The sequence below is a fragment of the Borostomias antarcticus genome (genome assembly GCF_949987555.1).
Source record: "Borostomias antarcticus genome assembly, chromosome: 6".
Taxonomy (NCBI): Eukaryota; Metazoa; Chordata; class Actinopteri; order Stomiiformes; family Stomiidae; genus Borostomias; species Borostomias antarcticus.
Window position 1 is genome coordinate 5,466,304 of NC_140239.1, and position 71,424 is coordinate 5,537,727.

General features: G+C 45.1%; 8 protein-coding genes across 8 annotated transcripts in view; 3 read left to right on the plus strand and 5 right to left on the minus strand.

Annotated features, from left to right (window-relative positions):
* The window catches only part of mapk4 (mitogen-activated protein kinase 4), a gene marked incomplete at both ends in the record, with an annotated part of 8,891 nt that extends 8,400 nt beyond the window's left edge, over positions 1–491 (minus strand). Inside the window, one exon of the mRNA XM_084439637.1 lies at positions 1–491. This exon is cut by the window's left edge and continues 52 nt beyond it. Coding sequence (XP_084295763.1) covers positions 1–491 — 491 coding nt within the window.
* A 10,815-nt stretch (positions 492–11,306) lies between these two features.
* tspan36 (tetraspanin 36) lies at positions 11,307–20,844 on the minus strand. Its single transcript, XM_084439519.1, has 7 exons — positions 20,682–20,844; positions 17,343–17,534; positions 15,986–16,060; positions 15,025–15,120; positions 14,587–14,733; positions 14,223–14,306; positions 11,307–12,471 (listed from the first exon to the last, which is right to left on the minus strand). Exons 1-7 carry the CDS (start codon positions 20,739–20,741, stop codon positions 12,394–12,396), a joined length of 732 nt encoding a protein of 243 aa, XP_084295645.1. The 5' UTR covers positions 20,742–20,844; the 3' UTR covers positions 11,307–12,393.
* A 2,187-nt stretch (positions 20,845–23,031) lies between these two features.
* LOC311309959 (histone H1) lies at positions 23,032–23,637 on the plus strand (the record flags this gene model as incomplete). Its single annotated transcript, XM_084439327.1, has 1 exon — positions 23,032–23,637. The coding sequence occupies one exon, from the start codon at positions 23,032–23,034 to the stop codon at positions 23,542–23,544; it is 513 nt and encodes a 170-aa protein (XP_084295453.1). The 3' UTR covers positions 23,545–23,637.
* Positions 23,638–26,968: 3,331 nt separating this feature from the next.
* Positions 26,969–29,360, plus strand: mpeg1.1 (macrophage expressed 1, tandem duplicate 1; the record flags this gene model as incomplete). The annotated part of the gene is made up of 2 exons (XM_084439638.1): positions 26,969–27,418; positions 27,633–29,360. 2 exons carry the CDS (start codon positions 26,969–26,971, stop codon positions 29,358–29,360), a joined length of 2,178 nt encoding a protein of 725 aa, XP_084295764.1.
* Positions 29,361–34,699: 5,339 nt separating this feature from the next.
* On the plus strand, positions 34,700–38,752 carry prf1.5 (perforin 1.5; the record flags this gene model as incomplete). Its single annotated transcript, XM_084439639.1, has 4 exons — positions 34,700–34,969; positions 35,330–35,601; positions 37,544–37,682; positions 37,853–38,752. 4 exons carry the CDS (start codon positions 34,700–34,702, stop codon positions 38,750–38,752), a joined length of 1,581 nt encoding a protein of 526 aa, XP_084295765.1.
* An 8,427-nt stretch (positions 38,753–47,179) lies between these two features.
* LOC311310217 (macrophage-expressed gene 1 protein-like) lies at positions 47,180–49,495 on the minus strand (the record flags this gene model as incomplete). The annotated part of the gene is made up of 2 exons (XM_084439640.1): positions 49,040–49,495; positions 47,180–48,520 (listed from the first exon to the last, which is right to left on the minus strand). The coding sequence occupies exons 1-2, from the start codon at positions 49,487–49,489 to the stop codon at positions 47,180–47,182; spliced, it is 1,791 nt and encodes a 596-aa protein (XP_084295766.1). The 5' UTR covers positions 49,490–49,495.
* Positions 49,496–59,680: 10,185 nt separating this feature from the next.
* Positions 59,681–61,999, minus strand: LOC311310218 (macrophage-expressed gene 1 protein-like; the record flags this gene model as incomplete). The annotated part of the gene is made up of 2 exons (XM_084439641.1): positions 61,544–61,999; positions 59,681–61,021 (listed from the first exon to the last, which is right to left on the minus strand). The coding sequence occupies exons 1-2, from the start codon at positions 61,991–61,993 to the stop codon at positions 59,681–59,683; spliced, it is 1,791 nt and encodes a 596-aa protein (XP_084295767.1). The 5' UTR covers positions 61,994–61,999.
* Positions 62,000–67,936: 5,937 nt separating this feature from the next.
* The window catches only part of smarcad1a (SNF2 related chromatin remodeling ATPase with DExD box 1a), a gene marked incomplete at both ends in the record, with an annotated part of 19,850 nt that continues 16,362 nt past the window's right edge, over positions 67,937–71,424 (minus strand). The window contains 6 exons of the mRNA XM_084439642.1: positions 67,937–67,998; positions 68,140–68,249; positions 68,498–68,680; positions 69,802–69,920; positions 70,102–70,290; positions 70,788–70,903. Of these exons, the coding sequence (XP_084295768.1) occupies positions 67,937–67,998; positions 68,140–68,249; positions 68,498–68,680; positions 69,802–69,920; positions 70,102–70,290; positions 70,788–70,903 (779 nt within the window). The remainder of the gene's footprint in view (positions 67,999–68,139; positions 68,250–68,497; positions 68,681–69,801; positions 69,921–70,101; positions 70,291–70,787; positions 70,904–71,424) is intronic.

The following is a 71,424-nucleotide window of genomic DNA, read 5'->3' on the forward strand; positions in this document are numbered from 1 at the left end:
TTGAGCAGCAGCTGGTCCATGTTGAGGAAGATGTTGGCGGGTTTCAGGTCTCGGTGCAGGACGTTAGCCGAGTGGATGAACTTCAGTCCCCGTAGGAGCTGATAAAAGAGCAGTGTGGCGTGACCAGGGGGTAGAGGCCCCTGCTCCAACAGCCTGGCCAGGTCCGTCTCCATGCACTCCTGGATGATGTAGAGGGCGCTGAGCTGGGCGGGGTCCCGGGGGAGGGGCCGCCCGCGGGGCCCCAGCACCTCGTGGACGCACACCACGTTCTCGTGCCGGAGCCTCCGCGTGATCTTGACCTCCCGCAGGGCGTGCTTGACGGTGACGGCGTCGCGCATGACCAGTTTCTTCACCGCCACGCGTCGGCCCGTGCGCTGGTCCAGCGCCGACAGGACCAGGCCCGTGACCCCGGAGCCGAGAGGTCGGGGGTCGACGTAATGACCTCCCAGGTCGAACCCGTGGAGGGCGAGAGGGGGGTCTTGCCAGGCCATGGCGGAGGAGGTTTAGGACTCCTCTCTGGGTCTCCTTACGGGTTCACCTGTAGTCTGTGACTAAGTGTTCGCTCTCAGGATGAGTCGATCTGAGTTGATTGAATTGAGTGAGTTGAACTGAATCCACTCAACTTCTGTCTTTAGAAAACCCTTTCGCTACATTACCCATGCATGACAAGGTTGGGGTTTTCATAATGGATCATAATCATGGAAAATAGATCCTGTGATCAAGTAGGTATCCGAGTACTCAACTCCAGTGGGGCGTTGTTGCGTGGTGACATCAGCAACGTTCATAATATGATCTGGTGAAAGAGTGTGGAAAGGGGGCGGGATCAAACTCTGGTGAATAATTTCACGGGGAGGGGGGAAATGAAACCAAGCTGACTTTAAATGACCTCAAATATGAGTTTAAAAAATATATATAATATATTCATGATGACACTTCATGATTATGCCTTCCCCAAACTGCTCATCAGAAATCTGTGTGAATACAGCAGCCGTGTGAATACATTCCTGGTGATTTGAACGGGGCGGCAGTTCCGTTCAGTGAAGGTTGTTTCCGAGGTAGATTCATTAGATCCAGTGGTGTGAAACAATAACTCTACAATCCGGCACAGGGCAAACATCTCCATGGCAACGCTCCTCTGCCTGCGCCCACTGCCCGCTGATGCACCATGGGACAGCAGACAGGCATTCCGCTCCGCTCCCCCTCGGAACTGGGGTTTCTCTCTAAACCTGCTGGACCAATCGCAGCACCACGTCAGTTTATTGGCTCCTCCCCTTCCATGAAATCAGTCAGCCAGCCAGACAATCTGGCAGCCAGTTAATCCAGTCAATCAGCCGGTCAGTCAGTCAGTCAGTCAGTCAATTTTCAGATCATCCAGTCTCTGGCTACTGCGTGGTCCGTCCACTGTCCAGTCAATCCTAGTAGGCTACTGTGGAAGGCACCTGTGTGTGTGTGTGTGTGTGTGTGTGTGTGTGTGTGTGTGTGTGTGTGTGTGTGTGTGTGTGTGTGTGTGTGTGTGTGTGTGTAATCCCTCAGTAATCTATTTGCCTCCTGGTGTCTTCTTTGGATGAAGGCTGTTGACCATCCTGCCCCCTGGACACTGCAGGCCACTTCCGATATCCAGCACCACTCACGCACCTGCCGTTACCGGGGCAGCGGAGGGAGAAACAGATTAACAGGACATAATATCACATAACATGCTACAAACTCACATTACATAATGGGAACTACCTGCGCAAGATGGCCTTTTAGGTGTAGTGATGATATTGATAGGGTAAACGATTCTCAGAACGGTGTCTAAACTACATTAACCGTTGAACGAAGAGACTCCCTGGCTGGCCTATTCTCATACGTGACAAGATAAGTAAATAAAATAATACAGGACTAAAACATATCGGACTAAGTATGAGAGTCGTATAATAGGCTAATAACAACAACAACAAACTATGTCATTATCTGGTGGATTCAAGTGACAATTTGCGCCTATAGGCTTTTCCAAGAACCGTCATTTCTGAAGCGACTAGAGAGTAAAATGAGAGGAGAGTGTTGACACCAGAGCGGCGGTGGGAGGATGCAGGCTAACTTTATAAATAATGTATAGCTCGGGACACGGCGCTGCTTTTATTTCCATATTCCAGGGGTTATGTAATCTAGGCTATGCCTGTTTAAAACCTTCTGCGATTGATTAAAGCACGTGCATAACATATTCCACTGCCTCTGGAATATTGTAGATAGTGTCAATATTATTTACCAAAAGGCAAAATAGTAAAATAGTGTGACTGTTAAAATCCTTTTATAGGCCTATTGTAGCGACCTGATGGTTCTTTATCACATTCGTAAAATATCACATTCATATCATTCTCTAGGCGAGACGTGATAGTCTACCATAGCCTAATAATACCACGGTCTACATCTGCCTTTGTGTGGCAACACAACGCCCGTGTCGTGTGAAGAGACACTCAGAGCACTGAGATAGAGAGATAAAGACACAGTAGGCTATAGCCTGCCTTTTAGCGTAATTTCCGAATTTCCCCGTTTGTCCAAAGTAGTTTAATTGATTTTAGGGAGATGTACCGATGAGTCTACTTCTGCTGTGTCGTTATCTTTTTATCTCTCGGCCCCATCCGTTGAGCTAAAACTACAAAGGCTCCACCGAAGATAATCACAACACAGTGCACTCACCGTATGCTAGGCAGTCTGTCGTAAAGATGCAGCAGAGCCGAGGAAGGTTCGGAAGATATGCCACTCTAAGGTTCATTTTTAATTAGTAAAACGTCTAATCGTTCTATGTCGTTAATAAAACAGTCGGTCTGATACTCGGTCGGGGCGATCCGTGCGGGAGATTTTGATGGTGCACGCGCCAAATAATGTATTTCTAGGAATAAGCTGTTTCCAAACGCAACCAGAGCACAGACAGAAACAACATACACTGTTAAATAGTGGACCGACAGTGGTGAGTCTTCTTTCTCTCTGTCCAGTGCAGTGTAGTCGAGAGCGAGTTCTTGGGCTGCAGCTAGGATAGGGACCTCTTATCAAATAGGAAACTCCGCGGCGCCCCCCTCGATCTGACGTCACGTTCGCTGCTGTCAATCAGGCTGTTATCTGCACACCTGCTGCAGTGCTGTGTGGAGCTCTCTTATCTCAGCCTGTTGGCCTCTCTGTCTTGTGTGTCCACTCTCATCCACTCAGAGTCCGTCATCTCAGTAGGCCTACTTTATGGACACAACGTGGGATGTATTCCGAGGTTCAACTTTCACAATAAGGCCCTATACATCTTAAACCGTGCGCACAAAGACACACACACGCACGCACACACACACACGCACACACACACACACACACATGCACACACACACACACACACACACACACACACACACACACACACACACACACACACACACACACACACACACACACAGGGTCCAAGAAGGCAGGTTGAGCCCCTGAGAGCAGATTAGCAGTGGGGTGAGGAGGAGTTGGGAGAGTTGGCTCCCTGCCTCTCACAGATCTGGGATTATCAGGGAGGTGAGAGCCTGGGAGGATGGGGTCACCAGGGTCCTAATTACTGTAAACTACATGAATAATTACTATGCACTCCATGTAATTACTGTAAACTACATGAATAATTACTACGAACTCCATGGAATTACTGTAAACTACATTAATAATTACTATGAACTCCATGTAATTAGCCTACTGTAAACTAGAAACTACATGAATAATTGTGTGCCTCCCTATAGGCGTTGGTTTTACTTATGCATCATCAGCAAAGAGGATCTACAAGAAGGTTGTGGCTATTGTTTTTATATAAGGATTGGCAACAGATAATTGACTGCTTGAAATAATGTCTGGCCTGGCAATTTGGTCCCCCTATTGTGTATTCTTAGATAATTGAATGAGCACTGCAGAGAGATTGTTACGAGACAAATGTGCTGTAGCTTCACAGAGAACAAATGTAGTGTCTCCCTCTGACTGAAGGGAGTAGGATTGTGCAGGGAAATACTTTTTGTTTGTTTGTTTGTTTTGTTTTTACATGAAACACATTTTCTCAACTTCGCTGCCTCCCTCTCTGCATTTCACTCGTTCTTTCCTTCTCTCTCTCCCTGTCTCTCTCCACTTTCCGTCAGATTCAGGCTGTAATGATGTTCTATTTGCATGTCTCTGTGGTCTAGGTAGACATCACTACCAAGTTACAGCACACTCGGACTCATAATAATCTCTCTGAATTGTATGTGCAATCTTAACCCATGTGTGGAACCTTCATTTTTAGGGCTCCTACACTAGTAATATAGGAACCATTTTGTAATCGATGGTATATCTTATTATTTTTCCTGGAAATGCTTGAATAGGTCTTGAAGTCCTGGACCAAAAAAACGTCTTTGGTGCTAAAAATCACAAGGCCCAAACTACAGAGTAACTAGGCCAAAAAGAGTCACCACAATTCGACCCTAGGTGGCTATGTAATAAGCAATTTAGCAAACAATATTGGCATTTCCACCCCATTGGACAAAAATGTATGTTGCTATTCAGACCCATAGTCTCAGCCATGATGGATTTGGCTGTAGGCTGAAACTTTGGCAAAACCTATAAAAAGCCAGCAAAAAAGCCAGCACACCTACAGTAGAGAAAGGCTTAATGCCGAAACATGTTGGTGTTTATAATGTTCATATAGCCCAATGAAATAAAAGCTTTTTACTACTTTATCTAATCCTTCATTCCCCTCCATGAGCACCGGTGGTTAAAGGGATACCAGCAGCGCTCCAGTCACCATTCTCTTTCCTATAAAAAGTTTATCCTCATAAACCGGACAGGTACAGGTCTGGTGCAGCTCCCCCTATAGAGTGATCTCAAATCTAAGAAATCCAACACAAGATGGTGGAGAAACTGGCATTTTTGTAAAAAATAAAAATGACCACAAAATTCAAGTGCTTATAACAGTCACCATCACACATGTGTACCCTTAGGTATTATCTCCACCAAGGTTGGTAAGAACAAGTCGTTTTGTTCAAAATTGAGTGACAATGTTGGTACTTTATGCTAAGTACTGCAGTGCCCATTCAAAAAGTGCACACAGCGCCCTCTGGCTCCTGGGTGGTATATAAAATTGTTAAACTTGAGACCGGTCTTGGAGATCTTTTTGAAAGTCTTGTCTCGGAATTGACTGCATTTTTACTCGGTCTTGTCTCGGTCTCGGACACAGAGGACTCGGGGTTTTATTTCAAGACCGGTCAAGACCACAACTGTGGGAATGTCTGTGCATTGTCAAATTTATTTGTTAACATCATTACTGTGATTGGATGTAAAACTCCCCGCTTCAAATGCAACCAATAACCTGCCACTAATTTGAAAAAATGTAACGGTTGTGTCATCAACCCGCCTCCTGCGCTCAGTCTAATAAAGTGACTGAGGGAGTCAGGTGGTGTTGTCTATTTGTAAGGATGTCAGCAAATCCATCCATCATAAAATTTGGCTACGTAAATCACATGGAATTTTTGTGCAAATCTACACTAAGAAAAAAGCACATAGCAACAGCGGGCCTGGTCTTGGTCATGACTCCGTCTCAACCCCTTAAAATCTTGGTCTTGTCTTGGTCTCAATAAACTCTGGTCTTGGTCTTGGGCAGCTAACAATAGCCTGGCCCTGTTGTACGATCCCAAGGGCGCAGCCAGCTTTGTCTCAGGTTTCTGGAAAACTGGGACGAATCCAGACTTGGCATTCGCAAGCGTCGGCGTTGATAACTGGTTCCCTGATAGACACGTGCTAGGAAAGTTCCCGCGGTCCCAACATCGCTGATTACCATGCCTAAACTCGAGGACCTGAGCAAGTCACGAGCGAACCGGAGAAGCGATGTAACTTTTGAAAGGCCAACTAGAAATGCTACCGCCTCGTTACACATAGATCCACGAGATGCCTTCCACCACCTAATACCAACAACGTGGATGAGGCGTACTGGGAACTCTGCGGCACACTGGTGAAAGCGGCCAAAAAAATCCATCCCACGCAATGCCTTCCTCTGGGCCCTCCCAGGAGCTGAGTCAGACAGACTTGCCTCAGCCCTGCTGTCTAGACTCCACTGAAGGAGACAAGAGCACTGGGAAGAGGCCATTAACTCCATCGACTTCACACACTCCAGCCGCAAGGCATGGAGCATCCTTAACAACCTCACTGCTAGGTCTAGACATTCCCCCCATCACTGCCCCATCTCTGCAAACAAAATTGCATCACAATTTGTGAAAAGTGGGACAAAAAGTGGGGAATCGTCACGTCTCGTGGAAAAAGAAGTGTCTGACCTCTGGAAGGCTACAACTCCTAGCGACGGTAACATCTCCGGTGAATTCACACCGGAGGAGTTCGCTGCTGCCTTCCAGCATGTAAAGCCAGGGAAAGCTCTGGGGCCTGATTCTATCTGGCTGGAGCTTATACTCCATGCCGCGCCTGCCTTGAAGTCCTGGTTAAGAGTATTCCTCTCTTCCTGCTTGCGCCAACTCAAGATCCCCAAAATCTAGAGAAGAGCCCTAGTTGTCGCGATCCCTAAGCCGAACAATCCCGAAGGGGACCCCAAGAGTTACCGCCCCATCTCTCTGTTATGTATCCTCTTCAAGATCCTCGAGCGTCTCATCTACGCCCACGTCAAACCAATCATCGACCCGCTGCTCCCACAGGAGCAGGCCGGGTTCCGACGTGGGAGATCGAGCGTAGATCAAGTCACTTTGATGACTCAAGACATCGAGGACAGCTTTTCGGTAAAAAAAAAAAAGCCGGAGCCGTCTATATAGACCTGATGGCTGCCTACGACACCGTATGGCACCGTGGCCTCACCTGCAAGCTGCTCCGCCTGCTGCCGGACAGGCAAATGGTCAGCATGATCATGGAGCTTGTCCAAAACCGCAGCTTCACCGTCACCACTGGTAGCGGACAGCAAAGCAGGTTGCAACACCTTAAGAACGCCACAGGGATCTGTCCTGGCCCCCCTCCTTTATAACATCTACACCTACGACCTGCCAATCACAGTCTCCAGGAAGTATGCCTACGCAGACGACCTCGCGCTGGTGTACTCCGCTGGAGACTGGCAGGCCGTGGAGGAGACATTGAGCTAGGACATGCAGACACTAGCGGCATACCTCCGGAAATGGAGATTGAAGCTCAGCGATGCAAAGATGGTGTTGGCAGCCTTCCACCTTAACAACAAGGAAGCCAAACATGAGCTTCGAGTGCACATCGATGGAACACTCCTGCCATGCTGTGCCGACCCAACCTATCTCGGTGACTTTAGACAGGTCGCTCACAGCGCTCACACTCGCCTCATCGATGCGCCTATCAACGAAGCCTTGCGCATCGTGACAGGATGCCTGCGTCCCACTCCTGTGAACAACCTTCCCATCCTCGCAGGCATCCAGCCCGCTGGCCTCCACCGCACGGGAACCACAGCACGTCTCGCCTGCCGGGCCGTGGAGCCTAACCACCTGCTCCACGACAGGCTCACTGCAACAGCAGAGCCTCCCCGGCGTCTCAAGTCGAGACACCCTTTTGTCCCGCACGGGATCTCCTGCAGCAATGCAGAGATCTTAACATCAGAGAGGCAGGATGGGCGGACCAAACCTGGCGTGCGGAGTGGGAGGCGAACACCTCCAGACTCCGTGATTTTATCCCAGCCGCTGGTCCTTCCCCTTCTGGGATGGACTTACCCAGACCGGCGTGGGTGAGGCTTAATCGTCTCCGGACCGGCGTCGGACGCTTTCGCTCATCAATGCACAGATGGGGCTTGGCATCCTGTGCGGCGTGCGAGTGTGGCGCTGAGGAACAAACGGCAGACCACGTCATCCAGGACTGTCCGATATATCGGGCACCCTCACCCAGGATTAGGGTGGTAAAAGGATAGCCCCTCGGCCCGAGCCTGCAGGGAAGAGAGGAGAAACAAACATCTAACCCATACGACGAAGAATAATGTATATTTATATCCTATGCACTGGCTACCAGTAGTAGTCGTATTAGTAGTTTATTGATCCCCGGGGGGAAAATGGCTGTTACAGCACCAAAAGACAAAGTAGGCCTAACACAATCCAGACAGATACAAATTTACAATAGATACAAAATAAACATAAATGCCAATATACAAGTGTAAATAAACAAGACTCCTTCCTTAGCATGCCTAGATTGTACAAACGTGTCTAAGGTGTGCAAGAGTTTGTAAAAGGCACATGCAACGGAACCTCGTGCAATTCAGTCAGTTCAGGTGTGCAAAATAGGCTACTTGTTCATTCATTCACCAGCACCACCCGCCTTTGTGAGGTTGGAGACACATCTGTAGTGAGCTTGTCCTTTAGCCCTCTCACCACAGCCCTGGAAGCTGATAAATATTGTTTGACTTTTTCTGCCTGTCTAGACAGAGGCTGTGCAATCAACCCTGTGAGATGCTAGACGAACACTTCAAGTTCTATGTGGTCAACATTACACAGACCTGGGTTTGCTACCAGAACGGAGAGAAACAGAATGGGTTTTACCTTGACTATACACTAAAACACACACACTTTGGAATGGATAGTCAAATCTCTCTCTCTCTCTCTCTCTCTAGTCAAATCTCTCTCTCTCTCTCCTCTAATTAAATGAGATAGCATCAGACCAGTAGACAGAGAGATAGCGAGACACAGAGAGCTGGTTATATGCAGAAGCAGATAAGTTGTCAGGAACAGCTGTGCCTGTGTTCGTCCGCAGTACAGGTACATACAGTAATCAAAGACCTGGCTGCCCTCCTGAACAAGCTGGAGAGGGAGGCCAGCTCTGTCGTGGGGCAACAACTGGACAGCCTGGAGACTGGTGGAGAGGAGGATGAGGGACAAACTGAAGTCCATGCTGGACAACCCCTCCCATTCCTGTTATGAAGAGCTGTGGCAGATGGGGAGCACCTTCAGCCACAGGCTCATCCAACCTACGTGCAAAACGGTTCGGCGCTCCTTTGTGCCAGTGGCCATCAGACTCTATAACAGCGCCGGACTGTTCCTGAGTATTGTGCATGCATGCATGCATGCGTATGTATGTATGTATGTATGTATTATATATAGTATACACATGTATACAGACTGTATGTATGTATATTCTATTCTATTTTACACACTGTACATTAATTTTACTGTATATTCCTTTCTATTATGTATTAGCTACTGTGTTTATTCTGTATTCCAACCTATGCTGTACTTTTCTCACTGCTGAAATGCCCAAATCCCCCCCAGGGAGATTATTAAAGTTTCTATCGATCTATCCATCCATCCATCTAGACTCATGACCTACCATACAGTTAGCCTCTTATGACCTACTGTACCATAGTCCCTCAGGATCTACCATACAGTTAGACACCTGACATCATCATCCACAGATGCTTTGCACGGCCGAATTGACGCTTGTAGGAGCATAGTGAAACAGGGCTCGTGTAACCTGGATTGGTGATGGAACACAGAGAGAGAGAGAGAGAGAAAGAGAGAGAGAAAGGGAGGATGAGAGGAAGAAATAGGCAGAGGGAGAAAGGGACGTTCAGAGAGAAACGAGAGAGAGAGAGAGAGAGAGAAAGAGAGAGAGAAAGAGAGAGAGAAAGGGAGGATGAGAGGAAGAAAGAGGCAGGGGGAGAAAGGGACGTTCAGAGAGAAACGAGAGAGAGAGAGAGAGAGAGAGAGAGAGAGAGAGAGAGAGAGAGAGGACAGGTAGACATGGACTGATGCAGAGTTCCTGGATCCCCTCAGACCAGGATGTCCTCCTGCCCTCACACTGCACTGCACAGCACAGCGGAACACAGGCCTGCAACATCCTGGGCTCGGGTTACGGTCCTGTGTGTGTGTGTGTGTGTGTCTGAGAGAGAAAGAGAAAAGGAGAGAGCAGAAGGGAGAGAGAGGGGGTACAGTATGTGTGTAGTGTGTGTTTGTTGGGGGCAGGGAGAATAAATAAGTTAGGAGCAAGTCTGAAGTTTCCCTCCGTAAAAACACACCTGAATCAGCTGGATCTCTGTGTGAAACCTCTCAGTAATGGTTGGAGATTAGAGGTACCCGCATTGAAGCCATGCAGTTTATCTACTAAATATAGATCTTTTATACAGATGGTCAAGGCTCAAGGGATTCAAGATCTGTTTATTTGCCATATTTACACATGCTAGGAATTTGACTAGGGTACAGGCACAGGACAATGCAAAGACATGACAGTGTAAATGCAATACAAAAACAGTGAAAATACAAAAAATTTGCAAATATAAAATATACGTTCATGGGAAGATACGAAGGCCAATATGTGTTTTTGCATTATATCTGGAGGATGACATCGATAGACTACGGATAGTAAATTGCCAATTTGGGAACCTTTGAATGTCTATCTGCGTATCTAGGACTGGAATGAGGAACTGATTAGTACTGATAAGATACTGTAAGGACAAGCGATGACAAGAATTCCAATGTAGTTGTACCTTTTACACATGGCATATAAACTTTCTATTCTATTCTCTCTTTATGCATCAGTATTTCAGCTGGAGAGGCAGAGACAGGAGAAGGTGAAGGAGAGAGGCAGTTTATCTGACTGGCTTGAAACACTGCTCTCTGAAAAGGACAGTCCTGTCTAAATGTCAGCAGTAACTGTGTGGGGACTTTGGGGGCTGAATATTATCATGTCTGTAGGCTACTCAAGAGACGCTGCTGTACCCCTCGGGCTCTTGGTTGAAACATAGCACACCCTGCTGGTCAGTTGTGTTCACTACACCCGAAACATAGTTTCTGAACTTCCGTATATGACGGTTGAATCCTCCGCTATTAATACCTCCATGACACTTATGGGTTTACAGTTATAACATCATGAGTAACACTTTGAATGAATGATCTGCAATGCTTTTTAAACATTTGGATAACTTTCCACTATCCACAAACCAGTTGCATATCAACAGAATTAAAGTTGACCTTTTGTTGATAGATACGTCAGGTTCGAATACATGTATTCGAAGTGTCTTGTATGTATGAAGTGTCTTGTAAATCCTACATCTGTGTTGGTCTGTATTCATGTGCTGTAGCCGTGTGTCCTTAACGCCACAGGAAGATAACAGATGAGGTTGCTATGCCAACCTCTTCTCAGAATTCTGCCCACCACTCCCCCCCCGTCTTCTCAGAAGGAGAGCAGAGAGGAGGAATGTACGAATGTACAGGCAGGATGCAGATCGTTTAGAAATCGTTTAAAAGGGTTAGTTCACCAAAACAAACGTCAGATCGGAAATGATTTGGTTTTCAAAGTGTAGTACCTTAGCCTGAGTAGAAAACTACTTTAAAGAGCATGCCCTTTGAAGAAAACCAATTACAATGTCATATTGTAAATGCATTTTGTGTTGTTAGTTTTTATTACATTATATATACAATCAAGTCAAACTACAGTGTACATACAGTATACATACGAGTGATGAAATTCAAATTCCTGTTTGAGTCAGCTGCTGGAGTCATTACAGCTCACGGACCCACTGGACTTCAGCATTTCAGAAGGCGTTAGAAAACAGCACGAATCAACATACTGCAGTTAAATGTTTAAAATAAACTTCCTTCCTTCATCAGTTACATTCATTCTTTATGAAACATGTTCCTACACTATAATCTATGAATTTAAAGAGCCTATATGAAGTTACAATGCCAAATCTCTTTTTAAAAATAACTATAACCTGAATTAGCATATGGACTATCTACATCTATCAAATGTCACTCTTTCTACAGACTGATGTCTTTTTCTTGTGCAGGTGCCACTGTTTCTAAATACTGTATGTATTGCATATACAGAGGTACATCTACCACTACAGCTAATCACATCACAATTCATCTTAAAACCAACATGCAACTTAAAATAAATGTTCATAATGGTCACACTCAAATCTCAATGTTCATAGTTGCTTTTTCAATTGCAGCCTCTTGTTAAAATGGCCACTAGGGGGCTTTATGGAGTGGCATCTTCAAGCTTTGGCAGTGCCGTCACTAAATCAGGTGATGATAAACTAGCGTGAGATTATGGTCTCTGGTTTGGTCTCTCAGAGACATATTGGTCTGGATTAAATCCCACGTTCAGTGGAGACTAGCCATGCAAGGTGGTAACTAAAGGAGCAGATGGGGTCTGTGGAAACGACCACAGGTGTGCTGTTATGTCGCGATGCTCTGGTCGTGTCCCACGTGCTACGAGAAGGGTGCCGACCCCTAACCCCCTGGGATGGGGAGGGAGTAGGGGGTGAGGGGAGCGAGGCAGAGGGAGGAGGAGTGGGGGAGAGAGAGGCAGAGGGGAGAAGGGAGGAGTGGGGGAGAGAGAAGAGGAATGGGGGGAAGAGGCGGGGTAGGAGGAGGTCAGAGTTCATGGGCCGGTGATACAGCCCTCTGTGGCGGCCTTTGAGCTGTCTCTCTTTCAGGCGTAGAGAGGCTGGTATCCACTTCTCTTTCCTGTTTTGCAGGTGATGACGCACACACTCAGCATCGCAAAGAACTGCAAGAGATCAGGGGGACACATTCATTGAAGAGTAGACGAGAACAGACACTTTCACTACGGATTAGACTAGAACAGACACGTTCACTACGGATTAGACTAGAACAGACACGTTCACTACGGATTAGACTAGAACAGACACGTTCACTACGGATTAGACTAGAACAGACACGTTCACTACGGATTAGACTAGAACAGACACGTTCACTACGGATTAGACTAGAACAGACACGTTCACTACAAATTAGACTAGAACAGACACGTTCACTACGGATTAGACTAGAACAGACACGTTCACTACGGATTAGACTAGAACAGACACGTTCACTACGGATTAGACTAGAACAGACACGTTCACTACGGATTAGACTAGAACAGACACGTTCACTACGGATTAGACTAGAACAGACACGTTCACTACGGATTAGACTAGAACAGACACGTTCACTACAAATTAGACTAGAACAGACAGATACATCAACATCAGCTGAGAAACCAGGTCATACTTAATAGACTTCTGCAACTTCTGTTATATAATAGTCTTCAACATAGAAGGGAGGTTGCTTCCCAGGCACAGAATAAGGCCCAATCCCAATTCCCTTCTCCCTTTTTTGTTTTGTATTGCATTTGCACTGTCCTGTCCTGTCCCACACCCTGTCCTATGTCGTCTGCAACAGCGTATGCCTTAACCCTAGTCACATTCCTAGTATGTGTGAACCAAATACATGGCCAATAAAACTGATCCTGAATCTTAAAACGGATCTTGAATTTGTACATAGGAACAATTATTGTTCCTCGTTTTCTTCTCAGAATGGGCTATATGCACAACTCCAGTACATTGTGCTGCAGTCAGGCACACCTGATTAACCACTTCATCCAATAGTGTAGGACAGGAAATAGAGAAGCATGTCTAATTTCAGGAAGTACTGGAGTTGTGCATATAGCCCATTGTATTAGTTACCTGATTTGCTGTGGAGTCCCTGGGATGTTACAGCATGATTTTACCATGATCGTATTAAAGACTGTTGCTTGCTACCATTATCAGCTATTATTGTGACAAATCGGACCAAATTTCAGATTATTCTATTGAACAACCAGGAAGCATGTTTACACATCGGCTAATTCAGTGTAGTCCTGCCCATAGAAATGCACTGGTATCAGATGAGTGGGGAAGTGCAGAAAAATTGCTACTGGATTATTTTTCAGACTTCATACACGGGAAATGGAAACAACTTTGTCACCCACAAATCGTAGTTTACACAAAGTTATATTGATTAGATTGGATTCAACATTGCACTGTAGTCTACAAGTACTGGGGCGACAAAATGCAGTTCCATGGATTCAACTATTTTGGAATGATTATGTATGAAGATATCTTTTTTTTTACCGCACCAGCAGCCATGTTTCATATCACTGCCTCAGTTCACAAAGTTCACAAAGCACCCTGTGAATTTTCATCTACCCTCCGGTTCAAGTCAGCACCTGAAAACCCATTTGGAGGCTTTGTGAACATCCACTAGCCTTTGATATGCCCACTAGCCCTAGAAGCTAAAAGAAATGGGACACACACGATGAAGGAATGCACAAAATGTAGGGGTAGGGTCAAGGGCTAGGGCTAAGGGGGGCGGGGGGGTATTGGGACTGGGCCCAAATCTTTTATTCACTCATTTTTATGGTCAGATGAGGCCTAACCTAAACCGACCGTGAAGCCGTGTCTGCAGAATCCAGAGGACAGGTGAAAGGTGACGTACCTTAATGATGGCGAAGCCCAGGATGACCAGCATGGCGTAGCTCAGCACGTCCTGCAGCAGCTGTTCCAGCTTGGTCTCGCAGCCCTGGACACACCAAATAGGTCAAAGGTCAACCCGTCAGAGGTCGTACAGGTAGGTCTAACACTCACCCTGAACACGCACAATACATCAGAAGTCGTACGGGTCGGTCTAACGCACACAACAGATCAGAGGTCTGAACACGTAGGTCAATCATTACCCAATGTTCAGTCGAATCACTTCGAGCAGTGATAAAGTCCAGTCCAGTCTTGTCCAAATGGGTCAAGGTCCAATCCAGTCAAGCCCGGAAACGTCTAGTCATGTCAGGCGAGGTCAATCTCCGTACCTGAGTGTTGAGCAGGTCTGGCTGGGCCAGGCTGCCAGCGCACCCTGTGGTGTTCTTGCAGCAGGACACAGGAACGGAGTTGTTATGGGTGGCGAACCAGGGAGTTGTAGTCCAGTTGGTGTACGTGTCAACCCCACAGCACTGCAACTGTAGGCAGGGGAGAGACATAGCTGTTTAGATTGATTTAGTAGGGAGGGTGGGAGGGAGGGAGGGAGGAAGGAAGGAGGGAGCGTATATGAAGGACAAGGGGAGGAAAGAAGGTTCTCCTAATGCTTTTATATCCGAAGGGGGGGAAGAAAATGAGCAGAGAGGAGAGGAGGGGAGAGGAGAGAGGGAGACGAGAGCTGAGGAGGAGAGAAGAGAGGGGGAGGGGACAGGTAAAGGGAGAGGAGCAGATGACGGGGGATAGGAGGAGAAAAGAGGGGAGATCCAGCAGACCTGACTCTGCAGGTAATCCACCGCTCGGCTCTCGGAGTTGGCTCCGTCGTACTTCAGGAACACGTTGTTCATGGAGCGCTCCAGGTCCCCTTTAATCTGCACAGACAGACGCTGATTAGCGTTACAATAACTCCCCTGTTCCCGTGGTGACATGACTAAGCTGATGCTGTAGTGGTTTGTCTGAGGTAAAAACAAAAAAACTGCATAGCGGCTAAATGCCTCCGCCCAACAATGCAAGTTGCAGTTAACCTAATTAACCCTAACCCTGACTAACTGCTAACCTAACCCTAACGCTAATGCTAGCTAATGCTAACTCTAATGCTAACGCTAGCTAGCATTAGTGTTAGAATTAGCGTTAGCTAGCTAGCATTAGCATTATCATTAGGATAAGCGTTAGCTAGCTATCGTTAGCGTTCAAAAGTGCCTTTTGTGATGTCACGGTGACCTTGACCTTTGACATTTGAATACCAAAATTGAATCCGATTAATCTAATTAAGTGGACATTTGGACAAATGTACAAATTATGTCAAGCCGTTCTTGAGATATCGTGTTCAGCAGGCCAAAAACACCTTTTGTGAAGTCAGTGACCCTTGACCTTTGACCCCCACAATGTAATCAGTTAATCCTTGAGTCCAACTGGACATTTTACCCAAATATGAACAAATTCTGTTAAGCCTTTGATATATTGTGTTCATCAGGCCAAAAACACATTTTGTGAGGTCACAGTGACCTTGAACTTTGACACCCACAATCTAAGCAGTTCATCCTTGAGTTCCAGTGAACATTTGTACCAAAGGGGCAGAAATTCCATCAATACGTTCCCGAGATATTGCATTAACAAACATCGGACGGACGGACGGACGGACAACCTGAAAACATAATGCCTCCGGCCAGGCTATTGCCTGGCGGAGGCATAAAAATAAAATAAACAATAAATTAAAAAGTTCAAATTTGAACTGACCTTGCTTTGGTAGATGAAGCCCAACACTACAGCAGCCACCTCTGCCACAAACACGCCCAGGATGATCAGGAAGAACTGTGGACGAGGGGACAGACAGGAGAGAGAGTTGATCTACGTCGCTTTACTCTACCACTCACAAGTAGGCAGGCTGGCATCTCAACACATCTTATACTAGAGAGAGAGAGAGAGAGAGAGAGACAGAGATAGATAGAGAGATAGAGAGATAGAGAGATAGAGAGATAGAGAGATAGAGAGACAGAGAGACAGAGAGACAGAGAGACAGAGAGACAGAGAGACAGAGAGACAGATAGACAGATAGACAGATAGACAGATAGACAGATAGATAGATAGATAGATAGATAGATAGATAGATAGATAGATAGATAGAGAGAGAGAGAGAGAGAGAGAGAGACATAAAGGGAGAGAAGACAAAGGGGAGGTGGTCTTAAATCTAAACAGACACACAAGTTGGCGATGCATGTTCTGGTTTTATGATCATGTACATCTCTGACCTGTGGGAAGTAATCTCACGGATAACTAGACGCAGCTCCAAAAATGATCTCGTGCACCAGGCCGAATTTGATCAGAGAAACCCCGGGCTTCAACCGGTAGCCAAATTAATTCTTGGAAGCGGCTCTTGCCCATGTGGGCACCTAACAGCACACCGCTGTTATTAGTTTGTTTTGAGAGATCTGTAGTTTATGCTTCAGTGCCTTTGAAGCACCCTCAAACCACAATGTGCTCGAATAATCAAAGTAGCGTTTGGATTAGTGCTGTAGCTGACACCTTCATGGACTCACCGTCTAGAAACTTGGTTTGAGAGAGAAAGAAAGAGAGAGAGGGGGAGAGAGAGAAAAAGAGAGAGAGAGAGGGGGGGAGAAAAAGAGAGAGAAAGAGACAGAGAGAGGGGGAGAGAGAGAAAGAGAGAGAGGGGGGAGAGAGAGAGAAAGAGAGAGAAAAAGAGAGAGAGAGAGGGGGGAGAGAGAAAAAGAGAGAGAGGGGGGAGAGAGAGAAAGATAGAGAGGGGGGAGAGAGAGAAAGAGAGAGAGGGGGGGGAAGAGAGAGAAAAAGAGAAAGAAAGAGAGAGGGGGAGAGAGAGGGGGGAGAGAGAAAGAGAGAGGGGGGAGAGAGAAAAAAAGAAAGAGAGAGAGGGGGAGAGAGAGAAAAAGAAAGAGAGAAAGAGAGAAAGACAGAGGGGGGAGAGAGAGAGAGAAAGAGAGAAAGGGGAGAGAGAGAGAGCGAGTGAGAGAGAAAGGGGAGAGAGAGAAAATGAAAGAGAAAGAGAGAAAAGGGGGGAAAGAGAGAGAGAAAGAGAGAAAGGGGGGAGAGAGAGAAAGAGAGAAAGGGGGGTTCTTACGAAGCTCAGGCCGATTTTGGACTCCCTCACGGTGGCGCAGCATCCCACCACGCCGATGACGAACATGACCACGCCCGCCGAGATGATGATGGCGGCGGGGATCATCGTGTAGCGGTCCTCCAGGAAGTTGTCGAAGTTGTTGTAGCTCTTGATCACGTAGGCGCCCACGTACGCCAGGGCGACTCCAGCAGCCTGGAAGAGAAACCAGAAACACGGCGTTGAGGACTCCGAGGCTCATCTCAGGCTAGGTTTTTAACGCCGTCGTTACAGCAAGTAGCTCTGAACATCGAGATCCATGGTTGTCTATGCCCACTAGCCCTAGAAGCTAAAAGAAATGGGACACACACAATGCAGGAATGCACAAAATGTAGGGGAAGGGTCAAGGGCTAAGGGGGGCGGGGGGGTATTGGGACTGGGCCTAAACCTTTTAGTTTAGCCCTAGTTTCATCTTCACACTGGACCGATCGACTACAGTACAAGACACCCTGGTTCCATCGGGACGTGAGTTAGCGGCACCACACGCAGCTGTGCTCTGGGGAGTGGCTGAATTAAACTATACAGCCTGATTCAATTGTGGATGTTGTGGTGTGCTGATTCAATGACTTTAAAGTACAGAGATCACTCAATTACCGCCGAAGTAATAATAAACAAGCAGAGAGCGCGGAAACCGACCCGTCGGATTTGTCGAATAAACAAAAGAGGTTACCGAGGCGCTCGCCTTATTAAGAGAACAATGGGACGGTGGGAACGCGGTCATGAGGGCCTTCTGCCCTCTTCACCCCCCCACAGATACACCCTGAGCAGCCTATAAAGTCCGTAGGGTTCAGTCATGCTGGCGTCCCGCAAGCCATGTCGACGATTACAACAGAGCCGAGGAACAAGGCAGCTAGTCAGACTTAGTCAGATGGAGTTGTCAGGTGGTGGTGGTGGTTGGGAGTAGGCCGTGACTCACAGTCCTGGACTGTGGTCAGATGGGGCCGTCAGAAGCACATGACCAGCCTCTTTCACAATCACCCCGATCACTCCTCGGTCATCAGACCCCTCTCATACAGCACACTAACCCCCGAACACACACTAACTCTCCAACTTTCGCTCTCTCTCTCTCTTAAATCGCGCGCACACACACACACACACGCACGCACGCACGCACGCACCTAATCCCTCCAAGAATTATGTGAAGGGGGGCTTACATGTACAAAAGTATATAGCGTGTGATTGCACCAACCCTGAGGAATGAGGTCAGCTCTGGCCTGCTCAGCTGCTTACAGCACGGGAGAGTTGAAAGGAAATCACATGACAAAACCTTTTGACCAGAGGTACTCGGGCAGCGTCTGTGTCTTTGCCGTTTATCCTGCTACCGGTCTCTGATCCATCACCTGACCGGTCAGCAACTCCGCCAGCCCCCCGGTATAAGCCTTGGGACTGAGACTGTGTCGTTATGAATGGTAGGGACAGACAGACTGGTCACATATACTGTATAACATCTGAAGACTGTGAAAGACTCTTTGCTTCTCTCTGAGCGGAGGGGAGGGAGCTAACGGTAACTCGAAACAGTCAGAGTAGACACACTGTCCGTGCGGGCACTCTGCGAGAAGACGGCTGTCTTCACCTTTCTGAACGTGACGGTTAAAGAGTCATTTCTGATTATCTAGTTCCCCTTTCTGTTCCGCGTAGCTGCGGCCTTCTCTTTTCCACCGTAACATCAAAATGAAAGTGCTAGCCTACGTCTTTTCCGCCAGATTATAACATCTTCCGTCCGGCCGAAGGTGAAGAGAGAGCGTCCCTATGAACCGCCACAGTGTGCTACGACTCTCCCGTAGGCCGTCGACCGACTCCCTGATAAGAAGAACAAGTCAGGCGGGCCAGGATCTTATGGTGGGGGCTGATAAGCCCAAACCTTTGCCCAGGCAGCGGCACCGTCGTGACGCAGGCGGCTAGATGCACCGAAAAGGAGCCGCGGAAACACAGGCACAGACCTACGCAGGTCTCTCTATCACCCCTAAAGGTCTCTCTATCACCCCTAAAGGTCTCTCTATCACCCCTAAAGGTCTCTCTATCACCCCTAAACGTCTCTCTATCACCCCTAAACGTCTCTATAGGCCGGGTTTCCTCTGAAAAGACTAGTACTGTGTCAAGAGCTGCACATGCACTTGAGCTATGCTCTAGACTCTAGAGTCTAGAGTCTTGTTTGCCTTCTTCTAGAAAACATAATTTGCTTATATTTGGAAGACAATGGTTGTGGCCTTACTCCATCAGCCTTGCCACTTGATTTTATTCAAAAAGAGGAAGAGAGAAGGTGAAAGACAGACAAAGAGAGAAAGGTAGGCTACATACAGAGGGAGAAAAGGGGAAAGAGAGTGAGAACAGGGGGGGTGGGGGGGGGAGAGAGAAAGAGGAACGAGATTGTGTTGTGGTTTTGCAAGTTGTCAAACCAGCTGGGCTAAATCTCTGTTTGCCCATGGCATTGACTGGCAAACAAACACAGCCAGGCCCAAACATAATACTGGTATAATCCCATTAGTCTATCAACAGGGCTAGTTAGAGAGTCCACTATGCCCTCTGTCAGACCACAGACAGGCCTTACACAGAGCCAGAGAAGAAGAAAGAGTGTGCGTGTGTGAGAGAGAAAGAAAGAAAGAAAGAAAGAAAGAAAGAAAGAAAGAAAGAAAGAAAGAAAGAAAGAAAGAAAGAAAGAAACGAGGAGTGAACAGAGAAATCAGAGTAATGAAACTATTGGCAACAACAACCCACCAGCAATGTTCCTAAAAAGAGGAAACGGTGATCGCAGATTTAACAAGGAAACCCCCTGGAACGAGCTATATGTCTGGCTATCCCGTGTGTGTGTGTGTGTGTGTGTGTGAGTAGGCCGTGATTTTATTAACCAGTATTTTCATTTATATAGATTGACAAAATTAATAAGTAAGTCTGTATTTGAGTGTTTATTCTTAGACATAACTAACTGAGACACTAAGGAACGCACTTTTAGAGTGTGACTTCTGAGAATAGAATTATGTTCCATTATGTTGCTATTCAACTGTTCTACTCCTGTTCACACTTACCTGACTTGTTGGAAAGCAAACAAGCATAGGGTACTTTCTAATGACTTGCAGTTTGCTTTGATCTTAATGTGATTTCCTGCCATCCTCACCAAAACCTCAAGAGAATATGTAGACTGCAATTAGGTTTAGAAGTATAGACCTAACCAGTCCATATTCGTTTAATAAACACCGCATCTCACGGCGAAGAGGGAGAGTCAGTTCCGGAAGTTGGAAGTGCGGTAGTAGTCAACGTTGAAAGTTATTTGTTTTATATAATATCGGTTTAAAGTTCATCACTTACCCAAAAGATCAAACTCAGGAGTAAAAGGACAGATTTCGAGGTGATAATTCCGCAGTCCATGGTGATCGTGTAAAGATGGGCCTTTCCGCGTGTTGTCAACTGAATATGTACGTAGACTGTAGTCTGTCGTGGTCGAAGCACTTAATATAGTTGTGCTTTGAGCAGTTTGAGCATGACTGGCATGCTGCCAAATGGTCACATGCTTGCTTGACTGAGTCGGGGAGGGGTCCTAACGCCTGACGCAACACATGACTGAGCGACGTAAAACACCATTTATTTAGTTTGGCAATAAAAAATAAATAAATACAAATATTTAAATATAAATGACTCAAGCAGCAAATACGGTTGTAGTGTAAAACGCTATAGGCTAGGCTATATTTAATTTAATAATGGGTTAATTAATTAAGGGTTCTAAAGCCTAATGCAACACATAGTAAGTGGGGTGAAAAATACTTATTGGTGTAAAACTGAGGTCATTTATTGATTTTTTTGGTTATCAAATCTGGTCAACAATTGTCTGTATTGTCTTTCGTTGTGCGTGTGTGTGTGTGCGTGCGTGTCTGTGAGTGAGAGGGAGTGAGAGAGAGAGGGGAGGGGGATTCATCAAAATTGCACATTCAATTCAAAATGGATTTCATGAATACCAAATCAGTGTTTAAAAATGAACCGACGTCTACAGTTGCTGGGACGAGAAACAATAGGCTACCACCATATGCATAGCCTACTGTATATAGGCCTACATAGATGTGCTATTGTGGGAAAATTGTAAAATATTTAATGATTCACACAGGTTACATGATGCTAATGAGGCACATTGCACATTTTATTGAAGCATCATGTGGAAGCATAATACATTTGAATTCTTTAAGTCCATATTTTCAAAATACATTGCAATGGGCGCAAATGTAGTTCCATTGCTATCATGTATCACACACACACACACACACACACACACACACACACACACACACACATACACACACACACACACACACACACACACACACACAGACACACACACACACACGAATAAAACTGATCCTATAGGCTACGCATGCGCTGTTTATTTAGCATCACCTTTCCGACTGCAGCATTAACCGTCGTGTGTCTCAATATAATAGGCTAATCGCCTAACAAAGGTGTTTCTGAAAACGTTTAACCTTGCTCCGTCATCGCCTCCCGGATAGCTACCAATCCTTGGGCCATGTAGGCCTATAAGGCCACGGATATTAACGCATTTCACACTTTACTGTAGAATAGGCCATAGGCTATCACCTTTTCATATTAAAACTCGAAACCATATAATGAACTTCATTTTCCATCAAGTTCACATCCTGAATAGGCTTAGGCTATATCATGAAAGTAATCTGTTTTTACATCAATTGATTCGAACCAGGAAAAGCCAAGAGATGTCCATGCTCAATGTCTAATCCATTTACACAGAACAGCCCACGTAGCTTAGTAGGCCAATGAATTCTGTAATTTTAAAAGAAATTCACTGTAACACAATCCAACAAATATTACTGGAGTCTAACTGGTTAGGTTAAAGCGTACACCAAACCTAACGGCAAAATTGCTGCTGATGAACAGCTGATTGTTTGAGGCTCGTGATGAGACCACCTCCTCGTGTGCTTCTGTTGATAACTCCTTATTTGGCTGACTTCCATCCGACCGCCAACGTGCCCCTCAAACTGGCGCTCTTTAGGAGCGTAATAGGCTATTATGCCTTGTTATTATTTATTAAAGTTAATTAGTTTATTGTTGAGACATCATGGCTGTATGATTTTTAAACCCTTATGATGTCACAAGGCCGTGGGATAACAAAATATATGTTTAGAGGAATTTATATGGTCTTATCTTCGTTTGTGCTTCTTCAATCATCTTTAAATGCATTTAATCATTATGTATAGCTTCAATCTAGTTTGTTCTTGTTGAAAATGTGTAAACTACATATCTGTTTTTGTGTGTGGAATTATTGTAGTGTATAAGAAAAAATCTTCACAACATAATTTAGTCAAGTTGTCAAAGGATCAACTTTGAAACGACATTGTAAAACCGGGCATGAACAAATTGGAGGCTTACATTAAAATTAGTGTGATAAAGTGTTACACTAAATAAATTAATAAAACCACCTTTTTCTGCTGATTCCAATGGTATGGTTTTCACCTGAATAAAGTGTATTTTACTAATGAAACAAAATATATTCATATATGGAGGAAAACACAGGTCCAATAGAGGGAAAAGGGAGACATGGGCTGAGTCCACACGGTTCTCGTCGCATCTTCATAAACTGACATGTGTCACTCTTATCTCCACTCATCCCTCGAGGACGCACACAAATCAACCAATTATGTCAGGGGTGATTGCGACCCCAACCAGGACGCCCAAGAAGAGGTCTAAGCCCAAGAAGACTGGCCCCACTGTCTCAGACCTGATAGTGAAGGTGGTGTCAGCATCTACGAACCGTAGTGGCGTCTCTCTCCCTGCTCTGAAGAAGTCTCTGGCAGCTGGGGGCTATGATGTTACGAAGAACAAGGCGCGAATCAAAACTGGAGTCCGTCGCTTGGTGGCCAATGGGGCTCTTCTGCAGCCTAAGGGCACTGGCGCGTCCGGTTCGTTCAAAATCAACAAAAAGCAACCAGCCGCTAAAAAGAAGATTGTCAAAAAGAAGAAGATAAAGAGTCCTAGAAAGAAAGCTAAGAGAGGGAGCCCTAAGAAGCCCGCGGGCGCCAAGAAGTCCCCGGCACGGAAGAAGATAAAGGCGAAGAGCCCCAAGAAGGCCAAGAAACCGGCGGCAGCTAAGAAGCCCAAGACGGCCAAGCTCAGTGTCGCCATGTCAACCCGGGCCAAGACTCAGAAGTGAGCGGCTGGACACGGCCCTCCCCCAGCCTACCTTATCGTCGGCGTCTTGGGTCCTGCTCTGAAGTGTCCAGCCATCTCGTGAAGTCTGTGTAGTTTGCTTGCAGTTTTATTGCAGTGGAATTTGAAATTTCTTGACCTTCACTGTTTATTCCCAAGTGCTTTTGTGAATGCGCACAGGAGACACACAGTGGACACAACTGTAGCCTACATAAACGACGTTATCTTTAATTAAATAAACGTATAGCAACTGTATGTTTGTTGTGTATATTTGTATTTTATTTTAGAGTAGTTCCTATTTGTATTCAAACTAAAATGGCATACGTTGAAATAGTCCGGCAGGTGGTTATACACACAGCAACTGCAGTGAGTAATTATTTTTTATGATCATCAATGTAGATATAGTAAATTAGACTTGTTTAGTGCAATGGATCAAAGACTGATGTCGCTGGGAATGTGTGCTGAGTTCATACCGTTTTATATGGATACATAGTGACACCGCGCTAAGGCGAACATATCGCGCGCTTGGAGAGGTGCTGGACACCATTACGCATACATCCAAAATGAACACCACGGCTAAAATACGAGTTCCGATCGAATTAACCACAACATAGATAGTTAATGGAATTGTAAAAAAACAAAAAACAAACAGAAAACAAGTTTTGGCTATTGTAGCTTATATCATTCAGAGCCTACCGATTATTATTGAAGAGAAGAGCTCAAATAATGAAACATTGAAGAGAACAGGGCGTGACGAAATGTAGGCTAGTCGTTCCTGCTCTCTTCTTATCTGTAGCAAAAACATTTCAGAGGTCCAGTGTGTAAGTTGTGTCTAGGCTGATTGGTGTGCAGCGTGGGCATTGCTTTTATTGAACAGCATGGAGCACTGAAAAACATGAATAATTGATAGGCATATCCATCTTCGAACATTAGCTACTATCCAACCTCACAGAGATAAGCTCGAAAGCTACTTTGGCAAGTGCAAGTGGAGATAGGGGGTGAAGTGACGTGGTCCCGGGAAATTGATCTTGGAAGTGACATTCATTTCTCAGGCTACATCACTGCTGAGCGCACGCTACGTGCAGAAGACTACTGCCATCTAATGGACAGTATTATGAACAGCATCTGGAAGGAGATGGAAAAATAAGAAGACCATTGATGAGAGGGAAAGTTAAGACAGAGTAATAGATATTCTGGCCTACCCTAGGTCTATGCGGTTTGAATATTGTGTATAGCAACTCTTTGATTCTGTATATATGGGCTATATATATATATACGGGGAAGGGTAGGCCAATTTTGACACTTTTGTCGCACAGCTGTGATTGGATAGCTAGATAGAAGGCATGTTCGTTGCCATGGATCAATCAGCCACGCGTCTGCAAGTTACCATGGAGGTGATCTGACGCTTCGCTGAAGTATAAATGCTAAATGTCGGTCGATTTTTTTTTTTTGTGTCGATAGACATTTGTCGTACGACACTTGTCGACTTAGTATAAATTAAGCTTAATGACCAAATAAAGTCAATCAATGAATCAATGAATCAATGAATCAATGAATCAATCAATCAATCAATCAATCAACCAATCAACCAATCAACCAATCAACCAATCAACCAATCAACCAATCAATCAATGAATCAATGAATCAATCAACCAATCAACCAATCAATCTATCAATCAAAGGAAGGAAGGCGCAGGTGGTGACACTAATCAAATTAAAAACAGGTCAAGCTTATCAGACACACCAGGCTGGGGATCAGAGCAGATGAGTCACAAGGGAGCACATGCAGGGGGACTAGAGGGCTAGAGGACGGGGCTAGGACTGGAGCTGGGGGACTAGGACCGGAGCTGGATTGGGACTGAATTTAGGACTGGAACTCGAGCTGAGCCTGGAACTAGGACTGGGACTGGAAATATAGTTCCTATAGGACTGGGACTGGAACTAGGACTGTGGGAGGACTAGGGCTTGAGCTGGTGAACTCGGACTGGGGCTGGAGCTGGGGATGCCTGGTGATGACGTTTGGCTAATATCGCCATTGCACAAATTGTAAACAAAGCTTGTGCACAGTTACCATAGAGATGGCACAAAGTGTCTACTAGGTTGAGTATTGTAGCCTAGAGTGTCGGCCGAAGCATGAAATTCAGAAAGTGTCTGATTGTGATTGCTATAGGACTACATTTTCTGAGTAAGATGTGTTATACATACATTTGAAGCATACATTGTCACACTCTAGAAAGAAGTGATGTGTCTAAACAAGCAAAACACCACTTCCCCTCTAACTAGTGACAGCAAATAAAAAGTCCAAACTCCAGAAATAGCCCATTGTACTGAACAACATCCTCTTATTTAGAGCACACAGTAATGTGGGTTAGAATTTTTGGTTCACTTTCCCAAACCGCACACACGCACGCACCTTTATCAGATCCTACATTCATATGACTTAACATAGTTTCTGAACTTCAAAACAAGGCTAATTCCTCTTTATTTTGAGAGAATACAGGAAACAGGTAGGCTCACCAAAGGCAGACGTGAACTAACTCTCCATAAACCTTTGACTCGTCAATCAATAAACTCCATTGATTCAAATAATCAATATGCCAATCAAATGCATGTGTTCAATGATAGGCACAAACATAGACTACACACACATAACTTGAGAACTGGTTCTTCTTCCTTAGCGAGAGGCAGCTTGATGTACAAGTACACCCCCTGGACATGACGCTAGTATGTCACAGAGACTCACCCCCAAGCCAACCCTTGATGCTGAGCGCCAAGCAAGGAGGCATCGGGTACCATATTTTTTAATAGTCTTTGGTATGACTCGGCCAGGGATCGAACTCATGACCTCCCAGTCTCAGGGTGGACACTCTAACCACAAGGCCACTGAGCTGGTATCTTCTGAGCTGGTATACACACACATATACTTTGGGAAGTAGTTTTCAGTCTCAGTTCATGGATAGAGGAAGCAGCGTCTCCTCAATATATTGTAACTGACAATTATTGTAGACATCGAATAGAATTTTGCTAATGCCTTAGCTTTTGGCTTGGGCATTATTGCCATCTGCAAGCCCCTCATGCCTAGTCTGTGGACATTACCTATATAGGCTTCCAAATACAAACACCAGCAATTTACATTTGTACCCTTTAAGATGTATAATAGCAATTGGTATCCCCCCTCCCACACACACACACACACACACTTTGTTTTTTGTTCACTCCAACATCCTGTTCTGCTTTTCTAGAGGATGTAACCCTAAACATAGGCTGTTCACGTGATTGAAACTTCACCATTACTACCCAACTCCATCAAAGCAAACAAGCCAGTTCTCGTCCAACTCGTGACAAGGGCCAAGACATAACAGGAACTTCATATAAGCTCATATAAGCCCTCACAGAGCTTCTCCTCATTCTTCTCCTCTGACACAGCCATGGCTCTGAGAGAAGTCACCCTGCTGATGCTCTCTCTCCTCCATACCTGCTGCCCTCTCCCTCTCACCCGTCCAGACAATGGGCTCAACAAGTGCCGCTCCACCTCCAATCCGGTCACAGCCCTGGGGGTGCTGCCAGGAGGAGGCTGGGACAACCTGAGGAACCTGGACATGGGTCGGGTCATGAACCTCAGCTTCTCCCAGTGCCAGACCACGGAGGACGGAGTCTACCTCATCCCAGACGAGGTGTTCGTCATCCCCCAGAAGGTTACAGGAGTGGAGACCAACTCTGAGATCATCAGCTCCTGGCTGGAGCAGCGCAGCTGCACATCCTCGTCCATCAACGCGGACGTCTCCTTCTTTAGCGTGCTGAATGCTAAGTTCTCCACTGAGAACCAGAGGGTGAAGACCCACCAGGTCAGAGACATGTCCACCACCACCAGAGTCGAGGTGAGTTTCTCCCCTACTGGTTCCATTCGGCAACAGACTCCACCTACAGTATTACATTAAAAAACGTTACAATGGTAAAACTGAAATGATTGTTTCTGAAGCTGAACACGACTGATGTCTAATTTTGTTTACAATGTACACTGTACACTGCCTGTCTCTGTAGATACCAACAACACCAAGACCTCAGACTTATTTTTAACCCTCTCCTCCCCAGGTGCGTAACTTCCTCTACACTGTGAGGGCTTATCCTGATTTCACCCTGGACTCCCGCTTCGCTGGTCAGGCGGAGGACATTGCTGAAGCCATTGAGAACAACCACACCAGAAAGGCAGCCTACCTTTCTGAGAAGATGGTTCTGGACTACGGCACCCATGTGATAACCAGCGTGGACGCAGGGGCCTCCTTGGTGCAGGAGGACTACCTCCATGCCTCCTATGTATCTGACGGTACGACAAGTGGGTCTTCCATCACGGCATACGCGGGTCTCAACTTCTTTGACAAAGTGAAGTTCGGCATCGGCGGCAAGGATGCGCACGAGACCGCTGAGATGCGCAGCTACCAGGGCAACATCACGTACTCTATCATCCAGAGCCATGGAGGTGAGCCCTTCTACCCCGGCATTACTCTGCAGAAGTGGCAGGAAAGCACCAGAAACAACCTGGTGGCCATCGACCGGTCAGGGCTGCCGCTGCACTACTTTATAAACCACAACACTTTCCCTAACCTACCTGAACCCACCGTCGGTAAGCTGGCGCTGTCGGTGAGCCAGGCCATAAATAGATACTACACCATCAACACCCGCCCTGGCTGTGTCAAAGTAGACTCCAAGAACTTTAACTTCCAGGCCAACGTAGACGACGGCTCCTGTGATGGTCCGGCCACCAACCTCAGTTTCGGAGGTGTGTACCAGACGTGTACCCAACGGACTTCAGATGCAGACCCGTTATGCCAGGCTCTGGCCCAGAAGAACCCAAATACAGGCTCCTTCTCTTGCCCCCCACCCTACCAACCCACCCTGCTACGCTCTGAGGTGACCGATGAGCGCTACAGCCAGTATGAATGCCACAAGTCCTGCTATCACTGTGGGTTTCTTGGGTTATACAGATGCTGCGACAACAACTGCGGAGACAAGTACTACGTCCGCTCTGCTCGCATCGACACCTACTGGTGCTCCACCAATGGGGAGACCCAAGAGAACTCGGGCTATCTCTTTGGGGGGCTCTACAACCCCTCCGTCCAGAATCCTTTAACCAAATCCAAGAGCTGCCCCCCGAACTTCATCCCACTGAAGCTTTTCTCCAATGGCCTGAGGATCTGTGTGAGTGACGACTACGAAACTGGAACAAGGTTCTCTGTTCCCTTTGGTGGTCTGTTCAGCTGCCAGTCTACCAACCCCCTTGCAGGGGGCCAAGCTCACTGCCCTCCCCAGTTCAGCCAACACCTGGCTACTGTCAGTGACGGCTGTCAGATCCTCTACTGTGTCCAGTCTGGTCTGTTCACTGGCGGGGAGCTAAAGCCAGTCTCTCTGCCTCCTTTCACCCGTCCTCCACTGGTCAGTATGACGGCCACCAACACCGTAGCAGTGATGACCGAGGGAAACCGCGTCTGGGTCAAGATCGGACAGACCAAAATGTGGAAGTTGGCCAAACCACGGGAAGCCCAGGATGTGTTCGGTATGTTAGACCCAGAGTCAGACCAGATGTCAGAGGGAGGAAAGTTTGGTGTGGCTGTCGGAGTAATTGGCCTGGTTGTGCTGGTGGTTGTTGGGGTGGTGCTGCTTAGGAGGAGACGGAGGAGGGGGCTGTCAGGGACATGGGGAGCCGGGGGGTACGAGGAATTCCAGAGTGAGGGGCAGAAAGAGAGAATGGAGGAAGGAGAAGTGGAGGTTCAGACGGAGCTTTCCTCTGACACTCAAAGCTCCTCCCAGCCTCTGTTAGCATGAGCCAATGGGGGCATCACGACTTAACAAAAGATTTATGACAGAGAAAGCTTTATAATCAACTAATCTCTAACTTCTCACTTTCTGAGCTCTTGGTGTAGCTTGCACTTGGTTGAGGGAGGTCTTTATGACATAAAAAAAGAAATCACACATCATCACAAAGAGATACATAGACATTTTGCAATAGCTGGATGCATGAAAGGGGCGCCCCAATGAAGCTATTTAAAGCTTGTAGTAGGGGGCCCCAATCTCTCACAAACACAGTGACAGATAGGATATTGTGCAAATATCCATAGATGCGACCATATATAAACAAATATACATACAACAGACATCCAGCATTCTGGATGCATTTGTAGTCATAGGTAATTGAAAAAAGCACTAAATAAGAGAGTAATTAAGATACAGTACAAACAAAACACAGTTGTTTGTTGACTTAGGATCAAGCACCCATAGGATCCACGTTACAATAACAAATCAGGTGCAATTCTGAATGTGAGAAAAATTAATGGATAGAATAACAAATCAAGGAGACAATAATGAAAAGAAAATATCACTTTACCATCCACAATCTCTTGATGTGAACGTCATCAGAAATGAGGTCAACCCCGCAGGCTTGATAGAGGCCTTACGTCTACCATGATCACCACAAATACTGTACATGTTTGAGTATGAATGAAAAGGCTGGGGGAGAATCCACTGTATAATCTTTCATAACAACTTATCTTGATTTTTTGTATTATTCTGACAACTAATAACTGAAAATGAAAAGTCAAGAGTATACGAATAAAGTCATTTCTTCTGGAAGTTAAATTGCACTTAATACTTTTTGATTTGAACTTGCTACAATTATGGAACTGAAATGTCTAATTGGGATATTTTCATACGATGCATATTGATTAATTCTCTTGAAACCTCTGGTCTAACATGAGTGGATAGTTGAAAGCATTCAACAGCTGACACTAATCTAGTTATACCAGATCAGTGACCAGAGATGCTGCATAACAATGCTATCGCTGTACTGTATATCATAGTCATTGTATGAGTATGGTGTAGCCTTCAGTAAATCACAATAGATGGAATAGTTATTAGCATATTAGTCGTTTTGATAATTTCTACCTGATGAATCTTTTATCGTTTGCTAAATAAAGTGTGTTATTGTATTTTTATGTTTTTCCAATTCATTTTCAATTTCAACTTAAAACAGTTGAGTTTCAATAAGCCATTTTTAGAGCACCCATTTTTACATGGCGGAGTTAAGACAGGTGTGATTAATAACATTAATTATGGCTCTGTTCCATTTAGGATATTGATATTGTGCATGCTGTCTCACTGGAATGGCCGTGGTACTAAATAGTATGGGGCCATACTTAGTAATTTTTGATCAATTACACCTGTGTTTACTCTAATTTGACATGGCTGCTGTAAAATGTTGTAGTAGGCTATAGATTTTCAGTAAGATTTTTATTCAGGCATAAATTGAGGTCAACAGCAAGGTTTCTGTATGGTTATTAGCCCACAAACAGACACTGACACTCAATCTGTAAAAATGAATGATAAAATGCCAGTGCAGTATATAATTAGTTTGCTGGGTGCAGTATATAATTAGTTAGCTGAGTGCAGTATATAATTAGTTAGCTGAGTGCAGTATATAATCAGCAAGACAAAAGAACAAAGTCTTACACCCAAATCCTTGAATGTCTTGTCATATCCGCCCCCAAATCTCCCAATCGTTTCTTAAGATATGAAACTGAAACCTCATCAAAACCACTCAACATCATTAAAGCAAATAAGCCTGTTGCCATCCATCTTGTGACATGGGCCAGAACATGAGATTGACATCCTACACAATAAAGAGCAAATCTCTGTCCATCCAAATTCTCTGTCCGTGCGGCGGGCCTGATACAAACACTGAGCTATTACCTTGGGCCAGTGTTCTAGGTACTCTATAATTATTTTGCCGTTGCCTAAGATTAGTGTCCACCCTGTACGTTACACCGTCACCTCACAGCAAGAAGGTCCTGTATTCAATTCCTACACGGGATATCTCCCTTTCTGTGTGGAGTTTGCATGTTCTCCCTCTGCTCACTTGGATTCCCTTCACGTAGAACCCCAATATGGAGAACATTCAGAAGAACAGATCTCTCTCCTGTCCGTCCCTGGCCAGGATTGGACAGAGCACTTGGCTCATTTGGGCTCATTCATAATTGCAGAGAGGATGAACGTTGCTCTGGAAAGTCAGAGGAAAGCCAAGGACCTGTGACTATAGTAAAGATGTGAAAAGGAGAGACATTGACACTGACCTTGAAGCACCTAGAACTTGGAAGGAGTTGCTAGTGTAGCTTCATCCAGTTCAAGTTCAACCAACTCCGTCCTCAGCTTTGTAGAGGCTACGCCTGAGCATTAACACCGCAGACTGTTGCCACCTAGTGGACAGTCTTAGGAGTAGCATCTCATTCACTCAATATCAAATACCAAACAGGCCATATATGTAGCAGGATATGCCAAAAAGAACTCAAATGAAAGGGAAATTGAGTACAATTATACCTTATACAAGTATACCTTTATGTGGCTCTTATAGTGAAATTATCTTGTCAACATCAGAATCCCACATGGGAGGTATCATCCCAAGCAGGTACCATAAGACCAAAGAGGACTCCACCAAAGTCCAAAGGGAAATTAAGGCTTCTCAAGACACAAGCATGGGTACTCATTACACTATGGGAAGCTGCCTAGAGAGAGGAAGAGAGAGAGAGAGACAGACAGACAGAGAGACAGCGAGAGAGAGAGAGAGAGAGAGAGAGACAGACAGACAGGAGAGTCTGATTTGAATTATGTTGGAGCCAGTGGGAGCTGAGCTCCCATGAAAGCAGTAAAATCATCTGTGGGGGTCGCTAAATATTACCCAGCAAATACCCATCACAAATCATGTACTCCATGTAACTCAATGTAATGTATTATTTACGTTAACTAGATAAAAAGGCTAAAAGAAACATATTTTCTAAAGATATAAAGCAAGTGCTTTTCACCAGCTGTTTGTAATCAGATCAGTGATTTCTCAAAGGGAGAAAGGAAGGGATGCATTTCAGGAGCATTATTCATGTTTTGACAGAGAGCTCAGAGAATTATACTTCTGATATGCTAGCTGCATGACAATGCTATCTTTGTATTGTATATCATAGTCATTGTAAGATTACTGTAGGTTGTGTAACGTTCAGTAAACGACAAGATAAAATACAAGTCACCACAGCAGACCTTTTTCATCTTTTATCTAATAATTACTGTATAGTTTGCTAAATAAAATCTGTGTCAAGAAACCTGACTGCTCCTTTTGTTCATGCACTATCTCTCCAAACCATGACCAATAAACAAATCCCTTTAGTTCCCGAAAGCCATTAATAGACAATGAAGAAGCTGACAGCAGGGCTTAGGATTGGTTATCAGCAGACAGACAGACTAAGTCACACACAGACAGACACACACAGACAGACACACACAGACAGACACACACACACACACACCCACCCAACCATGTACAGACACGCACATAAACGCACACGCTTGCATACCATTTCCCGAAAGAGGCATCAGAGTGCCCATGTGTATTTGAGTGTCTTGCGAGAGGACCCCCCCCCCCCCCCCGCTCACACACACACACACACACACACACACACAAAGCCGTAGATTCATACAGCTGGATTGTTTAAATCAAAACAAACCCACTCAGCTGAGAAAATCTGTCTGACCTCAGGAAGACAGGGGTCTGAGGCAGGGAAACTCCCTTTTTCCTCTCTCCGTCTTTCTCCCACTCACTCTCTCCCTCTGTGCACTCCATCTCTGCCCTTGTTCCTCTCTCTCTCTCTCTCTCTCTCTCTCTCTATGCCTTTCTTTGTCATCCTCTTTCTCCCACTCAGTGGACTGTGCTTGGATCCCGACACAGCGAGGCAGCAAGCTTTCTTTGCCGCTCCACCCTTCCTAGCAGGAGTGAGAGATTTAGTCTGTTCATAGTCTCCTGTGAACATCAAGAGGGTGAGGCACACACACACACACACACACACACACACACACACACAGACAATCTGTCAGCCGCTCTATTCAAGGAAGGCATTTCTATAACAGGAGACGAGTCTACCAGAGCTGAGGCTGGAGATCTGACCCACTGACTGTCCAGCCTGGGAGACCGGGATCAGAGAGAGAGACCGAGAGAAGCACCCGGCCTGTGGGATAGAAGGTAGGCTACCATGGGAGACGGAGAGAGAGAGAGAGAGAGACAGAGAGAGAGAGAGAGAGTGAGAGAGAGAGAGTTGGTAAGCTTGTCCTACAGCGAGTGTGTTGATCTTGATCTTGGAAGCTAGTGTGCATGTTTCTATTGTGTGTGTCTCCACTGACACGACAGCTGCAGGGCCTGTGGTGAGATGTTATTGTGCCCTCCACTTAGCCTTGGAGGAGAGAGATGGGATTAGTGGCATGTGTCCTCATTTATGGGACAAAACACACAATACAGCAAGGCAAGGCAAGTTTATTTGTATAGCACATTTCAGAAACAAGGCAATTCAAAGTGCTTTACATGAGTCATTAAAAGCATCAAGACAAAGTGCAAGAAACACATAAAAGGTCATATAAAACGAAATGCAAAAAAAGGAAATTTAAAACAAAATGCAGGAAAAATAAAATACAGGAATTAACGTTACAGTGCAGTGTACGAATGAATAATTATTTGATTTAATAAAAAGCAGCGGCAAAAAGAAAAGTCTTCAGTCTTGACTTAAAAGAACTGAGAGTTGCAGCAGACCTGCAGTTTTCTGGAAGTTTGTTCCAGATATGTGGAGCATAAAAATTGAACGCTGCTTCTCCATGTTTTGTTTTAACTCTGGGGACAGAAAGCAGAGGCCTGTGCCAGACTACCTGAAAGGACAGATCGGAAATATATTTTGGCGCTAAACCATTAGGGCCAAAATGAGCAGGACATCTACCACTGCATCCTTTCAGTGATTGATCTGTGGTATACAGTCTTCATTTCATTTTCTGAAATTTGAATCAGTATAGATTATACACAATTAACACTCTGAATTATAGATTACTCACAGGAACAACAATGCATGAATTATATTGTTCAAATGCTCGTCCTTAGATCCTATGTTTTTAAAGCCTAAAATTATATCTCAACAGTTTCCGAATCTCAATTAAAAAGGTGCATACATTTCATCAGCAGCACACGAACACATGATTTTATTTTTCCATTTAACCTTGATTTACCCAGGGAAGTCACATTGTTGTGGGGTTGTTATTATAGCCGATCTCCCTGCTGGGGTCAGACAACACCGAACATTCCAGCTGGAACCATGGCCTCCCGGGGATTCCGATTCTGCAGAGTCTTCCTGTTTACCTTGACTCTGCCAATCGTGGTGCAGCTGGGCGTGGCCGGAGCCTGCAGAGTGGGGACAGGGGCGGAGTGTGAGAAGGCTCCCTTCATACCGGGACACAATCTGGCGGGGGAGGGGTTCGACATTGTCCGGATGACACGCACTGGCGCCTACGTCATCAACATGAAGACCCACCTGAGTGATAACCACACCTGTACGCTGTGTCAGAACCGCTTCCAGGGAGGGCAGGTAGGTGATTAGGATTATGGTTTTGAAGCAACTGTGAAGAGTAAAACAAGCTGTTGGATCAAATAATACCCCAAGGTAGCAAGGAAAGTAAGATCTCTATCTCACTACCAATCCAGTAGATCCAGGAAATGATTCAAACTTGACACCGGCACTGAGATTGTATCTTGTCTGTGTCCAGGTAATAGAAGTACAGTAATAGTAGTAGCAGTAGTATTTTATTGATCCCCGGTGGGGGGAAGGGGGGGGGGGGATTTGTACAAATAAATAAATGAACGATTAAAGTAATGAATGAATGATTAAAGGAAAGAGAGTAAAAAATGCCAGCTTGTATTTTGGGTGAACTATCCCTTTATGCTGCAGGTCCAGAAGCTTCCGTATGCTGTGCTGGACTGGCGCCCTTTCAGCCGCTGCAGTAAGCAACTGTCTAGCGCCTTGCACCACTCAGTGGACTCCCTGTTGCGCAGCTCCTCCTCATTGGTCAGCAACAACTGGGGGGCGGGGCTGAACCTGGACACATACGGCAAGGCAGTGCTGGGGGGCAGCCGCTCCGACATGGCCAAGTTTGCACGCTCGCAGCACAGCGTGGACAAGGCCACCTTCGCTCTTCACGAGATCAGCTGTACTTTCTACAGGTATATGCATAGACGGATTATGAAATGATGGGCCCCCACGTAAAGCCCCCCCCCCACACCAATTTATTTTATCGCTTTTTTGAATTTGCCCAATGAGACGGCATCCAAATCCAATTTGAAGATAATTAGAGAAATCTCACAATAAAAGCAGCTTTACCCAGCTCAGTTTTGACTCGAGGGACCTAGTGGGGAGGACTTGCTTTTTGGATTTCTCAACTATGGGCCCAAAACAGTTGAAGGCCCCATATTGCATAGAGTAGGGGAGAACCGGGTCAAAAGTCGCGCGGGACCAAAGTCGCGTTGCCATTTTCTCCAGAATGACTGGACCTGCAATCACGTGGTTAAACATGCCTGCGCATATTACCGTGTACGAGCTCCGTTCAAATTTTGGGCGCGATCGCAGCATATTTGACGGAGAGAACGACGGAAAACCACTTTTGCCCCATATAAGTAAAATAATGGTCTCATAAGCATTTTTCGATTGTAAAATTGTGTTCGCTTGTATTAGTTTGCAAACATATGCACTTTTCTTAGCACATCTGCTGGCTACATGATAGCATAGGTTTCAAGTTTCGTGCGATCAAGTCGTGCCTGCAAGCCAGGGAGAAATGACAGGAGACCGTGGCGGGACAGAAGTCGCGTTCTGATGGCTTAGAACCAGAGGGGTGCGCGAGTGACATTTGGGCAGAATGAACAGGTCAAATGAAAGCTCTCTTAATGATCTTTCTAATGCTATTGACCAACTTTGTATGCAGATTATCACTTACCTATAGCCTAAATATTGTGGAGAAGCAGACGCAACTTGATGTGATAAATTGACATTTCACTTCGAGCGAACGCACTGGCAACTGACTGGTAAGGGTCTCCGCGCGCACCTGGATAAGTGAGGTCAACTAGGGGTGGTCTTTCCTGAAAGGATGATAGCTGCTAGGCTGTTAAATTCCTGGAAGAAAGACAGCTCATAGGCTGTTATATTCAAGTGGAAACGAGACAAGGAAATGACTAGTGCAGACTAACCATTCGTCTAATAAATTAATTTCCTGCCGATAGGCTATCCTATCGCCAAACATTGCTGTTAACCCCGCATTATTTCTATGGATTTTGAACCTATAACATTGATTACTTTGATACAAACATGATATTATGTCTAATAATACATTCGTTTAAAGTAAAGAGAATTACATGCCCAAAAAACAGAGATAGGACACATTTTGCAGCCGTGCGACGTTTGCCCCTCTCCTATGAGACTTCTGTCCCGCTCGGCAGGGACAAATGTCGCATTGCACTCGGTCCGTTCTCGCCCTATTTATGTTAAGCTCTTATATCCTAGCACGAAAATTACAGTTGATAATAGTGAAGGACATGTGCAAGTTGTGTGTCATAACATGTGGAATCTCTATCTCTATTAATTTCGGAGTAAATGGAATCAAACCAAAAAGTGCGACTTTTGACCCGGTTCTCCCCTACTCAGCCCCTCTCAAGTACTACAGATAAACACACATTAAGATAGTTTCTTTCTTGTGACTTGTTATTGACATGAATGACTAAGCCCTTTGACTATGCCACAAGAAAGTGCCCCCTGAGCTCTTGGGCCCCTTGGCTAGGGCCCAGTAGGCCCGTTCAGTAATATGTCTTTGGGTATATGTATGATAAGATTAGAAAGATAGATGAAACCTCTTCGACAGATAGCACAGTATAGATGATAGACCTACTGTAAAATCTGAAGCAGATCACTGCAGGTGGTACAGGGCTACTAACTCTAACATTACAGATGCAGCAGCCAACAATATAAGAGACAGCTATAAACAGGTGTAGACTCTGTGTTTTGTCTTGCCCTTGGGCACCCAGCATCTGCACTGAATAATTCAAGACACATTCTGTAACACATTGCGTAAGACAACGGCCCAGAGGTAATATTTTGGCTGACAGATTGTCCTCTCAGTTATAGGCTGGCAGACCACCCTCAGCTCAGCGCTGAGTTCTCCAAGCACCTCAGGAGGCTTCCCCAGGGCTACGATGTCCAGAGCAAAGCCCTCTACCGCAGGCTCATAGACACCTACGGTACCCACTACATCCACCAGGTAAGTACATACACACAGACACACACACACACACACACACACACACACACACACACACACACTGGAATAATCTAATCCAGGATGTGAATGTATCTGGTTTCCTTCAAAAAGGCCTTCCAATGTTTTCTTTTTGGGGGTTGTGGTTGTATTACCCAACCACCTTCTCTCAGGTGCAGTTGGGGGGTAAGGTGAGGCGTGTCACGGCCTTCCGCACCTGCCTGGCGACCCTGAAGGGCTTCTCCGAATCAGAGATCAAGCGCTGCCTAAACGTAGAGCTGCGCGTGGCGTTGGGCTTCCTTCCAGCCAACATCTCTTTCTCCAACAAGTGTGAAGACCTGTTGAAGGGCAACATGAGCACGGGCTTCTACCAGGGCTTCATGACCCACAAGATCGAGGTCCAGGGAGGGGAACGCAACTTCCCCGACATCCTCTACCACCAGGACCAGGTGGATCCATCCGAGGCCTACAGGACCTGGATGAGTAGCCTCCCCGCCAACCCAGAGGTGGTCTCCTACGGCATCTTCCCTCTACATCAGCTGGTGGACGACCCGAAGGTCAGCGGCAATCTGCGCACCACCATCAGTCAGTACATCCAGGAGAACCAGCTGTCCGGGGACCAGGGGGGGCAGAGGACCTGCCACACAACCCCGAACCTGGACCACCACTGCTGCCCGCTGAGGGCCGGCCGGGGGTACCTGAGGCTGGAGATCCAGCGGGCGGCCGGACTGAGGGCAGACTCGTTCACCAAGACGGACGCCTACATAAAGATCTGGTACTATGACCAGTACGAGGAGACGGCCACCGTCATGGACGACAACGACCCGGTGTGGAACACCACCTACGGGTTCGGCTCCGTGGAGCTAGGCCACCAGCTGATCCTGGAGGTGTGGGACAGGGATGTGCTGTACAATGACCTGGCGGGCAGGTGTGTCGTCTTCCCCGAGAGGGGGACCCACTCTCACAGCTGCCAGCTCAAGAGCGGGGTGCTGTACTTCGCCTACCGCATCAGCTGTGACTCCCACCTGACTGGCTACAGGTGCGGCCGATACACCCCCAGTGCTGCCGAGTAGCAGAACGTTATCCAGCGTGTGGAGAGTGTTCATTGTGTTGAGGTCTTTGATAGCTCTTAATAAAATATCCAAAAGGTTAGAAAGGAATTTGATTGTTCCATAACCAGACCATGTGGTATGAAACTCCAGCTCAGTTCTAAAACTGGAGTTTTCATGATTGTGTGGTATGTAAAATCTTATGAAGACATTTATGAACTCATAGCTACATTCTATGAGTCTCATGTAAGTTGTTGTGCAGCGTCTGAATATGGGATAAAAGACTGCTTGTTCAGTTTCTAACTCTGACTTCCATAGCGTCTTCACTACAAGCCCCACTGTATGTTTTCCTATGTAAATGCATGAGCTATTATGTAATATTTCATGAAAAAGTTGGTCTATAGTTCAATTGGTGTTACTATATTAGATGTAGACATTGCTCTGACATTGGACTTAGTACTGAATGATTACTTTTCCATTTTATTTTATTTTTACCTGATCCTGACCAAAACATTTCTACAACATGCGTCACTATCAGAGCTTTTCTGTGGAGAAAAAGATACCATGTAAAGGTGAAATAGACCTGGTCTAAACCCCCGAATGTACAAGGTAGCAGTGAGAGAGTTAAACTGTACAGTACTTCATACGCCTAGTTTGATTATGCTTCTTGTATGCTTGTATTCTTCCTGCTGCAACATTGTAATTTCCCCTTGTGGGGCAATAAAGTACCTTCTACATACCTATGTTATTCCCACCATAAGGTGGTGATATCATACTGTCAGTACATCACAAGTCACATACTACACTAAGCGCTAAGAGTGCATTCCTGTGACCTTGGAAATGGAGCAATTTCCACAAGTTTCACAGTTGTTCTCCAACCTGTCACCTGTTTGGATGTAAATTCCTATTGGGTACAGATATCTGGCAATCATACTAAAAAAGCTAAAAAGGGTATTCATGGTCATATTATGGATTAGTGCAAAGTGCCCGTTGAAAATGCACTTGCCATGACATACTGTTGTTGTTCCAGGGTCATCCCTATGTTCCCACAGCCCTATGTTCCTACATTTCTAAGAGTTTTTTTTGTTTGCTTTTTTCAAAATTAGGCCCTATGTTCCCACAGCCTTATTTCCCACATTTCTAAAAGCTTTTTTTCTCCAAAACTAGGCCCTAGGTTCCCACATTTCTAAGTAATCATACTGAAAGGCATGACGCGTGTAGTGTGGGAAGGGGAAGAACGCTTCTCATGTTGACCACGATCCGACCATAGGTATTGTGACTGTTTGAAAGGCGGTATTGCGACGGTTTGAAAACACAAATGCACAATTACGCAGATACCACTGCACAGATTTTCACGAAATTTGGTGGAGAGGTGTAGCATGGAGTGAGGAAGACCCCTTCAAATTTTGATCAGTTTGGGAGGCCACGCCCCCTCGATGCGGATTGGTCCACAGTGTTTGGACGCCGGGGCCATTGAAATCAGCGTGAGTAGCTTGATGTCGCCACCTACTGGCCTCTACTGGCCGTTGATTGGATAGAACTTGAACATTTGTGTTAAATTTGTGAAATTAGAAAAATTGGCTCCGTCAGTTCCTGGCTATGCCAATGTTCAACGCCCATGCCGTGTCAGATGGATTGATGAACCCATGAGGAGAAAAGAGGCGACACACAGACAGACAGACACACACACACACAGAGACATACTTTTCTCTATTATAAAGTAAGATTACTTAGACATGTGGGAACATAGGGCTGTGGGAACATAGGACTGTGGGAACATAGGGCTGTGGGAACAGAGGACTGTGGGAACATAGGACTGTGGGAACATAGGGCTGTGGGAACATAGACACGCTCCTGTTGTTCTAGGGTTTAAAATGAACATTTCCCACTTGTGGCACTGGTGCTACTAACTATTCCCTATATAGGGTTCACCATGTAGAGAACTACCTAGGGAATGGAGAAAATGTAGGGTACATGCACTGTTCCCTGGAAATCAACTGAATTCGGACACTACAAACAAAACGGCTGACGACCTATATAGTGCACTATATAATGAATAGGGAGCGTATTTGGATCAAAAAGCTTGGGGCGTAATCATCAGGCCTATAATGCTGTTTAAATAATTCACTTATTTCAGTGTTCATTTTGGGTCTTTTCAACCATATGGAAATTTTCTAAAACTAGGACACATTTCCTCATACTTTGCCTCGCGGTGTTTTCAGCTGCTGTGGCTCTAGCAGTCTGTGTCAGTTTCTCTATCAATCCATGGTGTCAAGGCTTCAGCATGCTTCTGTGTTCAATTGACGGCGTAGCCTGTGGGAGCTACGTAAGGCTACGCCGTCAATTTAACGCAGAGCCAGGTGCTCGTCGGTCACGTGGATTGATAATTCCTGCACTTAAAAGGCAGACGAGTCGAGGTCAGACAGCAGGTGTTGCACACACCAGACTGCTCGGAGAGCACAAGGGCTACACAGAACTCGAATGAACTGTCACAGTAAGAATCAGTGGAGTGGAGTTTGTTTGAGACGTGTGGTTTGTAGGATTAGCCGGCAGCCGGGCCGAGCTGGGAGCGGAGTGTGTCGGTATCCTACCCGATTCTACCTTCCTGATTCTAGTCTGATTCTACCTTCAGTTGTTGTATGCCCTACTGCCGTGGTGTCTGAGCCTTTATCAGCATAGTGATACATCCCAGCAAGCCAAATTACGTAATGATGACGTCATGATGATGTCTTTCAGAGACGTCCCGGACTAGGCCAGGACACGTGTGGATTATTTTTTTTAACGTCTTTTCAGGACGTAATCATAACAACTTTTTAATGACCTAAAAAAACGGCCAGTTCAGGTCATTAAAAAGTTGTTATGATGACGTCCTGAAAAAAATCCCCTAATCCAGTCTAGCTAATACATGTTAAAACGGCTTGCCATAGGTACAGCCACACTCCCAACATGCTCTACTCAGTCCGTCAGAGGTGGGTCTTCCACGCCCTCTACTGGATGGAGGGAAATTAGACCCTTCCTCTGTTTGGCCCATTGGCCACCCAGATAACACAGGAAGTGACCTCAGGTGTGTTACGTTTGGAACCTTCATCCCATCTATCCATTCATTCATTCATCCCTGTCCATTCATCCATGGATAAACTACTCTTTTGTCTCTCCTACACAGCAGTGTGTAAGACTCCTAAATTCACTTTTATAGTCACTATGTAAACTCAGATTAGGCCACATTAGCCATGTTTGTTGTAGTCTGTCTTAATATGTTTATTCTAGACAATTTCATGTGGGGGACATTTCCAGTTTTGTTTAGAAATGAGCTGGACACCCAAAACAGGCATGTTTTTCCAGCTTGTGACATTTGATCTGTTTGTGTTATATATGCAATAATGTGGCAGTAACATTTCAGTGTTCCTAGCTGACTGAGAAAGAAAGAAAGAAAGAAAGAAAGAAAGGGGTTCTCGTCTAATACAATAAACAGAAGCAGGACATGATGTGTGAGTGTATTCTTTTTTTGTTATCATGTTTGTATTGCAAGAATGTCATAGACAAAAACAACAATTGGTTGTTAAATGAAAATGAATAAATGAAAGAAAAACACATTCAACAGATAGTGACTAAGCGCTCAGTAAAACGGAGCGCCAGGCAAAAATAGCAATCAAATAAACAACCAAACACTCCCCCTCTCCCCTCTGCGGCTTGCCCCCCCCCCTTCCCTCCCCCCCGGTCTCGGTGTGCAGTACTCTTACTCCTCAGTGTTAGTGTGTTCTGTTACCAAACTGGATCATTGGGTTCCTCATCCTACAGTATGTATGCATGGTGTTGTAATATGTATACAGCTGGACAACAGGAAATGTTCAAGCAGTTGATTACTTAAAGGGGTAGTGTGCTATTTTGGACATTTAGCTCTATTTGAAGTCTGTCTACCATTATCCTGAATGGTTAATGGTAGACAGACCTCAAATAGGGCTTAATGTCCAAAATAGCACACTACCCCTTTAACCCTTGTTGTTTATTCTTTCTTTTCTTTTTTTGTGTGTTGGCTGTAAGCCGACACACCAAGAAGAGGGGATCCTTTTTGTCGCTCCCTTCTTCTTTTCCTGTTGGCGTTGTTGACCTGCAGTTCTGTGTTGCTACCACAAGAGGCAGTGGTCCCAGAACATCAAAAGAAAAAGACTCCACAGATGTCCCAGGTCATGGCCGAGTGGATAGTGCGCTGCCTATCACCGTGAAGGTTGTGAGTTCAATCCTTGGTGTGGACGTAGCAAGACATATTTTGTCACTGGATGTTATAGAAGTTATGTAACGAGCGTGGATCATATTTGTTAATTATAGACCCTTTTACAGCCTAGTCAGCACAAGTATGCGCGTGCATTCTTGAAACAATAGCAGAGGAAGACAGACGAAATCGCCATTATTAAGCATACGGACTGGACTGAGGACATCATCAAAAATGTCCGCGTTCGCGGTGCCCATTTTATATCAGGTAAGTTATTTTGACTACCTGGTTTCACTGGAATGTCTGGTTGAAATGTAGCCCTTCTCAGTCCCGTTGTCGCATTCCGCTCGCTCATGCCAGACAACAGTCCTTTGCTGGTCCAGTCACAAACGGGACTGAGAAGGGCTAGTTGAAATGTAGAGTAATATCTGAAGTAAACAGTAACCCATAACCTGACTGCACGCTAAGCTAAAGCTAAGTTCAGGAAATGAAGCCCAGTGATAGCTAGCTAATGTTATCTAGTGCTAGCTAACACGCTAGCTAGTTACCTAACTCAAGGCCCGAGGAGTCGGAGATACTGCACGTTCTCTCAAAGTGCTTTAGCTAAGGTTAGCTACTACAAGCTAGCTAGTCCTTGTCACCAACACTTGCCTCACAATGTACGTAGCTAAACTATTCACACAGCAAGCAACGTCAGCTGACTGGGACTGTCTTGTGAGTAGAATAGCCAATGTTGTGAAATACATTTAACAACTGGTCAGTTGATATGTTGCACAGCAATCGAGCAGGACAATATCATTAGGGCTAGGTTAGGTAGCTAGCAAAGTCAGCTTGCCCAGCTGGTATGGTTATAGGCTCATTCCTATGGGATAGCTTAGTAGTTTGATTTAGCAATGGGTAGACTAATCACTAGATCAATATTTTCAGTTGGGGATAGGATTTTTTTGATTTGATTTATTTGACAAAAGCAATCACAATCAGTATATATAAAAACATACAGTATGTCTGCAATGTCAGGGATAAAAGCGAAAAGTCCAAGATTTATTTCCATCGCTGTCCCTTATGTACAAGGAGTCTAAGTGGAGACTGGCATCAGCTTAAAGTGCTTCGAGCAATTGTAGTATTAAAAAAAAAAAAAAATACAATACAAGTGCAAAAATGCAAATAATAACTACAACATATTGAGTTACTCATTACCAGAGTAATGTAACATCCCCACTCATCGGACACATAGGACTACAACACCACCTGTGCTGTGGCACCAGGAATCTGCTCTGACCACTGTTTTTATTCACCACCATATCATGTTATTATGCAGATTAAATGTACTGTATGTCTACGCGACAAAAAAGGCTTTATATAAATGTTATTTTTGGCCAATATTTTAATGCACTATTTTAATCTCCCTTCTGTTCTGTTGCAGCTTTGATGCTGGGATGCTTGGTGTGGTTGATGTCAGAGAAGACCGTGATGCAACACCAGTCAGGGGTCGGCTGCTGTGCAACGCTGATGTCCAGCCCCCCCAAAGATGGTCTTCAGGTGCAAGCCCTACCCGGACAGGACATGGCCAGACAGCAGTATCTGATCATGGATGGCTGTGACTGTGTCCATGATACAGGCAGTGCAATTACATAACATGTCAAGTATACTGTAAAGTAGTATACAGTAGTGCAGAATAAGTTCTCTATTGTATAGACAAGGTGTTCAATTGCTCAAGTGTTGTCAGGTGTTGGTTCGAGTGTACAGTGGTGCAGAGTCAGTTGTTTATAGTACTCTGGTTGTACTATACATAGGCCCTCACTCTAATTATAACAATGGCACACATGCCACCCCCTGGACCAACAAGTGAACAACGTGACACCTTGCACCTTGTCTATACAATAGACAACTGACTATGCACCACTGTAAATGGTAAATGGTAAATGGACTGCACTTATATAGCGCTTTTCCACCTTAGCGGCACTCAAAGCACTTTACAATGGCCTCTCATTCACCCATTCACACACACATTCACACACACCAATGGCGGTAGCTGCCATGCAAGGTGCTAACCTGCTCATTGGGGGTTAGGTGTCTTGCTCAAGGACACTTCGACATGTGGACAGTCGGAGCTGGGATTCAAACCACTGACCCTTCGATCATCGAACGACCCGCTCTACCAACTGAGCTACAGCCGCCCCCGTACACTCGAACACTTGAACCAACACCTGACAACACTTGAGCAATTGAACACCTTGTCTATACAATAGACAACTGACTCTGTACTACTGTATACATGTGCATTAAATGCCTCTCTTCTTTACAAAGATGGTCACAACCACAACATGTCCTGAGAGCACATGCAAAATAACAACTTATGGCTACTTTTAATGTGCATGTCTGTATGTTTAATAAAGCATTTAGGAAAAGTTTCAATCAAGACTTGAATATTACCTATTCTGTTGAGAACTATGTTTACACTTGTTCATTCATGATATTATTACAATTGACCTTTCAAGTCTGCCTACACTTAGGTTACTTAGCTAAGAACCATTTTAATTACAATTTACTTCTAAGGGCAAATACTTTACTTTCATATCTTCATATCAATATAATATCAAGATCCTAGTAGATGTCCAAATAACCCATTGTATCCTGGGTCTACTTATTCACCACCTAAAGGGAAGTGCAAAACAGCTAGTCATGACCTTTATCTTGAAGCTAACATGACAGGAATCATCAGTGTAACTGCTTTAGCCACTGACCGCTACCATTAATGTTATGGAAGCTGCTGCTAGTTGTTGTGAGCCCATGAGCTTACTGGCTATCCCGCTCTCATTGTGCTGGATTAGCATTGGAAGCATTGGAACTGATGTGTCCAGGTGACAAGACCCATCTTTATTTATCAGACATTACCGTCCTACCAGTCCCGCACAGAAACAAGCCAGCCAACACACACAAGCCAGGCTTAACCTGGCCTGTTTTTTTTTTTACATTCACTGGTAGTTTTCTGGGAGAGCTTGTCCTCCAGCTGAGCCAGGGTGATGGTATTATAACAGATTATACAGATAGTTAACTTTAACTTGTATTTTTATTTGCTCAAGAGGGACAATGTAGATTCATGAACAAGGTTTAGTTAACTACACGGTTTACCAATCATTTTTAAACAATAAGTACTATATAATGTTTCCTAGCAATTTATTCATTAAACATCAATATATGGGGCACACCAAATTGATTATCCTGGTTACCCCATATGAATGTCCTCAAATATATCACCCTATTGGAAAAATGTTCATGAAGGAGAAAAAGACAGATTGGTTAGATATTTTATTTTTTTAACCAAACACAAATGCGGCGTATACAGAAACAAAATCAAAAGTTAATACATTACCTAATTATTTTTCAAACTTATCATACAGTTCTTATATATTATATTGTAATAAATCACAGTACAGTACATTGTGAAAACAATAATGGCAAATTACATAAATATACAGTACCAGTCAAAAGTTTGGACACATCTAGAAGGTGTGTCCAAACTTGACTGGTACTGTATAAACTGATAATCATCTAGCCATGTGTGTCTTGATTTCATATGGTCTGCTATTGCAATTATATTCCAAATAAATTTGCTAATAAAAAGGTGACTGAAAGGCCCCGAAACATGAAGAGGAATTAATTTTAAAGCCATTCAATTTGATTTGTGTATTACGGAGCTTCCTAGGCACACGTGGAACCCCCCCCCCCCCCCCCCAAAAAAAGGGTTAGCACACTAACTCGTACTTTTCAGTGGCATGACTAGCTTCTGTCCTACCAGTCCTGAACAGAAACAAGCCAGCCACACACATAAGCCAGGCTGGACCTGGCCTGGTTTTTTCATGTGCGCCTAGGAAGCTCCGTAGTGTATTGTATTTAATTAATTTGAGAAAATTAAAAATGATTAGTTAATCCCTTATGAACATGAATATATAGAGATCATGAATAGTTACCTAGTTACTATATACTGTATTCTTAATTTAGTCATACTTTATTTAACTTCACTGATATATTACAGTAGGTGCACCAGATTGATTTATTCTAAATACCCCATATTAATCCACCTCCATTGCTTCCAATATGTCCTCAACTACAGTATATCACCCTATTGAAAATATGTACTGTTAATGAAGGGGAAGGAGACAGATAGGATACACACGTATGTTATTTTGAGCCAAAACCAGATACAGTCAATTAAGAAAGATATAAAAGATGCAAAGACATTATGTGCCCAGTGGAGGACGGGTGAAAGGAGGGAGCTGGATTGGCTTTAGCTCCCCACCAGTGAACAGACCAGACTGGACACAGTAGTGGATCTCACAGCCGTCACTGACAGTAGCCAGGTGCTGGCTGAACTGGGGAGGGCAGCCAACTCGGACACCTGCAAGGGGGTTGGTAGACTTGCAGCTGAACAGACCACCAAAGGGCACGGAGTACTCTCCTCCAGCTTTGTAATCGTTACTCACACAGATCATCAGGCCCTTGGAGAAAAGCTTCAGTGGGATGAAGGTTGGGGGGCAGCTCTTGCTTTTGGTTAAAGGATTCGGGTCGGAAGGACTGTACAGCCCTCCAAAGAGATACCCAAAGAACTTTGGGATCTGCCCAATGTCGGAGCACCAGTAGGTGTCGATGCGAGCAGAGCTGACATAGTGCTTGGTTACACACTTGTTGGTGCAGCATTTGGATAACCAAAGAAACCCACAGCTCTCGCAGGACCGGGTGCAATCCCTCCGGAAGTAGCCTTTCTCTACCTCCTCAGAGTTTAGCAGGGTGGGTCGGACGTTTGGGGGGCAGGCGAAGTTGCCTGCAATTGGGTTCTTCTGGGCCAGAGCCTCACATATCGAGCCTGCCTCTGGAGTCAGTTGGGTACACGTCTGGTACACACCTCCGAAAGTTAGGTTGGAGGCTGGACCATCACAGGAGCCATCGTCTACGTTAGCCTGGAAGTTAAAGTTTTTGGAGTCTACTTTGACACAGCCAGGGCGGGTGTTGATTTTGTAGTATCTCTCTATGGCCTGGCTCACCGACAGTGCCACCTTATCTATGATGGGTCCTGATAGTTTAGGTAAGGTGTTTTGGTTTAGAAAATAGTTTAGTGGAAGCCCTGACCGGTCGATGGCAACCAGGTTGTTTCTGGTGCTCTCTTGCCACTTCTGTAGAGTAATGCCAGGGTAGAAGGGCTCACCTCCATGGTTCTCAATGGTAGAGTATGTGATGTTTTTTTTATATTCACGGGACTCTGCACTCTCTGAACTCTGTGAGGCGTCTATGTTAAACTTAATATAATATAAGAAGTTCAGACCTGCAGTTGTTGTGACCGAGTGTTTATTCTTGTCGGTTACAAAGGTGGATTGGAGGTAGTCCTCCTGCACCAAGGAGGCCCCTGCGTCCACGCTGGTTATCACATGGGTGCCGTAGTCCAGAACCATCATCTCAGAAAGGTAGGCTGCCTTTCTGGTGTGGTTGTTCTCAATGGCTTCAGCAATGTCCTCTGCCTGACCAGCGAAGCGGGAGTCCAGGGTAAAATCAGGATAAGCCTTCACAGTGTAGAGGAAGTTACGCACCTGGGGAGGAGAGGGTTAAAAAGTCAGTTTCTTGATGTCCTATTTGAAAAAGATCTACAAGAGTGCTTTCATAATTTTGTGTTTTTAACAAATGTTTCATTGAGCTAGCTATAGAGAAAATTCTATGGACCGCAAATTGCACTATTTGGAACTACCCTGCATGTAACAGTTTGGCTCAGCACCGAAGGGGGGAGCGGGGGGGGGGGTGCGTAACGCCTATCACAAACTTCCACAAATTGCTGTGACCATAGTCATTTGTGTATAATGTCACATTGAGATGCATGTGTAGCTATGGTTATCTTCACATCAATAAAAGGCTAATTAGTAACTCAACTGTATCACCGGTGCATTTTCATCTATATCAGTACCTACCATTGGAAGCTACACATCCTCACTACCTATTTCTCCATAATTTAATTTTGTAATAATAGCAGCTATTAAAAAAAGTGCAGCAATTAATTGAATGTGCCTCTGTTTGTCAATGTGAAGTGTGGCTCCAGGGCTTCAGGAAAAACTCACCTGCACGCGAGTGGTGGTGGCAGAATCTTTGACCTGATGGCTCTTTACCCGTTGATTCTCAGTGGAGAACTTGGCATTCAACAGTAATTCATAAGACACTTCTGCATTTATGCTGCGAGATGTGGAGCTTTGGTGGTCCAGCCAAGAGCTGATGATCTCAGAGACGGTCTCCACGCTTGTCTGCTTCTGGGGGATGACGAACACCTCATCTGGGAGGAGGTAGACTCCGTCCTCCGAGGTCTGGCACTGGGAAAAGCTGATGTTCATGACCCGACCCATGTCCAGGTTCCTCAGGTTGTCCCAGCCTCCTCCTGGCAGCACCTCCAGGGCTGGGAGCGGGCTGGAGGTGGAGCGGCACATGTTGAGCCCATTGTCTGGACGGGTGTGGGGGCGAGGGCAGCAGGTATGGAGGAGAGAGAGCATCAGCAGGGTGACTGCTCTCAGAGCCATGGCTGTGTCAGAGGGCAAGTTGTGGAGAAGCTCTGTAAGGCTCACAGGAGACTGTGTGAGGTTAGAGTCTCAGAGAGCCAATTTATCTGATACACGATGAAGAGGAAATACCAATCATGACAAGACTGCTGAGACCAAACTTTCCTGCTCTGATGGAATTTGATTGCTATGTATACAGGTAAGATCAGGCACACCTAAGTATGGAATCAGAGGTACATAGTTCTGTTACATTCTTGCAGTTCTGAATCTCAAGTGTAGCCTACAGTATGTCTTTGAATACCTTGAATAAATAAATACAAAGCATCAACACTTCTACTAAATAATTTTTTTTCTGAGTGATTGCTCTTCTTAGTTTCCTTTTAAAGATGATCTTACTGGTAATCTGGGTTAAATTCAGTGGTAGTTTTTTCCAGATTGACATAGCTCTATACACAGGGCCGTAACCAGGACCTAAAAAAATACTGAGGTCAAGAGTCTTGGTAGGGGTGGGGGTCTTTAAAACGGGTAATGTTCATTTAATTTAGGATGCATTTAGAGAGTAAAGAAAATATTTAAAAATGCAAAATGAATTGAAACTGGTATTCTCACTAAAGTGTGAGTAGTAGTAAGTAGACCATAGAGGTATTAGACCAACACAAAGGAGGATTGAAGAGATAGAGACAGAGATAATGAATGAACAGGTACAGACACTTTAGTGCAAAAACCAAAAGAATACTCACAAAAAGGTAAATAGGATGTGGGCATCAGTCTATCAGTAATGTATCGAGCCAGGTGTTGAATGAGTGTAGTCTGGGTGTTGTTTCCTCTGTCTGTACCTGCTTGTTGACTTTGTAGCAGATTATGGATGACCAATATTATACAGACCATACTGTAGGACTGAAACAGGAATGTTGGTGATCCCAAACTACACCGGATAAAGATCTGCAGGCCTCCAGCCTCAAGCCAGGGACATCCTGCTCTGGTCCCTTGAAATGGCATTTTGGGGAACCATTAAAGGAGTAGTAAAGGGAAAATGCATGTTTAGCCCTGTTTTAAGGTTACTTATGATCATATACAATGGTTCAGAACAAAACGTTGACAAAACTAGCACTTTTGAGAAAGTGTGATAATTGCTCTACCACCGTTTTGGTCATACAATGGATGTGGATGGGCATCTTGAAAAATCATTCAAAAACATGTTAAACTCTCGATTTCAAAGACAAGAAGCTCACCGAGGGTGTAATTGGTGTCTGTTGGTGTTCTGACATCAAATTCGCCGCAAAGTATGAATCCTGTAGGGTTTTATTGATCATTTTATGAAATCCATTGACTTGTATTGACGCGACCGTTGTAGATGTGTAGATCAATCCGCAGAGGGGATTCAGGAAGCATAACCTTAAAATAGGGCTAAACATGCATTTTCCCTTTACTACTCCTTTAACTCTTCCTCTTCTCACAATGGTCCTTCTCCATTCCCCTGAGCAATAAAACATGTCATGTACTAACATTCCTGTGGCTCACAGCAGACTCGCAGTGAGGATTGACATTCTTTCTCTTTTTGTCATTAATAAAGTTAAATTACTTTCTCCCAACTATGTGATGCAACCACCATGAGAATAAGCCCTAGGAATAAAGTATGGGCATTGATGCATTGTATTTGTAACCAAGTGTTACTGTGTTGGTAAATAACTTATTCTATTGCTAAGTCAACCTAGTGATGTTTGGTATCAATCTGAAGCTAAAATAATGAATCAGTTGATTATGCATGTTGGGGAAATGTAATATCATGTTGATCATAACAGGGATATTTGGTGATTTCAGACTCTTAAGAGAATCTTGGCTCCCCTTGTTATGATCCCAAGTGAGTGGGGGTCAAAGCAGTCCACAGACCCCTCACTCTGTGTAAGTGAGCAATTGGTGCTGTCTATGCAAACAGGACACACCTCAATTTCCTGCCCTTTTTAAGTAGGGACCGGACAAGTTTCTCTCTGTAACCAAGGATCCAAGCTTGTGCGCTGAAATTGAACTCTGAACCTCCGCAAACATCAACATTTGCGGAACAGTCTACCAAATATATATATATTCATAATCCACTAATGGCAGAACTCCGTCGAAAAAAAATGAGATCTGACTGTACTGCTCAGTGCTCAACAAGCTACAACTAGCCAACCTGCTCATAATGGCAAAAAGAGCTATAAAAACAATTTACCACTTCTTCATAAAATAAAATAAAATCTGGCAATGCTAATGAAGAAGCTACCACTCGAAATGACAGTGCAGCAGGTGCAATCAAATGCAGAAGTGCTCCAGAGGCTATCGGAGCTAGCACTAGCACTAGCAACATCACCATCGGCGAGGAAGCTAGCACCAGCAGGCAGTTGCAGTTTGATGTTGTGATGTTGGGTATGGCCTAGTGCTCGGTCATAAAGTCATATTGACATGCTCGTGGTGTCTAGATGAAGTTTGATGCGTTGTACATATTGAATTGTCATACGGATTTCTTATTAGCATACTGTTCACAACTGGTATTCTTTGTAAATAGATGGGACGAGACGGCAGAACTGTTTTGTTTTCTTTCTCACGTCAAAAATGTTGCCCCCCCTACTCTCAGAGGGTAAAATCGCCTATGGCCTCAACATCTGTCTCTAACTACTGTAGGCCCAGGACTCTGTCCCCATATGACCCATATCATCATGGAGGTGTGTGCACGAGTTTGTGTGCGTGTGTGCACGTTTGTGTGCGTGTGTGCTAGTGTTTGTGTGTGCACATGTTTGTGTGTGTGCGTGTGTGCGCGCGCGTGTGTGTGTGCGTCTAATTGTCTGGGTACGATCCTCTCATTTACATTACAGTCATTTGGCTGACACTTTTATTCAAAGCGACTCTCGGAATGTTGTTTACTGAATCTGTCAGAACTATGTATCTCTCTCTCTCTCTCTTACTCTCGCTCAGATTTACCTGTCAAACAGGTTACTTGATTTAGTCTGTTATTGGGCTAGTGTTTATCTTGAATTCATGCTGAATGAAGACGGAAATTGAACAAATATGTTCATGATAAAAGGGCTTGGCAGTGGTAAATTATGGTAAAGTGCCATACATACATACAGGTCTCAGGCTGAGCAGGTTGAATCTCTCTGTCGGACTTCCGTGGGGATGGTAAGGAGTGGTCTTTGAGTGACCAACACAACTCAGCTGTTGCAGGATTTTGAAAAGTTCATTCTCAAACTCTCTCCCTTGGTCATGATGTAGTTTCCATGGGTAGCCGAACCGTGGAATTAAATCATCAAACAGTTTCTCCGCAGCTGTCTTTCCTGGCTTGTTTCTGGTAGCATACGCTTGACTACTAGTCTACAACAACCAGAATGTATTCAAAGCCTCCCTTGCTTGATTCCAAGTGCATGTAGTCAATCGACACAAGCTCCAGGGGTGAGTTGGTGGTAGAACTCCCCATGGGCGCCCAGATTTGTGAGACTGTGTTTTTCTGCTTGATGCAGGGACACTTTCTTGTCACATGAGCCTCAACATCTAACCTCATGTATGGCCAGTAAAATCTGTCTCTAACTACTGTAGGCCCAGGACTCGTTCTGTCCCCATATGACCATATCATCATGGAGGTGTGTGCACATGTTTGTGTGCGTGTATGCACGTGTTTGTGTGTGGGCGTGTGTGCGCGCGCGCGCGTGCGTCTGTCTGGGTACGATCCTCTCATTTACATTACAGTCATTTAGCTGACACTTTTATCGATAGCGACTCTCGGAATGTTGTTTACTGAATCTGTCAGAACTATGTATCTCTCTCTCTCTCTCTCTCTCTCACTCTTGCTCAGATTTACCTGTCAAACAGGTTACTCGATTTAGTCTGTTATTGGGCTGGTGTTTATCTTGCATTCATGCTGAATGGGACAGAAATTGAACAAATATGTTTGGGCTTGGCAGTGGTAAATTATGGTAAAGTGGTAAATAGAGGTCTCAGGCTGAGCACCCATAAGCAGATGAGAATTCCTGTAAACAGGTGAAAATAAATTATCAGACAAGCGACAGTGCTCGTCAGTCAGGTTCCCTCAGCGCAATGAGGGCAGTTTTCTGGTTTCTCTTTCGGGTATGAGTGGTCCGGTTTGTTCAGATCTCAGATCTGTCACCTGATTTGAGTTTATCTGATGCTCACGTACAGGCTGTACTTGTGTATATTGAAGAGTAGGCTACTGACCTATTGACCTCAAGGTGATGGCTTTTTATGTGAAGTCCCTACCACGGCTTATAGAACCTCACCACCAGGTTTTATTGTTATCCGTGGCTCATGAATCTAATATGTTATTGCTTAAACTACCATCACATGAGTCAATCAGTCACAGCCTCTCTTAAAATGCTTCTCCCAATTCTCTCTCCCAAAAGTGTGTGTGCTCCAATGTGCTCTCTCTGTCAGAGCAGTGCCACTTGTTTTAGACCTCTGTTCGTGCTCACAGCTCAACTCCTCAGTGTCTACTCACACACACACATTCCTCTTCAACCTCCCTCTCCGGAGGAAAGACAAAGAATTCTGACTTCCTCCATTCCTCTGTTGATGGAAAGAAGTAGGTCTGACAGTTGTCTTGTCAGTTCCATGTGTGTGTGAACCATTCTTTATTCATCCATCCGTTTTTTTAGAGGGATCCGCTTATAATATGTATTACTATCTTTCCGGCCTGTCCCAGGTGCTTGGGCCGGATCTGCCACCGTAGTCCTCTCGTCTCTCATGTCTGACTCTCCTAATGTGCCAGCCCTGGGTGCACTTGACAGTCCACCTCGTTCCTGACTGGTGGTCAGGATCACTACAGTGTACTCTCAAGTCCTCTCCTTACTCAGCCAGTATTGTGGTTCATCGTCATCAGAAGAGTCACTGCTTGGGTTACATTCACTCTGTGTCTTTGTATTTGACTGACCGTTCCTTGCTCTCTGTCGAAGTTGTGGTTCTCTTGGTGGAGCAGGTAGGTGCTGTACTGGTAAGTCCACTGGTAAGTCATTGACCAAGTGAAGCAGGTTGCGCTGTAGTGTTCGTACCCTGTTTCAATTTATTTCCGGGGTCACTTTGTAAACCATCAGCAATCCTCTCCTTTATAACATGAACCGTGCTTTCCCAGAATGCTCTTTGCTTGCCTGGGCCCCCTCTCTCACTCAGGTTACACACCAAGACAAGGCCCCCTGGTTCAAGGACAACACCCTTCATGTGGCGGTCGTAGTATCTCTTTCCCCGAGAACTTGACTGTTGACTATTTTCAGAGGCGAGTCTGGAAGCTTCCTTCATTTTAAGGGCCCACTTCTCTGCATAGCCTCTGGGAGAAATGGCTTCGTCTTGGGTAGCCAGGCCAAATATCATGTCCACAGGCAGACATGGGTGACGGCCGTACATTAAATAAAAGGGTGCAAATCCAGTCAACTCATGCCTGGTACAGTTATAGGCGTGAATGACTTGTGGTAGGTGTTCTCTCCATATTTCCTTTTCTTTTTCCTCCAGGGTTCTGAGCATTTCAAGCAAAGTACGGTTGAATCTCTCTGCCGGACTTCCGTGGGGATGGTAAGGAGTGGTCCTTGAGTGACCCACACCACTCAGCTGTTGCAGGGTTTTGAAAAGTTAATTCTCAAACTCTCTCCCTTGGTCATGGTGGGGGCAGGTGGGTGGCCCGGAGAGAGTTACACTGTCCACGACCAGCTCTGAACTGAGGGGGCGGAGTCTCGCCATCACGCCACTATCCACGCCAAGGATCCCACAACTCAGCCCCTGAGCGGGCTATAGACACACGGCTTTCACCAGTGGATGTATGGATATTGTATAAGTAACTGCCCTACACCCGAAGCGCTCTGACACGAGGGGGCGGAGTCTCGCCACCACGCCATGGACCCCACGGCCAATGGGCCTAGGATATAGACAATTAACTACTGGTGGAATGGTGGTGGAGCATCCATCGGGGACCTGCTGTACTGTAGGGTCGCTAGCCTTGTGTTATATTCCGCCGGAGGTCCGCCACTGACCGTTAACATTAATGTTATGGAAGCTGCTGCTAGTTGTTGTGAGCTTGAGCTAACTGGCTATCTCGCTCTTATTGTGCAGGATTAGCATTGGGACTGATGTGTCCAGGAGACAAGACCTATCTTAATTTATCAGACATAATTTCATGTCATTTCAATTCACACAGTTACTTCAGTGGCATGACTAGCTTCCGTCCTACCAGTCCTGAACAGAAACAAGCCAGCCACGCACATAAGCCAGGCTGGACCTGGCCTGGTTTTACATTCACTGGTAGTTTTCTGGGAGAGCTTGTCCTCCAGCTGAGCCAGGGTGATGGTGTTATAACAGATTATACAGATAGTTAAAGGACAATGGTCCGCATTCCTAAACATTTTCTTAAGTGTCTTCTTAAATGTCTTATTACGAACTTTGTAAGACTAACCGTAAGAAAGATCCCCGCCGGATTCATGAATGGGTGGAAATGTGTTCCTAAACCGCCAAAGTGTTCTCCGCTGTGCTCCCCTTCTTAAGTTGAATGCGCGTTCTCGTACACCTGAATGTGCATACATAAACGCCCCACCAGCTCCTTACTACAGGGTAGTGTGCACACAAAATCCCCAGACAGCGCGGGAAAAGTTGAGATGTTCCCAATTGACATGCTTGATGTTCAAGGTCACGTGTAAATTCGACGTTTTATTCGTCACATGCAACATACCAGTAAAATGAGCAGTAATATGTTTCTCTGCTGGCTCTTATAACATGCACACTAAGCTTAAGCAAGGTGAAACAAACTAATACAAAATAACAAAAGAAAACAAGACGGTATATATGGACTTTTAATACATTATGCAAAATATATAGCCTACATGAAAGGGATGGGATGTGCTGAGAGCAGATTGAATTGTAGCCTACAGTTTAGTTAAATGCATGCGTAGGCTACTTATGGATCTTGATAGGCCCTATATCTATATTATGTAGGACCATACGATATATTTTAGTTATGGATATTCACGTTTACAGTATTTACAGAATGTAGATGTGTCCATTCTGACGACTATGGAATATAAGGTGCTGTTGTGCTGAGTCTGAGTATAGCGACTGAGTTTAGTGCTTATTTATTAATTCACTGCCATTTGCAGTGTTTGTGTAGTGCCTTTATTTATTTTAGGACACCACTATGCCTTGTAGAATCATGAATGTGAAACGTAATTGGAAATTATACAAATATCCTCGTATTTATGATTGTGATTATTATTCAAGCATACTATAGGATGTCTGTAGAATTGATGTGAATGCAATTACCTTGGATTTCTCATAAATTCAGCCCTTGCGAACGGGCGCACTCCAATCTGGCCTACCTACAACTGCATTTCCGCATTCTTAAATCCTGTTCTTAGATAAGAACAAATCCGAGATAAGAAACCATTCAGGAATGCCAGAATTGTCCCGGGAACTTCGTAAGTGGAGTTAAGAAGAAATTTCTTCTAAACTTCTTCTTAACTGCGTTCAGGAATGAGGTCCAATGTTCGTTTTTGACAACCTGGACCTTATTTACGGCATATTATAAGACGTTTGACTCACCGAGATAACTTTGGTGTAATTCGGAGGCCTGTAGAAGAAATTTAAAATCCAGCGCTAGCCAAGTATGTACATGTAATGGCGGCGGACGGGGCACTGAGAATGCAGCTTCTAAAAAACTGGCTATTCTCCGTCTGTAGGCTACACTCGCGGCTCACATTCTCTACGCTACGATCGGCTTCCATCATATTCTAAGTCATCTTCTATATCCTCAAAATCTGATAAATATTCAGCCATATTGTACAAAATATTTCAGGCACCAACATGCCGATCGTAGCGTAGAGAATGTGAGCCGCGAGTGTAGCCTACAGACGAAGAATAGCCAGTCTGCGCGCTGTGCGCATGCGTGCTGGAGCAAGTGGGGAAGCTATATTTCGTTTCTAAAGATCATAATACAGATGCATGTGAAAACCACAACAAGCCCTCGCTCTTGTCATAGAATTTACAACTGGCCTCAAGAACTTTCTATTCCAAACACCTTAAACCTTTGTCCAACCGTTCACATAGCTGTGCTAACCTACAGGATGGCCTCCAGGAGGCCATACACCTAGAAATCTGTCTACACCAGAATAACCATCCTTTGTCCCTTTGTCTCCAAGAAATTTCCGCCTTTTCCCATGTCTGTATTCTCGACCACGCCTGCCATTTCATACGACGTACAATGGGTTAGCCAATCACATCCTGGAAGCGCCGTACCTGTGTTTTGCTTGAATATAAGGCAGCGCAAGATCAGGAGGTTTCACTTCTTTGGATGAACCACTCATGTGCGTTGTCCGGAAGTCTTGCGCTCGTATGTTTTCTCAATAAACCAGACTTAACCTGTTTGATGCGGATCTTGGTAAATCCTTTTTGACTAGATCAGTTAAAATCCATTACACTATATGTAAGCACAACTAGCGATTCATAAAAACACATTAATGAAAACAACAGTTTCGCAGAAGAAAATAGATTTTTTAGAAGCTGCATTCTCAGTGCCTCGTCCGCCACCATTACATGGATATACTTGGCTCGCGGTGGATTTTTTATTTCTTCTACAGGCCTCCGAATTACACCAAAGTTATCTCGGTGAGTCAAACGTCTTATAATATGCCGTAAATAAGGTCCAGGTTGTCAAAAACGAACATTGTCCTTTAACTTTTATTTGCTCAAGAGGGACAATGCAGATTCATGAACAAGGTTTAGTTAACTACAAGGTTTATCAATCATTTTTAAACAATAAGTACTATATAATGTTACCTAGCAATTTATTCATTAAACATCAATATATGGGGCACACCAAATTGATTATACATATTAATGTCCTGAAATATATCACCCTATTGGAAATATGTTCATGAAGGAGAAAAAGACACATTCGTTAGTTATTTTATTTTTTAACCAAACACAAATGCGGCGTATACAGAAACAAAACCAAAAGTTAATACATTATCTAATTATTTTTTAACTTACCATACAGTTTTTATATATTATATTGTAATAAATCACAGTACAGTACAGTACATTGTGAAAACAATAACGGCAAATTACATAAATATACAGTACCAGTCAAAAGTTTGGACAGTTTGGACACATATAGAAGGTGTTGAAGTGGGTTTTCTCTGAATCTATGTCTGTGTCTTGACTCTAAAGGTCAAAGGCTATTCCTGGTGTTACCGACCGCGTGGACTAACAGATATTTGGCAGGATAGGCTGAGTAGTGTTACACCATATTTTGATTTATGCCATCTAGGCCTAGTCTTCCCGATATGGTAGCAGACTGTGTGTCCAATAGAAAGTGGTCCCGTCTTGGGCCCTTCCTAATTCTGACATAAGGAATGTGAAACTTATCGCTTATAAGCTGTGAAATGATAAAGTGATTCAGTTGTTATTGTAATGATTGTGCTGACAACTCTGCATGAGCAATAAACCTGGATTTACATTTCTATCGTCTGACAACCTCTTTATTAAGGACCATATATTACAGTTAGACAATTTCTATTATGAATATATATTAATTAGTCATATGAATATAATGATTTGTCATCAGCGTGTCCAAACTTTTGACTGGCACTGATAATCATAAAATGATAATCATCTAGCCATGTGTGTCTTGATTTCATATGGTCTGCTATTGCAATTATATTCCAAAGAAATTTGATAATAAAAAGGTGACTGAAAGGCCCCGACACATGAAGAGGAATTCATTTTAAAGCCATTCAATTTGATTTGTGTATTACGGAGCTTCCTAGGGACACGTGAAAACTCCCCCCCCCAAAAAAAACAGAGCACTAACTCGTACTTTTCAGTGGCATGACTAGCTTCTGTCCTACCAGTCCTGAACAGAAACAAGCCAGCCACACACATAAGCCAGGCTGGACCTGGCCTGTTTTTTTCATGTGCGCCTAGGAAGCTCCATAGTGTATTGTATTTAATTAATTTGAGAAAACTAAAAATTCACTGATATATTACAGTAGGTGCACCAGATTGATTTATTCTAAATACCCCATATTAATCCACCTCCATTGCTTCCAATATGTCCTCAACTACAGTATATCACCCTATTGAAAATATGTACTGTTAATGAAGGGGAAGGAGACAGATAGGATACACACGTATGTTATTTTGAGCCAAAACCAGATACAGTCAATTAAGAAAGATATAAAAGATGCAAAGACATTACGTGCCCAGTGGAGGACGGGTGAAAGGAGGGAGCTGGATTGGCTTTAGCTCCCCACCAGTGAACAGACCAGACTGGACACAGTAGTGGATCTCACAGCCGTCACTGACAGTAGCCAGGTGCTGGCTGAACCGGGGAGGGCAGCCAACTCGGACACCTGCAAGGGGGTTGGTAGACTTGCAGCTGGACAGACCACCAAAGGGCACGGAGTACTCTCCTCCAGCTTTGTAATCGTTACTCACACAGATCATCAGGCCCTTGGAGAAAAGCTTCAGTGGGATGAAGGTTGGGGGGCAGCTCTTGCTTTTGGTTAAAGGATTCGGATCGGAAGGACTGTACAGCCCTCCAAAGAGATACCCAGAGAACTTTGGGATCTGCCCAATGTCGGAGCACCAGTAGGTGTCGATGCGAGCAGAGCTGACATAGTGCTTGGTTACACACTTGTTGGTGCAGCATTTGGATAACCAAAGAAACCCACAGCTCTCGCAGGACCGGGTGCAATCCCTCCGGAAGTAGCCTTCCTCTACCTCCTCAGAGTTTAGCAGGGTGGGTCGGACGTTTGGGGGGCAGGCGAAGTTGCCTGCAATTGGGTTCTTCTGGGCCAGAGCCCGACATATCGAGCCTGCCTCTGGAGTCAGTTGGGTACACGTCTGGTACACACCTCCGAAAGTTAGGTTGGAGGCTGGACCATCACAGGAGCCATCGTCTACGTTGGCCTGGAAGTTAAAGTTTTTGGAGTCTACTTTGACACAGCCAGGGCGGGTGTTGATTTTGTAGTATCTCTCTATGGCCTGGCTCACCGACAGTGCCACCTTATCTATGATGGGTCCTGATAGTTTAGGTAAGGTGTTTTGGTTTAGAAAATAGTTTAGTGGAAGCCCTGACCGGTCGATGGCAACCAGGTTTTTTCTGGTGCTCTCTTGCCACTTCTGTAGAGTAATGCCAGGGTAGAAGGGCTCACCTCCATGGTTCTCAATGGTAGAGTATGTGATGTTTTCTTTATATTCACGGGACTCTGCACTCTCTGAACTCTGTGAGGCGTTTATGTTAAACTTAATATAATATAAGAAGTTCAGACCTGCAGTTGTTGTGACCGAGTGTTTATTCTTGTCGGTTACAAAGGTGGATTGGAGGTAGTCCTCCTGCACCAAGGAGGCCCCTGCGTCCACGCTGGTTATCACATGGGTGCCGTAGTCCAGAACCATCATCTCAGAAAGGTAGGCTGCCTTTCTGGTGTGGTTGTTCTCAATGGCTTCAGCAATGTCCTCTGCCTGACCAGCGAAGCGGGAGTCCAGGGTAAAATCAGGATAAGCCTTCACAGTGTAGAGGAAGTTACGCACCTGGGGAGGAGAGGGTTAAAAATTCAGTTTCTCGATGTCCTATTTGAAAAAGATCTACAAGAGTGCTTTCATAATTTTGTGTTTTTAACAAATGTTTTATTGAGCTAGCTATAGAGAAAATTCTATGGACCGCAAATTGCACTATTTGGAACTACCCTGCATGTAACAGTTTGGCTCAGCACCGAAGGGAGGAGCGGGGGGGGGGGGGGTGCGTAACGCCTATCACAAACTTCCACAAATTGCAGTGACCATAGTCATTTGTGTATAATGTCACATTGAGATGCATGTGTAGCTATGGTTATCTTCACATCAATAAAAGGCTAACTAGTAACTCAACTGTATCACCGGTGCATTTTCATGTATATCAGTACCTACCATTGGGAGCTACACATCTTCACTAACTATTTCTCCATAATTTAATTTTGTAATAATAGCAGCTATTAAAAAAAGTGCAGCAATTAATTGAATGTGCCTCTGTTTGTCAAAGTGAATTGTGGCTCCAGGGCTTCAGGAAAAACTCACCTGCACGCGAGTGGTGGTGGCAGAATCTTTGACCTGATGGCTCTTTACCCGTTGATTCTCAGTGGAGAACTTGGCATTCAACAGTAATTCATAAGACACTTCTGCATTTATGCTGCGAGATGTGGAGCTTTGGTGGTCCAGCCAAGAGCTGATGATCTCAGAGACGGTCTCCACGCTTGTCTGCTTCCGGGGGATGACGAACACCTCATCTGGGAGGAGGTAGACTCCGTCCTCCGAGGTCTGGCACTGGGAGAAGCTGAGGTTCATGACCCGACCCATGTCCAGGTTCCTCAGGTTGTCCCAGCCTCCTCCTGGCAGCACCTCCAGCGCTGGGTGCGGGTTGCAGGTGGAGCGGCACTTGTTGAGCCCATTGTCTGGACGGGTGTGGGGGCGAGGGCAGCAGGTATGGAGGAGAGAGAGCATCAGCAGGGTGACTGCTCTCAGAGCCATGGCTGTGTCAGAGGGAAAGTTGTGGAGAAGCTCTGTAAGGCTCACAGGAGACTGGGTGAGGTTAGAGTCTCAGAGAGACAATTTATCTGATACACGATGAAGAGGAAATACCAATCATGACAAGACTGCTGAGACCAAACTTTCCTGCTCTGATGGAATTTGATTGCTATGTATACAGGTAAGATCAGGCACACCTAAGTATGGAGTCAGAGGTACATAGTTGTTACATTCTTGCAGTTCTGAATCTCAAGTATAGCCTACAGTATGTCTTTGAATAGCTTGAAAAGTACAGTATAAATACAAAGCATCAACACTTATCCTAAATTATTTTTTTCAGAGTGATTGCTCTTCTTAGTTTCCTTTTAAAGATGATCTTACTGGTAATCTGGGTTCAATTCGGTGGTAGTTTTTTCCAGATTGACATAGCTCTATACACAGGGCCGTAACCAGGACCTAAAAAAATACCGAGGTCAAGAGTCTTGGTAGGGGTGGGGGTCTTTAAAACGGGTAATGTTCATTTAATTGGGGATGCATTTAGGGAGTAAAGGCTATCCATGGCTCTAGATGGGCTTAAATTTGAGAAAATATTTAAAAATTCAAAATGAATTGCAACTGGTAGTCTCACCAAAGTGTGATGCAAGCTAAGTAGACCATAGAGGTATTAGACCAACACAAAGGAGGATTGAAGAGATAGAGACAGAGATGATGAATGAACAGGTACAGACACTTTAGTGCAAAAACCAAGAATACTCACAAAAAGGTAAATAGGATGTGGGCATCAGTCTATCAGTAATGTATCGAGCCAGGTGTTGAATGAGTGTAGTCTGGGTGTTGTTTCCTCTGTCTGTACCTGCTTGTTGACTTTGTAGCAGATTATGGATGACCAATATTATACATTGTTCAGCTTGTTAAGGACATTATCGGAATCCTTTGAGTTTTTATACTTTTTATATACTTTTTTTTTTAAATATTCAACTTTTTCAAAAAATTTTTTTTATGTAAGTCAATGGGGGAGTTTTGAAACCTTCTTCAGCCTTCAACTCCTTCATACTTTGAGCTACAAAAACCATTCAACTATCAAAATGTTCAGCCCTTTAAGGTCATTATGTCATACATTTCAGATCTTTTACACTTTTTAATATATTCAGCTTTTTCAATATTTTTTTTTACAATGGAAGTCTATGGGCGGACTTTGAAATCCTCTTCAGCTTTGAAACCTATCTCCTCCTTCACTTTTTGTGCTAGAAACCTCCTTCAAAGTTTAAAATGTTCAGGATCTATAGCACATTTAACGCATTCAACCGATTTTTTAAAATTCCTTATATTTTTTATGTAATTTAAGTTTGTTTGGGACCTTTTTTAACATTGAAGTGGATGTGTGGAATGTTCAGTTTTTAGAGTGTGGCAGCCTATTTTTTGAAAACATCTACACGTTTTGTAAACTGCTGTCGCTCCTACAGTTTTAACAGACCATACACATATTATACATTAAAACGTTCACACAACTGTGCTGATTTGTAAAATGTAAGTATCTAAGCCGTGTGACTTATAGTTTTCGCTGTATGACGATTTGTTCGGCAACTTCGCTCTCCATTGAAAAGTATGGGCCCACACTACCTTTTGAGCTGCTAATTTTGCATTTTTACCCTTTTTCCAACTCGTTGCCATGCCTACAGTTTTTAAGCTACATGGACATATTATAGCCTAAAATGTTCAGCATTTTCTCAGGATTCCTACAGTGTTAATATCTAGGCTGTGACTTTTATACTTTTTGAGAGAGCTGTCCGAAGCCGGCATGCCTTTCCATTGAAGTGAATGAGAGGATGCTCACTGTGTCAGTTGGGATTTGAATTTGGGGACACACGCATGCTCTCTGTACAGGCACCCTTTTATGACTACTGTGGTAGCATTCATATTCCTTCCTTCATTCCTTCCTTCCTTTCTTCCTTCCTTCCTTCCTAGCTTCCTTCCTACCTTCCTTATATTCAAATAAATATTCAGAATGACACTCTTTTTCAGGCTGTAAACTAATATTAATACCCTTTCTACTCTTTCAGCTATTGAACTCAATAAAACTATGAGTTATGATGAGTGGTCTAATCTATTTTTGAGTGTAGTACTAGCAGTACTTACTGTATAACAAACACCTACAGCTTCTCACTGCTAATGCTTCTCACCTCAACTTCCATACAACACCTCCACAGCTACTGCTCGGCCCCGTAGTGGGCTATAGACACATGGTCTCCAATGAGGCGTGCATGCGGATGGCCTGGCAATCACTGACCTGCCCCCAACAACCTCGCCACCACGCCACTATACACACCACCATCCCCATATCTATGACCCTGAGTTGGCTAAAGACACAGTTTTGAGGGTTAGTTGCATGTGGGTGGCCCGGGGAGCAGCACATTGTCCTCGACCAGCTCTGACCTGAGCGGGCGGAGTCCCGTCACCACGCCACTGTCCCCACATCTCAGCCCCTGAGTGAGCTAAAGACACACGGTCTTCACTGGTGGGTGAATGGAAATTGCCCAGAGGTCACTATACTGTCCGCGACTGGCTGTGACCCAAGGGGGCGGAGTCTCGTCACCACGCCACGGACCTCACAACACAGCCTCTAAGGCGGCTAGAGACACACGGTCTTCACTGGTGAAGGCAGGTGGGTAGCCCGGCGCGGCCTACACTGTTCACGACCGGCTCTGACCCATGGGGGCAGAGTCTGGCCACCACACCGCTACCACGCCACGGACCTCACAACACAGCCTCTGAGGCGGCTAGAGACACACGGTCTTCACTGGTGAAGGCAGGTGGGTAGCCCGGCGCGGCCTACACTGTTCACGACCAGCTCTGACCCAAGGGGGCGGAGTCTCACCACCACGCCACGCACCCCACAACTCAGCCTCTGAGGCAGCTAGAGACACACGGTCTTCACTGTTGAAGGCAGGTGGGTAGCTTGCCGCGACCTACACTGTTCACTATCGGCTCTGACCCATGGGGGCAGAGTCTGGCCACCACACCGCTACCACGCCACGGACCTCACAACACAGCCTCTGAGGTGGCTAGAGACACACGGTCTTCACTGGTGAAGGCAGGTGGGTAGCCCGGCGCGGCCTACACTGTTCACGACCGGCTCTGACCCAAGGGGGCGGAGTCTCGCCAAGCACCCCACAACTCCGACCCTGAGTGGGCTAGAGACACATGGTCTTCACAGCAGGTTAAATCAACCTGATTTAATGCAAATTAATTTGAATTTGAACTCTGCACTGTGCATTCTTCCATCCCATGTACAGCTAATTCTTAGCATCCTGCACACTAGGCTGTATTCAAGTTCTATTCAAAAAGTAAAAAATATTTTTTTTTAATTTTTTAATTAGAAATGTTTGCCTACATGTCTCCTATGACAAAACAAAATGTTTATACCTATGTCTGTATACAACATGTAAAATACAGTTGGTATATATATAAATAGCCCCAAAATGTCCTGTTTATTCCCATTAATTCCCATGGGAAGTTTCCAACTTTGAATATTCCTGGAATTTTGCAACCCTAGTTTACTATAGGTATAGTTTACTTCACTATAGGTGGGATAGCTCTGAACTAGCCCTCTTGTTCCCAGAGCTTTAGGGGGTTGTTGTAACAGAGCGTCCCAACGTCCCCCGCCCTATGCTCGTTCAACATGTGTGGCTCAGAGATTCTGCTCACCAACATAGTTGGTCAAAACTATACTGTTATAACCTACAAGACAGTGATTTAAATAAGACCTGTCTGGATTATGTGATGTACAGACATAAATCATAAATCGAAAAACACTGACTTTGTCCTTATCAGGTACGTCGATAACCAACAGGGTGACTGCTCTCATAGCCATGCCAACAATGCCATGTGTGCAAAACAGTCAAACTTAGTTCTTACAGCTAGGTAATGCTCTTTGAGGAAAGTGTCCAACCTAGTTCTTGCAGCTAGGTAACACTTCGTCCTCCATGTCTCATCATTTTCCTCCCGTGTTACAGTAACCAATAAGGTAACGCAACTAATGGATGCAGGGAAGCACAAACAGGACACTGAATAAATATTGAAAAACTTTATTCCTTTTTTTTACCCAGTCGATATAACAACAGGGACATACAAAAGAATACAAACAGCGACGTTACAGTTTGGAAACGACAAGGTTTTACAGTACAACACGTAACAGTCACGGTACACCAACAGAACTGCTCTGTAGTCTTGCGTTCACACCAGGATGTTCGCCTGTGGCCACGAGGCAGCGCATCTCATCTCAGACCAGGTCCCAATCCAACCTCCAAACCCGACCCCATCCTACGCTTCTGAGGAGATTTCGAGGACTGGGATCGGAGGGTAACTTTGTGATCGTACAGCTGTAGCTCATATTTGGCTATTAACATTCTTGTGAGTAACCTGGAAAGTGCTAAACAAAGTAAGTGTATTATCATTAGCTGACTGGCTAGTTGGAATTGCAACCATCTTGCTTGCACCTATCCAGTCTACTCAGATCTTCGGCAGAGTATCAAGAGGTAGTCAGTTGGTGGCCAGGGCTCACGGGTTGATTTGGGACCAGGTTTCAAGTAATCACCATGGGTCTGTACATCACACCGTCATCGCCTGAGAGCCTGCGGCCAACGGCGGAGTTTCCCAAAGGCATCCATCAGACTTCCAATGGAGCTGATCAGATGATCAATACATCAGCTGGTTGGTTCATATCTACTCTGACATGTTCAAACACAATGTACCTGTTTACATTTGTCACATTCTAATTGTCAACAAAGTATAAAGCAGTCATCATGCAGTACAGAAGGAGAGTTTAAGCAGCTTAGAGGAGTTGGACTCCGTCTTTCTACTTTTGAGGATCCCTCAAACGGTGGATTAATCTCTGGTAATCCAAGAACAAATGCATACAATTTAAAACGCTAATACTTCCCAAACCTAACTGACCACTGAGCCCACTTTTAATCAATTAAATTCATAACCAGTGTTTGGAATTCTCCAGTCAGGTCAGTTAGCTAAAACTGCAAAAATCTGAACAGCTTGGAATGCTAATAGTCACCCCCAGACCTGGGTAAATACATTGATGAAACATTTGATGGTTTTTACAATGGGACCACTGGCTTCATTGTTGAATGTAAAACTAATAAAACAAAGCACTCCTCAACTTGGTGGCCCAAGTAGTGTACTTGACAGTGTTTGTAAACAGAATTTTAAGTTTGCAGTACAGCAGAACTATGTGGTGTGTGTGTTAAGGCATCAATACTGCTGTAGGTTGTAACCTAATGGGACCAGTACTGTTCTTGATGACAGTGATGTAATCTAAAGACAACTGGAATGACAGCAGTGTCCAAGCTCCCATGGGGAGCAGGCAGCGGTCCTTACATGATGTCCAGGAGGCCTCCAGGCTGTTTGGTAGTCCCAGGACCTTATCGGCTGTTTGGTAGTCCTAGGACCTTACCGGCTGTTTGGTAGTCCTAGGACCTTACCGGCTGTTTGGTAGTCCCAGGACCTTACCGGCTGTTTGGTAGTCCCAGGACCTTACCGGCTGTTTGGTAGTCCTAGGACCTTATTGGCTGTTTGGTAGTCCTAGGACCTTACCGGCTGTTTGGTAGTCCTAGGACCTTATTGGCTGTTTGGTAGTCCTATGACCTTATTGGCTGTTTGATAGTCCTAGGACCTTACCGGCTGTTTGGTAGTCCTTGGACCTTATCGGCTGTTTGGTAGTCCTATGACCTTACCGGCTGTTTGATAGTCCTAGGACCTTACCGGCTGTTTGGTAGTCCTAGGACCTTACCGGCTGTTTAGTAGTCCCAGGACCTTACCGGCTGTTTGGTAGTCCTAGGACCTTACAGGGTGAGGCATTGTCTTTGTGTGTGTCTGTCTGGCAGTATATACAGGCGTGTGTGTGTGTGTGTGTTGGGGTGGAGGGCTTCAGGAGGGTCACAGACCCAGAGATGCCTTCAGCAGGGAGACCATGTCCTCAGGTATGGTCCCCTCGTCACCTGGAGATGGACAGAGAAACACACTTTTACCCTGAGCACACACGCTTATGTGTATGTATGGCTGTGTGTGTGTGTGTGTGTGTGTGTGTGTGTGTGTGTGTATGAGAGAGTGTGCGCACGCGTTGTGTACGCTTGTCTGACCTTTCTCAGCAGCGGTCATGTCCTGTTCCAGTTTGAGTTTCTTCTGTCCTAGCAGAAGCATGCCGTCCTCTATGCTGTCCTTACTGATCAGCTTGATCACCTTCACCGTCCTGGAGCACACAGTCAGTGGGGGGGGGGGAGGTCACAACCTAGCCCTGTACCCCCCCCGCCATTCCATTCACCCTCCCGCCCGCCACACCCCCTCGCCAGGCCCGTCGCCCCCTCCCTGGGGCGCTCACGGTCTCTCACCTCCAACATCGTTCCCTTCCGACCCCCCGCCCGCTACCCCTACCCCCTTTCCCTCCCCCTCCCCCTCCACCCCTCCGCCCACAACGCAGAAACCCCCACATCCCCCTACCTGGTCTGTCCGACCCGGTGGCAGCGGTCCTCGGCCTGCTTGTCGTTGTAGGGGTTGCAGTCGATGTCGTGGATGATGACCACGTTGGCGGAGGTCAGGTTGATGCCCAGACCCCCCGCCCTCGTGGACAGCAGGAACACGAAGATCTCCGGGTCCGTGTTGAACTCGTCTATCAACACGATCCTGGGGGGGGGAGGGAGACAAAAAGAGAGTGTGCAAGACTATGAGCGAGGCGGACACAATCATTCAATATCAACTGATTACGGCCTTGAATAAAACCAGTGGCTTGGTTCTGGACTGGAGCATGGTGTAGTATAATGTGTTCAGTGGGCTGTTGTGTAGCATAGTATACTTGTAGTGTAGTATAGTGGAGCGCGGGCTGTAGTATAGTACCGTGTAGTAAGGTGGTGTTCAGTGGGCTGTTGTGTAGCATAGTATACTTGTAGTGTAGTATAGTGGAGTGTGGGCTGTGGTGTAGCTGTAGTATAGTATTGTGTAGTGCAAGCTGTAAGTTTATTTATATAGCACATCTCAGATGCTCAAAATGCAAAAAATGTAAAGGAAAAATAAAATACAGGAATAAAAGTTACAGTGCAGTGTATGAATGAAGAATTATTTGATTTAATAAAAAAGCAGCGACATGAAAAGTCTTCATACTTGATTTAAAAGAACTGAGAGTTGCAGTTTTCTGGAAGTCTGTTGTCTGTAGGTAAGGTGGTGTTCAGTGGGCTGTTGTGTAGCATAGTATACTTGTAGTGTAGTATAGTGGAGCGCGGGCTGTAGTATAGTACCGTGTAGTAAGGTGGTGTTCAGTGGGCTGTTGTGTAGCATAGTATACTTGTAGTGTAGTATAGTGGAGTGCGGGCTGTAGTATAGTACCGTGTAGTAAGGTGGTGTTCAGTGGGCTGTTGTGTAGCATAGTATACTTGTAGTGTAGTATAGTGGAGTGTGGGCTGTGGTGTAGCTGTAGTATAGTATTGTGTAGTGCAAGCTGTAAGTTTATTTATATAGCACATCTCAGATGCTCAAAATGCAAAAAATGTAAAGGAAAAATAAAATACAGGAATAAAAGTTACAGTGCAGTGTATGAATGAATAATTATTTGATTTAATAAAAAAGCAGCGAACTGAGAGTTGCAGTTTTCTGGAAGTCTGTTGTCTGTAGGTAAGGTGGTGTTCAGTGGGCTGTTGTGTAGCATAGTATACTTGTAGTGTAGTATAGTGGAGTGCGGGCTGTAGTATAGTAGCGTGTAGTAAGGTGGTGACCAGTGTTCAGTATATCCCAGTGCGGTTGTAGGGTCTAACCTGTCGGCTATGGGAGTCGAGCCGTCCAGTCTGACGTAGCGATGCTTCAGGTGTTTCAGCAGGACCTCCACAATGTCCAGCATCATGGTGAACTGGCTGAACAGAACCACCCTATCTCCCTGGAAAACACACACACACGTACGTCAGTTAAATTGTACACTTAACACATATTAAATTGTACACTTTACACATTATACACCTAAATAAACGAGGAAGCTCTTTGAATCTGCCTGTCTCACAGGGGGCTCTCTGTAAACGGTCCGGTGTTCGAAACCCCCAGGACTTTCTCCGAGTGCTCACCTTCTCCTTGAGCGAGGCCAGCAGTTGGGTGAGCAGGTGGAACTTCCCAGAATCCAACAGGTGCTCCTTCTCCAGCTGGTGGCCGTGCAGAGAGGAGTACTGCTGGCACAGCCGGTGCAGCTCGAAGTCCGACATCACCTCCATGTCCTCCTGGATCAGAGCGGCGTCGGCGTCGAAGTGGCTGGGCTCCTGGGGGCGGGGTCTCCGGTTAGGTCAGAGTTTATTTGATCAGGGACAGTGCATATCAATCCACCGTGATATACATGAAGCATGAATAAAACTGTAAATATGCCAGCATTAGGGTTGCTAATTTTCAGCCCTTTCACGGTAACGTTAACGCGGGGGCTTCGGCCGTGCGCACTCACACTCCTCACACATGGTGTGTGTTTATGTGATTGTGTTTATATGATTTAGGTTATTATCCTTCTCCTTTTATGTAAAGCACTGCGCTACATTGATTTGTATGAATGGTGCTATATAAATAAAATGGGTTTAAGCATCAGTTAAATAGCTAGATTTTCCTATCCTATATATTCTGATCCGTGAAGGATGGTGAACAGGGGCACTCAACCCGTGGCTAAAGAGCGTCCCGGACGACCCCAGACGACCCCGGATGACCCCAGATGACCCCAGACGACCAGAGACAGGGGTATAGCTGGCAGCAGAGGCGGAGAGGCAGGGCGCACCTTGAGCATGAGCTTGCTCATGGCCCGGAGCCTGTCGGAGGTGTAGTACTGTCTGTGGAGCAGGGGGTGGTTGGCCATCTTCCTCAGCTGCATCATCACGTTGCACAGCTCTCGCTCTGCGGGGGGGGGGGGGGGGGGGAGAGAGGGAGGGATAGAAGTGGGGGGGGGGGGGGGTTAAGTACGAAACCACCCATGACAGAGAGAGTCAACCTCTCTGACCAACCAGAGCACTGTGTAGTCAAGTATATGGCCTCTTAGAAAAGACAAGTTTATCTGTAGAGCACATTTCAGCAACAAGGCAATTCAAAGTACTTTGTCTTGATGATCATGAGGCATTAAAGCATCAAGACAAAGTGCAAGAAACGCATAAAAGGTAATTTAAAACGAAATGTAAAAAAGGACATTTAAAACAAAATTCAGGAAAAAAAAATCAGGAAAAATAAAATACAGGAATAAAAGTTACAGTGCAGTGTATGAATGAATAATTTGATTTAATAAAATGCAGTGTCAAAATGAAAAGTCTTCAGTCTTGATTTAAAAGAACTGAGGGTTGCAGCAGACCTGCAGTTTTCTGGAAGTTTGTTCCAGATATGTGGAGCATAAAAACTGAACGCTGCTTCAAGAAATCTGATTGGCT

Excerpts from the sequence above, each read along its gene's own strand:
- tspan36 (XM_084439519.1), bottom strand. The coding sequence starts at position 20,741 with ATGGACTGCGGAATTATCACCTCGAAATCTGTCCTTTTACTCCTGAGT. Across the intron at positions 17,535-20,681 it reads TCCTGAGTTTGATCTTTTGG|GCTGCTGGAGTCGCCCTGGC; the intron begins GTAAGTGATGAA and ends TTTCTCTTCCAG. Across the intron at positions 16,061-17,342 it reads CCAAAATCGGCCTGAGCTTC|TTCTTCCTGATCATCCTGGG; the intron begins GTAAGAACCCCC and ends CCTCGTCCACAG.